At 33.1% G+C, this 72,089-nt stretch overlaps 1 protein-coding gene across 3 annotated transcripts; it reads left to right on the forward strand.

The window, feature by feature from the left end:
- Nucleotides 1-3,712: 3,712 nt before the first annotated feature.
- Nucleotides 3,713-53,272, forward strand: LOC118204690 (uncharacterized). 3 transcript variants are annotated; one of them, XM_085807526.1, is made up of 7 exons: nucleotides 3,753-3,859; nucleotides 9,619-9,680; nucleotides 14,911-15,028; nucleotides 21,632-21,881; nucleotides 26,049-26,300; nucleotides 31,221-31,334; nucleotides 51,886-53,272. In XM_085807526.1, the coding sequence occupies exons 4-7, from the start codon at nucleotides 21,723-21,725 to the stop codon at nucleotides 52,423-52,425; spliced, it is 1,065 nt and encodes a 354-aa protein (XP_085663652.1). In that variant the 5' UTR covers nucleotides 3,753-3,859; nucleotides 9,619-9,680; nucleotides 14,911-15,028; nucleotides 21,632-21,722; the 3' UTR covers nucleotides 52,426-53,272. The 3 variants fall into 3 exon arrangements, with proteins under 3 accessions (XP_035232879.1, XP_035232880.1, XP_085663652.1); XM_035376988.2 differs by lacking the exon at nucleotides 9,619-9,680 and having other exon boundaries at nucleotides 3,713-3,859; XM_035376989.2 differs by lacking the exons at nucleotides 9,619-9,680; nucleotides 14,911-15,028 and having other exon boundaries at nucleotides 3,730-3,859.
- Nucleotides 53,273-72,089: the final 18,817 nt, after the last annotated feature.

Consider the following 72,089-nt stretch of genomic DNA (forward strand, 5'->3'; position numbering starts at 1 on the left):
ACTTTTACTCAAAAATCACATCTTGGTTATTTTTCGATAACTAACAACAGCGATTTTGATTACGAATTAGTTTTATAAAATTATAAGCTGTTGAACTACAAAAAAAAATACCTCACCGTACCTTTAAAATTGTGCACATTTTTCGATACCCTTAATACAGTACTCGCTAGTTATATTTTATGTTCCAAACGCCAAAATGTTTTAAATAAAATATTTTTTTCACATCCACATATTATTGTAACATGTACTCAGTTCATTTCGTGGATGTGAGTATTTCAAGAAGTTTACTAAAAATTTCCGCTCCGCGCGAAATCGCCCTGGACTTAGTTATGCAAATGCTGTTAAACCCCAAGTTACTTCTATTCAGACTGTTCCTCCTAACATTGATGTTGACTAGACTAGAAAGATGTCTGAAACTGATGATAATCAGACTAGAAAGTTCCCTGAAACCAGAAATCCACTAGTCAAAGGGACTTCAAACCGCTGATAGCATAAGGAAAATTGTTAAACATTTTCAGAACAGTTATAGATAAATCAAAGCAGCTCCCAGTAATGCTGAGGAGCTCCTGATTCTACTTAATATTTTAGAGCTTGCAAATAACTAATTAATTCTCCTTCAGCTTTTCTGACCACCGCCTGGATTTTGGCCGATGCTATTCTTACCACCGGTGCGATTAGCTGCTTAAGCTATTCGCACCAACATTAACGACGCATGCGCATTGAGTTGTCAAAGGCGGGTTTCTACCTTGGCGTAGTTTATCATTTTTTAAGCGTTGGCGACTTTCAAAAGTTTAGAAAGGAAAATGGGTTCCTTTTCTTATAAAAAGAAGGAACACATTTTCTTTTATTAAAGTATATATAAAAAAGGGCAGATTTTTTATGTTCGCAATGTTTATCCTTTTCCTGAACGGTTTGAATAGTTTAAATGACTGATTTGAAGGGGAGGGCAAAATCGTGTTGACATTTTTTGTACTTCTTAGAAGACATTTAGCTTTAAAGATGTGTTTTGCTCAATCAAGCTTTTAATTCATTCCTCTTTGAAAAATTTCGTCCGATAAAAGATACTAAAAATTAGACAGCGGATTTCTGTGTAGAAAATTTAGACATGAAATAAATTAAAAGCGATTATATGAACTATTAAATGAATTATTCTGTATGCCTGCTTATTTTTTTATTCAAATACTTGGCATTTTCAGGACACAAAAAGTGCTTCAAAGAAGTTTGAAATATTAGTACAAACACATTAATCAATTAAATTGAAATAAATAATTGGATGTAATTTAAAAGACAGAAATAATTTAATGTAAGAGATCTAGATTTAAAAATTTGCACGCACAAATCAGATTTTGTAAGGTTTTATTTCATAAATAACTTTGATTTTGAAATATGGCATTTGAAACTATAAACCTGTGTGGATACTGAAAAAGTGATGAATATATAAGAATATTATCATTTTCAGTAAGTTTTCTTATTGAATAATAAATTCTGACAGTTCTATGCTATAAGAATAGGGTCTAAGTTTGCATAAAAATTCCTCTGTTAAATAAAAGAATTTAAGTAATTTCTGTAGCCTTTTTGTCAATACACTAAAGATTTTTTAACTAATAACTCGTCCTCGCTTGCAATTAGAACCATCATTAAATCCCTATTTTATCTAATCATTTCCTGAATATTATCATGTATATAGATTGACTTCGTCTTTGTAACTGATAATTATTATTTGCAAATTATTCTCTTGCTGGTGAACTATTAACAACCCTTTCTATTGCTGAGTTAGGGTCAACAACCTTCGCTCTCACTACCGCCTGCCTTACGGAAATCGGCGTAAAATGCTAGTACCTGGACTGATTGTGCGCATGCGCGAACGTAGGTGGTGTGAATAGCCTGTTAGCTAATCGCACCGTCGGTGCGATTAGCCACTGCGCTGGATTTTTATGTAAGTTGTTCACTACGGTCTCAGGACTTTGTCTCTACGGCCTTAGCGCCACAGTTTCCAACAAGGAGGTTAGAATAGAAGGAGGGAAGGTTCAACTCAAACGGTGAAGCTTGGCGGCCATCTTCCTGTTATCACCGTGACTTGTGCAAGGAAGTCTGTCATTGCAACATTTTTTTCTTTTCTTTTTGAAGCATGTCAGCTTGTATTGCATATGGATGCATAAATAGATTCTCGAAAAAAATTCCGGGCATTATTTTTCACACGTAAGTATTAATTTTCTTTTTTTTTATGTAATATGACAACTATGTCAAAAAATATCACAATTTCATGTGGTTTTCTTTCCAGATGTGAAAAAAAGGACTTAAAATAGGTTATTTAATATAACTATAATCAAAATATATTAAATACATTTTAATGTTTCTGTTTATAGCTGGTATCTTCGTTCCTTAAGATACAATGCTATATGGTAGGATTTAAATTGTATAATTTGAACGTTTTAGTTACTTCGTTTTATAACTTTTCATGAAAAGTAAGAAATCAATTGTTACTATTTTTATTAATTGTAAAGGTGTTAAATAAAGCAATGCTTTTCTTTATATATTAATTATTATTCATTTTTTAAAGTTAAGATAAACTGTTCTGTTGTTAAAAATTTTTTGTAATTTTTGAGCAGTATAGTGATAAAATTAAGTAAAATATTTACAAAATTTTTTGAGCAGTATAGTGATAAAATTAAGTAAAATATTTACACAATTGAACATGTGGAAAGATGTATCCAAAAACTTATATAGGTGTATTTCTGTAATTCAACTTAATTAAAGGCAGCTTCTTTGAGATTAATAAATATGAAATGCGCATAAACTGAAATCAATGAATTCTGTTTTATTAAGATTTATTTTCTAAGCGAATCCGTGAAATATGCAGAAACATCATTTTTTAAAGGCTTTAATGTTATGCGCATGCATTTAGATTTCGAACTATTTCCTAACAATTTGCTGTACATAGTAAATTATGGATATCATCTTTATTACTTTAAAACAAAAGTTCAACAATAGCGCGGGATTTCATTATAAATTTAACATAATTTTACTGGAAAATAAATGCACGGAACAGCTTAGAAACACGAACATGTCACTGCCGTAATGCAATGTTTTGAAGTCACAAACATGGACGCCGCTTGTTCGGCGGAGTTTCATTTCCCTATAGTGGAGGAAACTGCGAACCCTCCCTCATTCTATTCTAACCTCCTTGGTTTCCAAGCAGTCAGGGGCAGGGGCAGGACTCGGGTGGGTGACCACCTGGGACCGTTTACGCGAACTGCGTTCGCCTGAGTCATCAGTAGCCTGGTGTGAATAGCCTCTTAGATTAGCCTTTCGGTGAGTAGCAACTGCGCACTATTTTGTGGTTGGAAGAGAACACCGATTTCGCTGTGACGCACTGATCAAGCTCTTTAAAAAAGTTGGTGAATTCGGCAATTACAGATAGAAAATTTTAACTCTTTAATCTACGTCAACTGGCTGAAATTCCTTTTCAAAATTGGCCACTAGGCTTAGGTTAGTATGTTTTTTGGGAATAAAAGGTCTGCTTTTGCAGTCCTTTGGGACTTGCGTCACTTCGTTATACTACAGTTTAAAAAAAAGTAAGGAATGATGTAAATTTACGGCGTTATGGAAATGGAGTTTTAGATAATGCTGCAAAGAGGTAATTTTTTTGTGTTACCATATGGTTAAGCGTTTTTATTCCTTGCGGATGTTTTTCATCTTCTGCATTGATATTTCTCTAAACCTGCATGGCATCGTTTTTGTTTAGAACCATGGCCATTTACTTTCTCGTTATGAGTTTTGACATTTTATCACGATGGCTTGCTACTTGAATTTCGCAATTAATATAAATATGGTTTATACGAGCAAAGTTTTTGATGAGGTATGAATAATTGATTAACTGGAACTCTTAAGGAACAAGTATTATTGCATAATTTTTATCAGGATATGTTGTAAATATTCAGTGTGTTTTGATTTTGTTAATACAACGAAAGTAATAATTAGTCATCTTCGAATATTTTTCCATCCATACCTGTGTATTGTTTTTTTTAATAATATTCATGAAACGGATGGATATCATCCTTAATTTATAATTCAATAAGCAATATAGTTGCGAGATTTTTACTGCTAACTTGACCGTGTTTACTGTAAAATTATATCGTATTTTCCCCCACTTTAATTATATTGGATATAGGCTGTTGTGAATTAGTCTGCATGTTCCTCGTATTAGTAGTTTTAAATTATATTTGTTCACTAGTGCCTCTCTTTGACTCGTACAGTGTAACTTTTTTTTTTTTTTTTTATGATCTATATTACAATTTTTAGAAGCGCATCATTTTCAGTGGTTTCATACATATAAATCAGAATAGGGCTAAAGTGTGAAGCACTTTCTCAGAAAACCAGGTAGATATTAAACACTAGCAAAAATGAAGTATGTGTAAGGCATGCCAAATTAAAAAAAAATATATTTATCTGACAGATTACTTTTTTTGCTAGTATTTGTAGAATGCAGTGAAGCTTTTATATTTGTCATTTTTATAGTGTACTAATCTGAAAACAGAATAAATCGACACATCTTTAGAACATTATAAAATTGACTTAGGACTGGGTTTATAACTCTTTTTTTAAACTGTGATCTAGTAGTTGTATCTTTTCTCTGCATGTCTATTTGGAGTGCTACTGATATCTCTCTGTTTGTGCATTTAACTGTATGCTAACACTTGTAGCTCTGAATTTGCAGTTTTTTTGGTTTGATCCTAGTATCCGGTGCACACGAGATTTGGCTACTTTTAACGACTTTATGATGAGCAGTAAAAACGGGACATATACGATGAGTAGTAAACGGGTCATTCAAAGAATATATATAGTTAAATATAGTATATATTATGTATATACACACATAGTGTATAGTTTGAAGACGTTCTTTGGATCATTTTTGATGTTGGCGATAATTTTCAAAATCGCGCCAAGGCTGCACCGTATACTAGGATTTTGCCTTTTTTTTTTTTTTTTTTTTTGTAAAACGTTGGCTCTGTTGTTACTGTTTACTTCATTAGAATTGTGCATGTAAAAATTCAGTGTAGAACAAAAACTTACCTAGTTATTTTTGAAAGCATTTGTTCACAGCTGTGTACTTTGCTTAATGCATTTTAAGAGAGATAGCAGTACTAAATAATGTATTATTATTATGGTAGGTACAATAGATTGTATGTTTAAAAAAAATATATCAGAGATACATAGATTGCATTGCAAAAAAAAAAAAAAAAAAAAAAATGGGGGGCTACTTATACGTTATTTCATCGAAACAGCTTAATTTAGTGCCAGTTATGTATAAGTGTGACATAGCCCTTTCGTTTGATTTAACCCCTATTTATTCTTGATAACCCACCTTTTGTTTTTATTAACAAGAATGTGAATTAACTGTTATTCCTACATTTTGTCCATATATTTTGAATATAATGATTAAAATTTAGGACCTATCTAATACAGAGCAAAAAGCAGTGGATTATTTATACATTAAAATACATAATATCAATAAACTACATTTTAAATCAAACAATAAAATAACATAAAAAGGAAATTCATCTAAGCACAAACACAAAGCAAATATCCACTTAGCTTATTTAGAAATTTCTGAGTCCTTTAAACTGTGGCACACGAAATTCCGTAACAGCATCCAAAAACTTCCTATAATTATCTGAACTAGAATCCGTATGTCGGTGTTGCCACAGAAATTAGAGTAAAAAATATCCTCCGACGTTCAGCCGTACACATTTCCTTTCTACAAACGGGACGCTTATTATGGCTTCTAAGTAAACCTTCATTTACACACCACTCAATTAATGCACTTTTCCCCTTTCATTCCAAATCATACAGAAATTCAAATTAATCTTATAATATTCGGCCATTCTTTCATCTAAACCACAAAACAAGCAATGTACACTACACAAAGAAAAAAAAAAAAAAAAAAATGGGACAGTTTGGTACTATTCGGTTTCGAGGGCCGTAAAAAATCGCCAAACTATTATTGTTGCCAATGCTACCAAAAGTAATTGCGACAACCCTAACTCAATGAAGGAAGTATAATAGTAAATAACTATCTAAACATTTATGTTTTAATTTAGATGAAAGGTTAATTTCATATAATATTTCGCTACCGAGTTATCGCTAAAGCATAATATCATCTCGTTGGTTGTTGAAACATAATTTTCTATAATGAATGATGCCTTTTCTTTGAAAAAATTCTCGGTAAAGTGCAGAATCGCTCGCTTATTTCTTTGCCGCTTTTTACAAGGGTAAAAACAATTGGAATTTTGTCAATTTTCTTTTACTTTTTAAGTGAAAATAGGTCGATGTGTACATAGATAAAGTCAAGGGTGTGCGCAGTGCCATTTTTGTGCAATTCTAGGATTTTTTTTTTAAGTGAGAATAGGTCGATGTGCACATGGATACCGAGTATGTGCAATTCTTAAAAACACGCCCCCAAAATTCTATTGCCGACTTTTTGTCATGGGCAATTCCCAAATTGTTAAATCCATAGGATATCAAAAAAGGGTTTAAAAATTAAACTAGTATTTCAATGGCGTCTAAAGAAATATAGAACTATATAAACTTACGTAATCTGAAATCAGCGCGTACGCGAGATTTGGCACGCTGTTAAATGGGCGTGTTTGCTAGATTTGGCGCTTTCGCGCATACATTTTTGCTGCAATTTTTTTACGGCCCTCGAAACCGAATTGTACCGACAGTTCTATAGCTCTCGTTCTATTGGGCCAATTGACAATACTCAAATTGCTTTCTTCATGTCTCCAAAGTGCAACTTCGTATATATATTGTATTTATATATAGCATTGTTCTAACATAGGTATTTTGACGCAAAAATCTGATTTTTTCTGATAGAAGACACCAATTTTTTTTCCATATTTCAGTTCAACAACTCATGGTTAATCTTCAGATTATGGTAACTTAACGAAAATTTGGCGACCAACACTGCTACAGCAACCTGCTAGTTTTTTTTTTTTTTTGACGCCATTTTGTTTTCACGAAGTAAAGGCATTTTTTTTTTTTTAACTCAACATTTTTTTCCAACAATCTGCCAGCCGAATTACACTTATGCTATAACTTTTATGGAACAAAAGTGCTTAATCATGACGAAGATTAGATGCGAAAATGGGAGAAAGTGCAGAATCGCCCACTGCTTGCAGCGTTTTTAAGAATTGCACATATACGGTATCCATGTACACGTCAACCTATTTTGACTTAAAAAAAAATCCCAGCATTGTGCACACTATTGACTTTATCCATGTACACTGCTAAAGTCCTAGCTAGTAACCTTTATCGCCTTACCAAAATGTCGTCAAACTACCTGTTACTATATTCCAAAGATTAGCCCTCAAATTTTGTAAAATTTGGTGTGAAATTTACGGAGAAATTCAAAAATTTATCTTGGCACAATTTTATCCATTTGCCTCATGAATAATTCACTTGGCAAACTTCTTAATATATGGCAACCAATTTTCCTTTCCATTCTATTATGCTGGAGCGGAAAAGAAGCCACATCGTTCCTTGTTTCAAATAATTTTAGCAAAGTGTCTAAACCACATTTGATTTTCAACAAATAACAAAACAAATATGCAAATTTCAAATGCGCCAATATGTAAATTCATGTATCTCTCTGAAAATTTTGAATAAAAAACTTATTTTTTGCAGGTGTGCTTAGAAATACGTCTACTTTAAGATGATGGTAAAAATTTTATAGATTCTAATTCAAAATTCTTGTTGAAAAATTTATAAAAATTATTTAGAAACAGAAATTTAAAAAATAAATCATAAAAAAATGGGTGAATTTTACTGGGAATGAACCTGAATTTCGAAATGTGAAAGGAAGAATCAAATAAGTTTAATAAAAAGTAGAGATTAATAAATACAGTACAAAGTCCGAAATCAGGATGTCCATTATCCGGAATGATCTAAAATCCGCACTTCAAAACCACAAACATTTTTTTTTATGCTTTAGGCATGTGCATTTGATTTTTCATTCCATAATAAAACGTGGAGATTTTCCCTTAAAAATTCCGATTTGTAATTTCACTTAGACACTAAATAAAGTACTTTGTTATGGAAAAACAATCATGTAAGCTTGAATTTGTGAGATTAATAATTTGGCTCCCTAGCTGTCTGCTTGGCATACATCTGAAACTGAAACATTACCTTATTTTATATCCCTGACCATGACCTGCCGAGTCATTTTTATTACATTTTGCTTTCATTACCGCATGTTTATCAATACATGGCAGCTTCAGTAATAACTCATGCAGTTATGTCTAAATTTTTTTATTACACTGCTGGCCACCCAAATTGCAACACCAAGAAAGACAAGATATATCCCAAAAAAATTTATTTAGTAGATAACATGTTTGACCAAGTATCAAATGATTAAATTTATAGACTTCTGTGAAGTGTCCTTCCAGAATCAGTAGCCAGAGTAGCCGCCATTGTTGGAGATCACTGCTGCCACATGCTTCGGCAATAATTCAAAGAGACTTTAGATGTGTTCTTGGGGTACAGCAGACTAAGCAGCTTCCGTACATTTTCATAGTTGATCTGGTGGGGCAGCTTGGGATGTAATCTGGGCCAATCGTTCAGCAACCATGGACCACATTATTTCTGTCAGTGAAAGATCCGGAGAGCGAGCCGGCCAGGGAAGCAGTTCAATGTGGTGACTGACGAAGAACCCTTGGACAATGTGTGCCACGTATGGTCGCGCATTATCCTGTTGAAATATGGCAGTGTGGCGGAGCATAACGCAGCTGTTCAGCATCCTCTCTCCACGGTGTCTCCAGACTCGAATCCGACCATCGTGGTGTTGCAGTCAGAAGCATGACTCGTCAGTAAAGACAGTTTCATTCCATTCTGCCGTCCACATCCTTCTTTCATAGCACCATTGGTGGCGGAGATGTCTGTTGTTCTGCGTCAAGGGTAGACGAAGCAGTGAACATCTTGCGCACAGACTACTCTGCTGTAAACGGTGGCGAATGGTACGCGCAGACACTGGATGATGCGTTACAGACTGAATGTGGTGTTCTATGGTTTGTGATGCGACTGAGCGATCCATCACTGCCATGCGTACAATGTTCCTGTCATTACGTGAAGTGGTGCACTGAGGTGGATGCGATCGAACACGTCTGTCCGTCGTACCCTTCTGCATCCAACAGTGACATATCCGCATTACAGTTGTTTGGTTTCGTCCAACACGACTACTGATTTCTCTGAAAGATAATCCACACGCTCGGTAGGCCACTATCCTTTCTCTGTCGAACTCGGATACTTGATCGAATAATGATCGCTGTTTACTACAAGGCATTGCGTGTGCACTGAAAATCTAATGATTTGCATATCTCACCTCCGCTAATGCATGTTGTAAATTTCATGTTATTTGCATGCTTCCTTCAGGGTGTTGCATTTACGGTGGCCAGCAGTGTATATTAGTAATTGACTAATAAAAGTATGGCAACCTTTTATGCTAACATTATGCTTGGCAATGATTATAGATTTTTAAATGCTCTAAACTGTTAACACTTTTACTTGTACTGTAATATGCAATTGCAGTTTTAGGTCATTAACTTTAATTTCTAATTTTAGTACCTGGAACAATGTGAAAATTTTAAATATGTAACAGATGAAATGACAGCTTCACATGCAAAGCAAGTAAAAGGAGCATTTATATTGTAAAAAGAATGTGTCGAAATGTTTCCATTCTTTCTTTGACTGTATTGTCTAATCTATTTTCGGATACATTATGTAAAAATATTTGGTAATTGTAAAATTATTATAACAAGTTAAAGAAATATTAAAACTGCTGAAACTTTTAATGACCCCCACCCCGACTCGCAGTTTAAGGAATGTTGACGAAAAATTCAACAAAAATTTTTACTCCGTCTTTGATATGATTTAATCAAATTCCTCGTCATTATAAATATCACAAGTACACATCAAATAGTTTTCTGGCTGCAATTTTCTAATTTCGACTATGCGTAATGTATGCTTTACGCATGCGCTCATTGAAAGAAATGTTTAATAAAGTAAACAAATAAATATTAAACTTTTTTTGTAAATTTTGATACCCTTTAGATCATAATTGCTCTTTATTTCATAAATTACGGTTTCATATTTTTAATTTTATAATTTCTGCATGCCATCTTACCAGATTTAAACTGATGATCTATAATTCGGAATTGCCAAAGTCCCGACGAGTCCGGATTAAAGACTTTTGACTGTATAACTATATTCGTTAAAATGTCGCTGATTATTCTAATTCAGTTTTTAAGTAATTATTTTTATTTTTATGTTATTCATATCATTTAATGTTAAATTTATTATTAGTAAATATTATTTCCAAATTTCAGGACAATTTCTCTGGCATAATCCTGAAATTAATTCAAGCAGTATGATGACATACCATCACAAAATTTAATGCACATATTTTTTTTTTTTTTGTTATGTATGCTGCAAAATAAGTATAAAATACCTCAATTTATTAAAAGAATATTATTAAATAGATTTCTTTCTTTTGTTTAGCTGCAGAATATTTGCAAAAAAAAAAGCATTATTTTATTCCAGATTGGGCAGATTCTAATCTCAATCTTCAGTTTAGAAAACAACTTCTATTATATTTGTGTTTTCAAATGTTAAGGTGCCTTTTAAGAAGACACCTCACACAAATTAAATTTACCTAAAATCTAACCTAACTATTTAGCATTGCGTTGTGATTTATAAGGACCGGATTAGCCTTGTGTTGAACTAGTGATGATCATGAGTAATAATTAAATAAAACTTACATTTGTTATCCAATGTATATATCTTAAATTTTATTAAGTTTCTTAAGTGGAAAAGTAAACAAAATTATCAAACAAAGTATACCAAGAATAATTAAGAATAAATGTCCCCTGGGATTTAGTGAATAATTAAGTGAATTTGCTATACAACACAAGTAATACCATAATGAATTTACCTCTTAGCACAGCCAACGTGCATTACGCGGATAGACTGGAATTTTCTTGAAACACATCTGGAAAACCTGGAAAAGTGAAGGAATTTCATTCTCCTGTTTGAGTTGGCAACCCTGTAATTGTTATGTTTATACTTGCTTTTCATTTTCATTGCTGCAGGAGGTTAAGTATCATCTTCTGTTCTTTAATTTAAAATCGAGCATATTTTGACATTACCTATTGATGTAATAATAATGACATTTCACAAGGAATTGCTGAAAAAAATCACAATTTTTGTGGTTTATCACTTATTTTACTAGTTGGGTTCACCTTGAAATTCTTAAACGGTGTTAAGAGCTTCCTTATTTTGTTCTAGAATTGAGGTTTAGCTCTGAATTTTTGTATCTTTTTAGGGAATTAATGTTAATTGTCTGATTGCAATCCGTGGCTGACACTTGAAAAAAATTTTTGGTGATTGAAGTAAAGATGTTGCTTAGTCTAAAGGCAGAAATCCTGAAACATTCCATGAATATTGAAAAAGAAACATTATCTGAATAAAATGGAAAACCAAATGTACATAATTTTGAAAATGGCATCAATATTTGATATAGATTTTGTATGTTGTATATATTTTCATTTTTAATAATAAAATTCTAACCATATTAAGTTTGTTAATTTTGTATAATGGGAATATTATACAGAAGAAACAGAAAGGTGAAGAAATGGAATTCTAGTACTATTCTATTATCAGGACCAGATTCAGAAATGTATGTATGTATACAATAGCAGAAGATATGGTAATAAATAGAAAATCTCAAAGTGGTCCTGAACAGAAGCTTCAGCAAGATTGTTCTAGAGTACAAAGTCAGGATTCCTTGGTTAGTTCTCAATACTGGATGTACTGAAACAAATTTTTTCCACATTTTGAGTGCCAGTAGATTTATTAGTTATGTTTGTTGCCTCTATAAATTTATTGATTTATGAGAATGCTGATGGGAGAAGGCACTAGTTATCTACTGTATACTATATTATTTGTAAATAATAAAAGTATACGCAAAACTTTAAATTAGTCTAAACATTTGAATGGGGAAACTAACAAGTGAGCAATATCGTTAAACTATACATGAGGCGAATACAGTGTAACATATCACTAATATTGTGTGCCAATGGCACCCATTGATTTCAAGACTCATTACATATGAATAAATTATAAATTACAAAGATTATCAAATGTACTTGTATAACTTTCTTTCTTGGTTGTACTGAGTATACCATTTCAAAATGCAGATGGGAAATTATATTGCATATATCACTTTTGAGGGGAAAGAATAAAGAATTTCTGTAATTAAGACATGCACATGGGCAGATGTTTTAATATCACTTTTAGTAGTTGTTCCTGACATTTCTTTTTCTTTCTTTTTTTTTTTTTTTTAATTTTTAATTTTCACTTTAACTACCTGTATGTGAATAAAAACAAAATTTCCTAATAAGCTACATAATTTAAATCTGGGTATTCTTATTAGTGGTAAAGAAAAATAACTGTTAATTTTAAAAGGATGGAGAAGATTGTAGACTATATCTTCAATTCCAGTGGCATCCTAATATAGACTATATCTTCAATTCTAGTGGCATCCCAATATAGACTATCTCTTCAATTCCATTAGTAGCTAGATTATTGGGAGAAAGGTAATAAAGCAATAGTGAATATTACAACTACTGTTCAATTTCATGTGAAGGAGAAATGTTCACTCCTGTATATAAAGATATAATTTCAACATTAATGTATCCTGGCCATTGAATCATCTGAATGACTTGTACATCCAATGTCCATTCTATTTTCCTTTTCTTCATAGCAAGGAAAAATGAATGGCATTGGTTTTGAAAGCTTGAATGAATGACCTTGAAATGCATATGTGAAGGTTAACGATAAGAAATTTTGAGCATGTTCATTCTTAAAGGAATTACAGTTTCTTGAATTAGGGATTAAGTTGAAAATTATGTGAATAGATTGTACACTGTGTTAAAGGGAAACTTGAAACTTGTAAATAAGTATGGTTAACATAATAGTTAAGATATAGCCTGACACTTCTGACATAATTAGGGCATTTACAGACCATGACATTATATATTGCCAAATTTAGAAGTTTCAAAATTATAACCTTTGTTAACCTTCCAGCACGCGCGCTTGGCAATTTTATGTGAGCGTGCGCGCGTCGTATTTTTTACAACATCCATTATTTTACTGTTTTGGGCTGGAAAAACGACAGAAATGAGTGAATATTGATAATAAATTTGTTAAGAAATAAAATATTAATCTTATTATTGCAAAATACAAATGGTATAATGTTTAAATATAATTAAATTATTTTTAAGTTCTTATGTTAGTGAGATGGAAATGCAGTGATGTATTTCATCATAGAAAATTTTAAATTTATTATTTAATAATTATATTTTAAAATCGAAGCTAATTTTAATATTCATCAAAGACAAGTATAGACAATAAAAAAGGAAAAGACCTTGGTAGGGAAAAAAGTAAGTTTAGCATTACTTACTTCTGCAAGGAAATTTACTTCTTACTGGTTACAAAAATGCACTTTAAACTAACTAATGTTTTTATTTATTTCTAAAAAATAGAAATAAAAGAAAATAAGGAATTGAAATCGCTATTGTTCTCCCATCCAAAAGTTTCCTTGTCTTCCTTTTCTTCATCAGATAGTTCTTGAAGAATCCGAGCAAAATCAGCTGGTTGCACATATTTTTTTGCCATGAAAACCGATATAAAATTTATAGAGCCGAATGAATTCAAATTAAAATAATACATGGCAATTAATAACAAAAAATTACAAAATATTCGAGAAAGAAGTATATTTTCTGAATTTTAAAACATGACCATGTGCGTGTCATAACTTTATGAAAAAGCTGCCACGTAGCACTAAAGCCCAGTTAAAAAAAAATCAAATGATTCCATGATGTGGGGATGGGTAGGAATAGAAATGACCTTCAGACATCTCAGCTTCGATATGTGAAAAATGTGCATTAAAAACTGAATTTGTCGTAAATTTGGGCGTGTGCTGGAAGGTTAACCAAAGAAATTCTTATGATAGGAAAAGCTTGCTAGTAGTTTGCAGACAGTATATTAGCTGCAATCAAAACACATTATGTTATAAATCAAGGAAAGTCTTGCATATATTGTTCTAATTTAAATCTTATCTCAATCTAGAAATTATGATAAATTTTTTGAAAAAGGGATGCATGTTTTGCAGAAGTGTAACAGAATATTTAGAATTTTCTTATGTGTAATATAAGTAAGCAGTTCTTGTGATGTATGCACGCTTCTTCCCCCCAAAAGATAAAAAGTTTATGAGTAATGAAATTCAGTGCCTGAAAGCTGCTATGGGCAGAGGAATCAAAGCAGTATTTGTATGAAATGATAAACTAAATCTATATTAAAAATTTAAAATTTGCTTCCTTATTCAGATAGTTAATATGAAAAACTTAGGTTTCTTTTTGAATTTTGAAAACTTCAGGAGTGTGAAAATGAATCTCAAAATACTAAGATTGGTATTTGGTTCCTTCCTCCCTACCTATCAGCCATCCAGTGCCAATAAAGCATTCACCACTGGATGGCCAGTTGTATTAGGCTTTTACCACCTTTTCACTTCTAATGTAGCCCAGGATGCACCCCAAGAGATAATAACCTTTTTTTTGGGGGGGGAGACAAAATGATGTGTTTCAGATTGCTACAATGTTTTAAGTTTTCTGGTTTTGTTACCATACTTTCTAGAATTTGCTTTTCCAGAAGAGGAGTGCAGTGTAGATTTTGTGATCATTCATATTAATATCACTCATAGTTAAGTAGTCTAATTGAAATACTTCACTTAAAAGTTAATATATATGGCTATTTATATTGATCTTGAATTATATTCAGTTTTAAAAATTCTTGTAGCTCAACGTATGAAGTAGCACTATTGACAGTTCCAGTGTCAACAACTATGTTACGGAAAATAACCAGCGTGTGAAACTACTTGATGCTGTGCTTGTAAAGTGACCATGTAGGCATAAAAGTGCGTAGGCTATTAAGTTTTCATCATTTAATGTGTTTAAAATCATATATGCATGTATATGTAACTTAATGTAAAGAGTTAAAAATTCATTGGAAACATAAACAAGTTATTGTCTAATTCAGTAGCCATATATGCTACTTCTAAGTTTTTTTGTTTTTTGTTTTTGAGTTACTTAAAATATTTTGATAATTTATATAGTCATTGGGATTATATTATGTATAGGTAAGTTATGCAGAAATGTAAAATTAGAACACCTTAGTTTTGAACAAAATGAGTTTGTGAAATTCTTTTTATTCAAAACTATAGAGACAAAGTTCTTACCTAGCCTTTTATTTTTGCAGCCATTGATCATAGACATGCATTACAAAAATGTTTTAGCATTTTTAAATTGGGGAAAAAAAAAAAAATTGTAAAAATTGCAAAATTTAATCTTTTGTACCTTTTCCAAATATTTGTATTTAGGAAAATTGTATTCTCAATATAAAAAATAAAATGCAAAAAGTTTGACTCCTGTAGGATAATAATAAATTACCAACATATTTAATTTTAATTTTAGGAATTCAGATGTGGTACACAAATTGATGAGAGAAATGCATAACTAAAAGTGAAGCATTTATGCATAACTAAAAATGAAATATCAGTTTAGAAAAAGGGCTTGTGATGTTAAGAGATTAATTGATGATCACTAGTCTGCAGATGTGAAAAGTATTGATCTGTATAATTTTTTTCAAAAAAGGTATCTTCACAGCTGTTGGTTGTGCATTAGCACTGAAGGCGTAATGAGTACGTTTCCTCAAGCACAGAATTAAAGAATCATGAGTCAAAAGATTAACTATGAAATCTTTATTTTATAAAATAGGATAATTTTGCTTAACTTAAGCATAACAAAAAGTAATAATGTTCAAGGACATTAAAATTGAAGTATTCAAAAGAATAACTTACATGGAATCCTCATCAGTACTAAATATCATCAGGCTTACCTATATTAGGCAATAAGAAAAATAAACAGGAACATACTTTGCCATCGTACCTGAAAGAGAAGAAAGTACTACTGGATTAGACCTTTGGCCAGGTACAAGTAGCTAGGGTGAAAATCAAGTATACTGCATTGCACACGAGCTTTACTTTCTCTCGCCAATATATACCTTGGCGCACGTTCGTTTCGTATGCCTTTCGAGTTTCATTATGCAAAATACCTAAATTTATGCTAACATTGCCCCTGTTTTGCTAATGAAACTCATACTAATTGCAATTCATTCCTGCAAAACTGAAATTTAGCTTTAGGAATTGGTTTAGTCATAATATCAGCAACCATTTGCTCTGTTGAAAGATAAGCAAGTTTTACTATTCCTTTGTTATTCAAGTCGCGTATATGATGAACTTTTGTATCAATATGTTTAGTGCGTGAACTGAATTTTTCAGATTCTACAAGTCTTATAGTAGACTGATTATCTTCAAATACCTTTATCGGTAGAGTTTGGGGTAGATTGAAATCTTCTGTTAATTTTAATAGCCATAATAGTTCTTGCGTAGCTTGCGATAGTGCAACATATTCAGCTTCTGCTGAGGATAAAGAAACACAAGTTTGTTTTCTTGAAAACCATGAAATACAGTTCCTTCCTAATAAAATAACACTTCCTGATGTAGATTTTCTATCTTCAATATCTTGTCCCCAATCAGCATCTGAATAAACTGTAATATTAGGTTCTTCACTCGACGAAATTTGTAAGGATAGGTTCTTTGTCGTGTTTAAGTATCTAATGATTCTTTTAATAGCATTCCAGTCCTTTTGACGTTGATTATTACACCTTCTGCTGAGTATGTGAGTCTAAGCTGTGATATCTGGTCTTGTGATATATACAAAAGACTTCCAATAGCTTGGCGGAATTTATCATTTGAAGTTAGGAGATTTTCTTCCTTGTTTAGGTTATAATAGTTTGTTTCCATTGGTGTGCTAGCGTGTTTCGCTTCTTCAAGTTGAAATTGCTTGACAAGTTGATTTATTTTATTTTTCTGTGATAAGAGATAACTTCCATCTTCCTTGCGATTTATTTCCATGCCTAAAAAATATTTAGCTGCACCAAGATGCGTTATTTGGTAACGTTTCTTTAAATCATTAATTGTTTGAAGAATTAGTCCTTCTTCTGTAGAACTTATTAGGATGTCATCAACATACACTATTAAATTAATTCTTTTATCACGAACCTCTTTTGTGAAAAGACACGGATCTGCTTTGCCTTGACTGAACCCCAGATTCTACAGTGTATTTTCAATTTCTGCATTCCAGCACCTAGCTGCTTGTTTGAGACCATAAATCGACTTCTGTAATTTACAAACTTTATGTCTTTCTTCCGGAACCACGAATCCTTCTGGTTGTTCCATATATATTTCTTCATTTAAGTTGCCGTACAAAAAAGCTGTTTTAACATCTAGTTGATGTACCTTGGCGTTATCATACGCTGCCCATGCTGAGAAAACTCTTATCGTAGTGTGTTTCACTACTGTTGAAAAAGTTCATCATAATCACTGCCATATTTTTGAGTAAATCCTTTGGCTACTAAGCGTGCTTTGTATTTTATATTTTTACCAGTTTCATCATATTTTGTCTTAAACACCCATTCGCTGCCTACTGCATGTTTTCCTGGTGGTAATTCTGTAAGTTTATAGGTTTCATTTTCTTTTAGAGAATGTATTTCTTCTTGCATAGCCTTGATCCAAGCTTCTTGTTCACGTTTTGGTAAGTTTAGAATTTCTTTAAAGCTTTCTGGATCTTTAATTTTAAGTAAGATTGATTCTTCGTCTTCTGCTTTATAAGAGAATCTTTCCGGTGGGACCCCTTTGGTTGATCTGCTAGAAACCCTTCTTTCTACATTTTCTTCACATTTAATTAACTAAGACATAATAACACGCCGAATAAATACTAATTCAGAAGTCAAACAACAAAAATCAGCGTAATATTTGCAAAATTTGCAAATGGACCATTTGCGGTTTTGCAGCTGAAGATGGTGGTTCGGTAAAACCATCGAAACTAGTCCTGTGAAAATTTTGCAAATATTACGCTGATTTTTGTTGTTTGACTTCTGAATTAGTATTTAATTAACTCTTCGGAACTTTTTGAATCTTCTGTAAAATCATCGCCAAGAGATGTTTCTTCATTATTTTCTTCATCTTGCGAGTTATTGAAGTGAATTAATTCTAAATCTTCAGCATTATTTTCTGCAAGTTTGTCAGGTAAAGACGAGTTTTCTGAAAATTTAACAGTTCTACTTACTATTATTTTAATTCCACCTACATAAATCCTGTATCCCTTACTTCGTAAATCTTATCCTAAGAATATTCCTTCTTCGGCTCTGTTGACGAATTTACGCCGTTTTTGTTTGTTCACATAATAAAATGCTGTACAGCCAAATACTCGTAAGTGACTTAAGTTTGGTTTTCTACCATTCCACAATTCATATGGTGTTCTATCTGTGGCTTTAGTTGGTAACCTATTTTGAAGATATGCAGCAGTAGCTGTTGCTTCAGCCCAGAATCCTTTCGGTAATTTAGAATTTATTAGTATAGCTTTTGTCATTTCTATTAAAGAGCGATTTTTCCTTTCTGCGACTCCGTTCTGTGCCGGACAATAAGGAACCGAAGTTTGGTGAAAAATGCCGAGTTTCTTTAAATAATTTTCAGTACTTTCGTTACAGTATTCTGTACCGTTGTCGGATCTGAGAACCTTTATTTTCTTTCTAAATTTATTTGTTGTCGATGCAACATACTGTTTAAGTTTGTTTTCTACCATTCCACAATTCATATGGTGTTCTATCTGTGGCTTTAGTTGGTAACCTATTTTGAAGATATGCAGCAGTAGCTGTTGCTTTAGCCCAGAATCCTTTCGGTAATTTAGAATTTATTAGTATAGCTTTTGTCATTTCTATTAAAGAGCGATTTTTCCTTTCTGCGACGCCGTTCTGTGCCGGACAATAAGGAACCGAAGTTTGGTGAAAAATGCCGAGTTTCTTTAAATAATTTTCAGTACTTTCATTACAGTATTCTGTACCGTTGTCGGATCTGAGAACCTTTATTTTCTTTCTAAATTTATTTGTTGTCGATGCAACATACTGTTTAAGTTTGTCGAATACTTCATCTTTTGAAGTAATAAAATAAATTTGAGTATAACGCAAATAGTCATCAATGAAAGTCACGAAATATCTTTTCCCTCCTAAGCTGTTGACTTCAATTGGCCCACACACATCTGTGTGCACTAAATCCAGTGGATTTTTAGATCTAAAACTAGTTTTGAGATAAGGTGATTCAGTTAGTTTCGCTTTTACACAAATAGAACATTCCACACTATGAGTGCATTTGCCAAGTTTAATGCCATCTGCCAAATCATTTTTCTCAAGTGTTTTTATGGCATCTATATTTCTGTGGCCTAATCTTTGATGCCATTTTTACAGTTCGTATTTGAACATGAAACAATTTTAGCTAAGTATGCTTTCTCATCAGTTGGGTTTACGATCAATTTATATAAACCTTGCTGAGCGTTGCCGTCGGCTACGAGTATATTGTTACGCTTTATGTAACACTTATTACTATCAAATGTAACAATGCAACCTTTATTGGTAACAGATTGAACAGAAAGTAAATTACTATCTAAACCTGGTACATACAATACATTTTCCAATTTTATTTGTGTAACCTGACCCTTTAAGTTTCGAACTTTAAAATAACCTTCACCAATACCATAAGAATTTAATTTAGCACCATTGGCTACAGTTACTATTTGTTTATTAGAGTCATTTAACTGAGAGAAAAAAATTTTATCACTCGTCATATGAGTTGAGGCTCCCGAGTCGATAACCCATTCTTGCATTTGCGTGTTTTCATGTTTATTTTCCACTTTTAGAACTTGATTCAACTGAATCTGTGTATTTTCAGTTTCAATACTTTTAAAATACTTATTTTCTTTAACTTTTGTTATGTTTTCTACACTTTGCGTGTTTGCTATTTGGCATGCATTACTTTTATAATTTTGAGAGTAATTTCTTACTTTACTATTATTTACATCTGTTTTCGGGGAAGTTCTAGCGTTGCATTTTAAATGAAAACAGTCATTTATCGTATGGTTATTTCTCTTACAATAAGTACAAAATTGTGTAACATACTTTGGTTTATTTTCGTTTTTACTTTTTAAAGCAACTGAATCGTACTTTTGAACTTTCTTAGTTTCCACATGTCTACAATACTCATCTATTAGTTTGTTTTTAACATATTCTAGCGACAATTCAGCTTCCGATTTACTTTCTATTGCAGTTATTAAGGAGTTGTATGAATTTGGTAAAGAACATAGTAGTATTGCTATTAAGTTATTTTCTTTAATTTCTTCACCTATACTACGCAGTTTTTCAGCCAACTCTAGTACTCCTTTGATATGTTCCTGCATTTTAGAACTTTCATTATATCTAATGGAATATAGCTTTCTAAGAAGAAATAACTTATTTGTTAAATTTATACGTTCATGGACACATTTTAACTTCTGCCAAACTTCTTTTGCAGATTTACTATGTAAAACATGGATAATTTGCGAATCCGAAATGTTTAGACATATTAAAGCTTTAGCTTTACGATCATTCTTTAACCAAATATCAGTAACAGTTTCCAGTTTTTCTTCGAATACAACATCATCTAAACCTTCTTTTATTAGAAGTTGTTTTATTTTAAATTTCCACACTGAATAATTTTCATCTGTTAATTTTTCTATACAAATTGATTCTTTTAGAATAGACATTATTACTTGTTACAATTATTCTTATAAACTTTGTAACTAGTTTTTTTTTTTTTTTTTTTTTTTTTCAACAAAGAGTTTTAACACTTTATGCCCCTGGAATCTAACAACATTACAAAATTTCAATTTCTCAGTCTCATAATCTTTTGTTGGTTGTGCATTAGCACTGAAGGCGTAATGAGTACGTTTCCTCAAGCACAGAATTAAAGAATCATAAGTCAGAAGATTAACTACGAAGTCTTTATTTTATAAAATAGGATAATTTTGCTTAACTTAAGCATAACAAAAAGTAATAATGTTCAAGGACATTAAAATTGAAATATTCAAAAGAATAACTTACATAGAATCCTCATCAGTACTAAATATCATCAGGCTTACCTATATTAGGCAATAAGAAAAATAAACAGGAACATACTTTGCCATCGTACCTGAAAGAGAAGAAAGTACTACTGGATTAGACCTTTGGCCAGGTACAAGTAGCTAGGGTGAAAATCAAATATACTGCATTGCAGACGAGCTTTACTTTCTCTCGCCAATATATACCTTGGCGCACGTTTGTTTCGTATGCCTTTCAAGTTTCATTATGCAAAATACCTAAATTTATGCTAACAACAGCATCTTGCACGATTCCTGTTCTAGAAAATACTGGTAGGCTTTTAGTATTTGCACACAGTGAACATATAACATTATTTGCATAAATTTAAAATATTTCTAATTTGAAGAATTTTTTATATAATTATTAGATCATGATTTTATAATAATGAAACAGCATGAAAATATTAATACTTTTATAATTTGAAAATGATATTTAATGTGTGAATTTTTTTTAGGGTATTAACAAGATATGCAACATTTCTTTCTACTTTTAATATGAAAGTCATGCTATTAAATCTAATTATGTGCTGTCTTTGTGTCATTTGAATGGAACAGATGAAAACAAAACGTTTTGTTCTACTTCTTGCTTGTGTTTTATGTACCACTGTTGTTGTTCTCCTCTATGGAGATCCATCGGTTCAACCTTCTATTCAAAATTTGGTGACAGAAACTCACACTCGTATTGCTCATTGGAAATCCTTTCAGGTAAGTTATTTAGTTTGTTTCTAACAAAATTTGATATTTATTACTAGAACTGCTTTAAGATGGCTGTAAAGCTAATGTTACGATTTTTCATTTGTTATTTTTTATGTGATTAAAATTTTTTGTATGAACGTTACTGGTAAAGGAAATGAAGAAGAGAAAGTTGAAATGCAATGTCTAGTACATTACTTCAGTGGACAGGCTCCCGACCTAAGCGACCAGTGGCTGCCCATGCAAAGATCTGATACCTGACCATCTGTTGGTATCTAAATGATAGTGTGCAATAGAACACACAACCAGAGTCAAACTTAGTAGTACCATTACAGATCCCTGCCGTACTTGAATAGACTTTCAAATAAATAAAGATTCTAGAAGGGAAGGCAGTTAATCCCCCCCCCCCAGATGCACAGATGTTGCAAGAGATCAGCCATATGTGTACATGAGGGATCCAAGACTGTTGTGCATGAGCAGGAAGTCACCATATGTTGCTACCTCTCCATCGGTGCTGAGGTAGACACTTGGAGAAAATATTGAAAAAAAATATCTAAAAGTAGTAATTATTTTAATAATTCTTTTAATTTTCAAGCTGGTAGATGACATTTTGTTGGCTTTATTTATTTTTTTGGCATGCTTTTTTTTACAGCATTTATTTTACTGAGTTGTAAAATTATTTAAAAGAAAGATATGGCTCATTTATGGAGGTGTTGTAGAATATCTTGACCATATTTTATTTATTCTATTAATGAAAGCCCAGCTTATATTTCAGGTCCTTACCTACTGTTAAAAAAAGTTTTGCCACAAAATATCAAATGATGGGATTTAATTTTTAATTGTTTATGAGTCATTCCTAAAAGTTATGTAAAATAATTAAATCAAAATTAGAGCACTGAAGCCTCTGGTTTACTTTTGTGAAAAGTATTAGATACATTAACATGATAAAAGTACTTTCAAACTGAATATACTTATGACATTTTTTCAATTTTGGAGCTTTTTTCCAGTATTTTTCATTCTTAATTGTAGAGACATTAGGTATTTTTTGGCAGGCGAGATGAAAAATTAACAAACGCCTTCGCTGGGAATTGAACTGCGGACATCTGGAATACTGACACAGCATGCAGAACCATAACACCACGAAGACACGCTAGGAAGGCGGGAGAAATACCTTATATGCATACTGCTGTATTTTCAACTGCAAGGTTTTGTTTTATGTAGGCAATTTGAGTGAGAAGTGTACAGTGTGGCTGCATGTAATTACTTAAGTGTTATTGTTTAGTCACTCTTCTGTCATTGTTTTAGGTATATACATATTATCCTATTAACTATGAAAGTTAGCTGCCATTAAATCGTGAAATTTCTTGAAGATCCTGTAGATTTGAAGAAAAAGACACCTGTTTATTTAATAAACAATTAGTAATTGACTTGCCACGTTTTTGCACATCCTAGAAAAGCTGTTGTCAGTTTCTGTTATTTTGCTAACCATTCCTATTTTACCAAATGCTCTGTTTAGAATGCTATGAGTACAAACTTTCCCAGGCTCGGGCCAAGCCTAATCGACGCTGTCATGTAAATGTCTAGTGAGCACCTTTATGTAGTGACAATATTAAAGGACATTGCTTATGGTTAACATTTAAAATGATGCATTATTAACATAATATGAAAAACCAAAAAAATTACATTTTATCTTTTGTCCAAATATGCAAACATTTTGTGCTTTGTTAAAACCCACACTCAAACACATTTAAAATTAAATTTTTATAAATTAAAAAAATATTTTGTAAATTTTTTCTGTAAAATTCATTTGAAAACCTGATTTTTATTTTCATGAAGTTGGCAGGTATTTTATTGGACCAAAGTAACAGAAAAAGGCCAGTGATAAAATGGAAAATGTATTAATAGTATTAATGCAGAATAGATGTGTTTTATAGGAAGATTGTGATGAGTTGGTAATATGTTTGAAGAATTTTTGTAAATGTGGTAAATACAAAATTATCTGAATTTTCTTTGGTAGTTTCTTATAGCAACTTCCATTATTTAAATGATGCATAAAGCCCTCTTGTTAACAAACTATGCTAAAGTGACAACTGTACTGAGAGTTTTTTATGACAAGTGGATTATAAAGGATTTCGGTTATGATTACATGCTGTTTAACAACAGTTTGTGAAGAATTCTGAATAGTCTTGATATTTTGGCATGGAGTTGGGGAAGTAATGATAAGGATGTAACTTTTCCACTTTAGATACAAGATGTCTTTATTTTTGTGATATTTTAAGTATTCTAAAATATGGAAAATTTCAAAAATGATTTTAACCTTGTTGCATGGAGAAGCATCTACAGAAAGAGATTTCTCTGGTGGTAAAGACACTAAAAATTTTTAATTTGAAAGATTCATTTTATATACCTGAATGTGCATATGATTTTATAAAATTGTATGATTTTATAAAGTTGTTTTGGTGTTTTTCTCAATATTGAAATTACTGAAGAAATAGATTGACAACTCCTTCAGCATGTTTCAGATATATGCAGCTTTTAGAGCAACAGATATTTTAAAATAAATTTGTAAATTAAAAAATGAAGGAAAGGCTTATTGAGGAAGATATGATTACATGAAAATAAAAGGATATTTTCCTTCAAAGTAACATTGTTGAAGATGCTAACAAATGAATAGATACCTCAGCAGGTGATCAGAGACTAGTAAGACCATTGATTTGCTTATTAAAGCAATTGAAATTAGCAAAGTAGTTACAAGGAGGGAAACACACAAGCAAGCTAAAATAGGTGGAAAAATTTCAGATTAGAAAGGTTCAAATATGTTATAAATCTCTTTTAGAGTATAATTATTCTAATAGACAATTTAAAACTACTGTATACTTATAATTATTGCAAAATTTTCTCAGATTGTAATTTAAAAATTGCTTTTTTGTTCAATAATTATGATAAAATACTTTTTTAATATTGAACATTTAAATCATCTTTGGAAAGTGTCAAATTATCTTAAATATTAAAAGTTTCCAGATATTATAATTTAATGTTGTAGAGTCATTAGGCTAATTGGAAGCAGAAAAGATGAAAAATATGCAACCGCCTTTGCTGGGAATCGAACCACGGACCTCTGAAATACTGGCTCGGTGTGCAGAACCACTATACCATGAAGACTCGCTAGGATAAGTGGGAGAAATACCTTATATACTCCCCTTTTTAAAGGGCAACTAGGGTTTTAGGGGACCTAGTCACCAAATCCTGGGTGCGGAGAATCATCATCCACAACCCTTTTTAGTCTGGGTGCCACTTGTAGAGTCATTTGGCTAATTGGAAGCAGAAAAGATGAAAAATATGCAACCGCCTTCGTCGGGAATCGAACCACGGACCTCTGAAATACCGGCTCAGTGTGCAGAACCACTACACCACAAAGTCTCGCTAGGGAAGTGGGAGAAATACCTTATAATGTTAGCTATGTAGAAATATATAGGAAGTTGGTTTTGCTATTAAACTTAATTTTAAGGTTAAGTATTCAGTTATGTTTAATAGTAATGCATCCTACATACCTTCTATATTGTTTTTAGAATGGTACAGCTGAAGATATTTACATAGATATTATATTTATTCATAATTTTTATCCCTTGGAAGTCCTTAAAAACTCTTAATTTATATTGAAAGAAATGTATGAGCCTTGATATCATTACAAAGGTTATGTTTAATTTTATGCAGTTATTATGATACTGAGATGATTATGTATCATCAAGTTGCATGAACTGTAGAACCTCATTGGAAATTTTTTTTTGGATACCTAGTAACAGAAAGCATTGGTGGTGTATTGTTTTCTTGGTTTGTATATGTACTATAAATATGAGATATTTAACGTAAAGTTCTCCATATAGATACTCTTTTGAGCCAGATAACAGTTACGTTGCTATAATTAATCAAGAACAATTCTCTGCTAAAATCGTAAATTCTCTATGTATTCAGAAGAGAGAGAGTTTAAATAGAATTGACTTATGTCAGATTATAATTGAAGAAAACTTTAAATATACTATTTTTTTTGTTCATGTACAAGATAATTAAAGGAATTAGAAAATACCCCTATTCTTTAACTTGATAACTGTAATTTATTATTTAATATTACATTTGGTATTAATTTTCTGAATTTATATTTGTGATTTTCTTTTTAACCAGGCTAGTAGCGATGCATTAAAAGTCCCGGATCCAGAAGAAAAGTATTTAAAGAAACTTGGATTCCATGTTGATGAACCTCGATTATATCCTAAGAGCCGATGGTCAAATGTCTCTTTGCCTGTTTTCTTGACAGCAGTTTCATCTAGTGATGCTAATTTCATCATTGGCTTCCTGAAGTCTTTCCAACATTTCTTCCCGAATTCCTTATTGGTTATATATGATTTGGGTATAAATCCATCAGAATACTCATTGGTAAGAATAATTAAAACACTGTTCAGTTAAAAAAAAAAATAAAACTTATCAGTGGTAGCTAGCTAAGTTTTCTAGAGATCAAATGCAAAATGCGATGGCATTTCTGCAGCTTATGCCAAATTTAGCAAAATTTGATAGCAATAAGATAAAAGATCTGACTTGCCTTACCAGTGTTCCAATTTATTTGACATGCCAAAATTCGTGCTAGAAGTTATTCTTATTACTACACTGCATATTTTATTCAAGTTATAGTGTCATTTTTGCTACTAAATGAGTCATCTCTGAAGAGCAACTTGATCTCACCTGGGGCAAATCACGATAGTTCATTGAATCTATCTGTGTTTTTTACTTATTAGTACTCTCTTTATCTTTGCATTGCCACTAACTATTTTTTGTTAATTGATCCATTTGTCTCTTAGGCCAGATGTCCTCCTCATGCTATATTAAAAATTTCTGCTGTAGAGAAGTGATTCTTATTAAATAATTCTTATTCTTATTAATTATTCTTAGGAAAATCTTTAGGTATAATTGTCTGTTTGTAGTGAGGATAGGCAAAGGTGAGTCAGTGCAAAAAATTGCCTGTGATGTGGGCTGTGTAAAAGTCACTGTTGGTAATTGAAAAATGGGGGTGGAAATCGATCTCTCATAATTTTTGATTTTAACAAATTTACAATTGTTGGCATAAGAAAAATTGAACATTGATTTCATTTTACAGTAACTATGTCTTTACTAAGCAAAGTGGTTTTGATAGAATGGAGTAATGTTTTTTGTATAGTAAGTCTATTTCAATAATATTTTTTTGGTCTTTCTATGTTAGCTGATATTCCAAGTTATCTGAATATTAACAGTCCCATTTATGTTGGATAATCTATATTACAGTAAAAGCTTGACTATCCGGAAAGCTGGTGAAATGTTAAATTCCAGATAAACAGGAATTCTGGATGTAATTTGACCATTGCCAACACAACCTTGGTTGACATTCTGCAAAAACACTTGTCTAGAAGGGGTGTTAATTATGTGTTGCGGGATGGGGATTAGATGAGGGTTCTCTTTTTGCTGGAAAGCAGGAATTTACTAATAAAGAAGTGAATGTAATCATGGAATCCTGTCATCTCAGGCTTTTCGCACCTTTGGTTCATATGAACAGAAATTAAAGATTTTCATTGATTTGAAACGTGGAAACCAAGCATGTTGAATTTTATATGAACAGTGCATATTCCATAACGTACTTAAAAAAAATAAGATTACTAAAAATCATGGAACTGTATTTTTTAGCAGCAGTGTGCTTTTCATAGTATAGAAAAAATTGGTCAACAAGTTTTCACCTAATCTGAATGGCATTTGTCCAGATCATAGTTGATTTAATGTGACATTTGCCAGTATTGTAAGGTGGCATTTGTCAGAATTACAAGCATATTTTTCCTTTTTTAAAAAAAAATAAATTTCGTGTTTTTCTTCCCAGGCAATATAAATAATAATGCATATAGATTTTAGCACAAAAAAATCAACTACAGTCAAAAGTCGTTAATCCGGACTCATCGGGACTTCAGCAATTCCGGATTATAGATCATCAGTTTAAATCTGGTAAGATGGCATGCAGAAATTATAAAATTAAAAATATGAAACCATAATTTATGAAATAAAGAACAATTATGATCTAAAGGGTATCAAAATTCACCCCCCCCAAAAGAAAAACCTTAATATTTATTTGTTTACTTTATTAAACATTTCTTTCAATGCAAGTTGTTTAAGTTGCTTCGTTTTATGTGATAATACTTTCTCTTTACTTCTATAAACGGACATAATTTCTTGTTCAGTTGCAAAGTTCCGCTATTCAAGTCCTATAATTGCTGTGTCGATGATACCGACTACTTTGTCAATCGAAATTTTTTCGTTTTCAATAACCTCTGTCACTTTCTTTACTATCGGAAGCGAATTATAATGACGAGAAATTTGATTTAAATCATATCAAAGATGGAGTACATCAAGATGAAATACTGCATTTAGTAAGGCATTATAAGCCAAATAAAATAAAATCATCTGCCCTGAAGATAAGGATAGTGCTGACAGATCAACTTCCAATTCATTGTGTGCCGCGGCATTTCCCCCCTGCCTCGCAGAGCAGCATGAAATTGATAAACTGATTTCGGAATGGTTAGAGAAACAAAGGATATGCCTTTACCCATTTTTTGCAGGAATTCCACTTTTTGTTTGATGGACATCGAAACATACTTTCGCTTTGTAGATCCTTCGGGAGCTCCAGCATCGGAAATTCTATTTCACATAATCGAAAAATCAAGCTTACTTTTATAAAATTGCTCTAACAGTCTGCAAAAAATAATAAGCCGGATCCAATTCGAAGATTAAGGAACAATGCAATCTGCAACATTAACTGAAATAGATAATTAGATAATTTTAGCTTATACCATCCGTTATACATTACACGAGCATGCATAAACGTATTATGCGCATGCGAACACACATATAACTGTAAAAATCTTATGCGCGTGCTCAAACGCCTATGCGCATGCGTAGAAAGTTTGTAGCTTTGAGGTCCAGATTATAGATCATTCCGGATTATGGGTGTCCGAATTAATGACTTTTGACTGTATAATAATCATTTGATATTATATAATTATTAAATTTTTTTCAGTATGTGATAATGTATGTACATTTAAGGTCAAAGATAACAAATGTATGTAATAATTATTTACTATTTTTTAATTATTGTAATCAATTATAATAGTATTATAATTTATTGTACTAATATAATGAAAATTGTCAAATAAAATGAAATAATTAAATAATTATAGTAAAAATTGTTATACAATAACAATTATTTATTACAAATTATCATTAAATTATATATAACAAAACACGTTTTGAAGGTGCCTGTATTTTTACCAATAAATTAGTAAATAAATAAATAAAAGGCATGCCATTAAACACAATGTAATGGAACAGTTCATTACAAATGATGATTATATTTCAGCTTAGATTACTTAAATGTAATTTTTGCTTTAATTCTGTGCTCTTTGAATGCTAAAAAAATAAACAGGGGGGAAACCCCTACTTCATGATTCATGTTCATCTTTCATGAATAAATTCGTCTCTGAATGGCACATGTGTGCTTGCATTCATGGTCGTGAAACTATAACTGAGCATGTAAAAATGCAATTCACAGTATAAAAGCGAACGAAATGAATGGAAGAAAAAATTTCATGTATAAATTATATATAGAGTCATTTTGCTTGTTATTAGCTTGATTATCAAACACCTACATGTAAATTATGTGAGATTTTGAAAGAAAAAAGACCATTCTGGATGTTAATATGGAAATAAAACATTCAGTTACGATATTCCATCAACTGTGAAAATCTTATGAAACTTGTGCCACTCATTCTGGCAGAAGTTTGAAGAAACAGATTGTTCTTTATTTAGTTAATCAAGTTGATAATATACAAGTTATGGACATAACAAATAAAATGTTTAAATCGCTTGTCTTAATTTTTCACATTGCGTAGCCAGTTCACATAAGTCGCACTTTTCTTGATGTAAGGATCCGTATGCTGTTCCATTGAGGAGTAATTCCAAATTATAATCAGTATTTCAAAATGCAATTGAAAAACAGATAAATAACATTAACTTTATAATTTTTAAAAATTAAATCGACTATTAATCAGGTTTATATAAAGCCAAATTTTATGTCACAACTATCCATTATTGCCACTAACTTGCACTGATTTTTTATAGTTTTTCTGTGATTCAGATCATAGTTCTATTGGTGCTTTATAACAGAGTTATAAATATCTTCTTGCTTAACATTTAAAAAAATTCTTAAAATTAGAAAATAGTCCAGTTTTGAGTTTTCTGTTTAGTCAAATGCCAGATAGTTGGGCTGTTATTGTATTATTATTGAATGCAAACTTATGCATAATTGTAATGTTTTCGATGATGATAGGTCAAAATAATCAGGACTTGCAGAAAATTCGAATGCTAGTCGTTGAAAGTTGTCATGGCATTTTTTTTGCTTCACATGAAGAGAGCTAATGTTACCATTAGCTCTCTTCATGTGAAGCAAAAGTCTTAAAAGAGTGCTAATGCTTCTTTGAGTCTTAAAAGAGAGCTAATGTTACCATTAGCTCTCTTTTAAGACTCAAACTGAAGGCCATAAAATACTTTACAGGAAATCATATATTTGAATATCATGTTTTTTATTTAAACTCTGTTTTATCTTTACATGGATATTAATACAACTTGTTTCTTGTAATAATCCATGTCTGTTGTTCATAAAACGATGCTTGAATATTGGCTAAATAAAACATACTGTATGCCAACAAATACCTTAAATTGGTTGTTATTCAATCAAAAGCTGGGCATTACTGTATTGTGATGCTTTGGCGTTAAATTTAATCTCTGTTGGCATGTATGCAGGTATTCATAATTGACGTGAATTCTAAAGTATAACATAAATTTAATGTATAAGCAAGTCAGTCAGAACTTTGCCTTTATTGGTTAATTTTATTCCTATTTATGTGATATTAGTTTTACATTAAGTTGCTCAAAAATTTTAAAGTATGATATTTTTAGTTCTGTAATTTTTAAAAGTAACAATTTATACCACTATGTTTTAACAAATTTCTGTAATAAAAATTGCATTTAATTTTTTTATTTTGTAAATTTTACATTTCTTACAAGAATTTGGGAAGTATGGGAACTTACTTTATTAATAAAAAAAGTTATATATTTATCTCAAGTATTTGTTAATCATTTACATAAGGAATCCATAATAGAATGTGTGAAAGTACTAGAGTATTTTAGCAAACTATTACTGAGAAATATTTAAGTTAATTATCATATTGAAGGTACACGTATTTTTATTTTTTGTTTGTATATTTAAAATGTTTTCTTTGCTTTCAGATCAACGGGATTTGCAATTCATCGAACTGTATCCTTAGAACTTTTGATTTTAATTCATATCCTTCTCATATTAGAAATCTGCAAATGTTTGCTTATCGACCGATTATAATCCAGGTATGTTTTCCTTCCTTTATTTTAGTTTATAATATTTCTAATTGTATTTACTGAACAAAAATTATATATATGGGATCTGATCATCTGTTTTTCACTCATTGTTTAGTAAAATTACATTTAAATAAATTACTGTTTAATAATGATTGTGATTTCTTTTAGGGGTATTTTTTCTTAATATGAAGTGATTCTAGAAATTAAGGGGAAATGTTTAATTTGTAATGTATTGTCTATGATGACACATTTCCCCATTTTGAGATTACTAATGAAACTTTTAATTGAAAAAATATTGTTTAATGTACCTGTATTGGCCACCCAATTGACGTAAAAAAAATTTTTCTTCAGAGAGTTTGTCAATATATGTACAGTAGCAATGCATAAACAGCTCTTTTCCGAAGGAAATGAAAATACCTGAGTATGAAAAACATTCTTTAATGCCTTCTGGTCTCAGCTGTTTGTTCTGAGTCTTTGAGTCAATATTGTATAGCTGTTACCAGTTACTGAGTCTCCGTAGACAGATAAGAATGCTTTTGACAGAGCAAGTAGAACAGTGCTGTTGGCAGAGCTGAAAGAACATGAGATAGAAACTCTTTCTCTGGAACTACGCTCCTCACTTTATTGATTTTCTGGACAAGTCTGGAAGACAATCTGGATTCTCATTCGCCCGAAATTTTCAGAGCATCTCTCGATTGGTGAGTGCTCTTTGATTCTTTGCAGGTACGCTAAAAAGTTCGAAATCCGGATGTCCAATATTCAGAATAATCTAAAATCTGGACCTCAAACGTCACTACCAACTGTTTCTTTATTTTATTTATTTTTTTTTGTGTGCTTTACGCATGCGCATTTGATTCCGCCCTCCCCCTGCGCATGATAAAACATGTGAAGAGTTCCAATTCTTAATTTCACTTCGGCACTAATACCCTGTTATTGAAAAAAAAATTTTAGTGTAAATTTGTATGATCATTGATTTGGCTCCGTAGCTGTGTATCTGCCTGTCGCACATCTCAAACCAAAACATTCTATAGATACATCATTGATTTTACACATATTAATATATTATATCCCTGACTCCCAACTTCATGAATCATTATTTATTATATTTTGCATTCATCACTGCATGTTTATCAACACATGACAACTTGAGTAATGACTCATGGAGCTATGCCTAAAAAAAATTTTTTTTAATATTAGTAATTGAGAAACAGTATGGTACCTTTTATGTTGACATTACGCTTGATGATGATTACAGATTTAAGTTAAATTCACTAAGAAATGTTGACAGGAAAATTTTAAAATTTCTTTCCATTTTGCTGCGTGCGTACAGATTCGTAATAATTTGAATGCACAAGTCCGATGAAAAGTGAATAAAATTTATTATTATCACAACAAATGAAACAAACTACTTAAATTTCCTCAGGTATTCGTACAATATCTCACAGTAGTTAATTTACTAAAAACGTTTAACAGAACTTAATTAAAAACACAGAAACTTAGAGAAAGCTAATCCAATCTCGCCGCAAATTCGGTACGGTAAACAACAGCAGTTTTCTAAACAAACTCTCAAAAAAAAAAAAAAAAAAAACTATTGAGAGGTTTTCCTCATTTTATAAGCTTTTTAAATCATGCATGAGTACATTCTGGTATTTTCTCAGAAAGCAAAAGTGTACAATTATGAGATATCTATTTATTAAATGCCCGTGCTCCTGTATTTTTAATTTTTCCGGCATAGCTTTCTCTTTAAATAAGTTGCGTGCAGCATTGCACAGGGAAATAAAACAATTTAATTATTAATTAGTATTTTTAATAGAATTATAAAGTTAATAATTCTTTTAAAAATACCAAAACAAATAAATAGATACAAAACCCGTAATGCTATGTTAAAAGTAGGTTTTGTTAATGATACTCATAGGCCAAAAGATTACATTTAATGCTATCTGAATTTAGAATAACTAATTTGTTATTTGCATAAACCCAAAACCAGCGCCAGAGTTCATATGGCCGCACCAGGCGGCAGAATTTAGCGAAGACAAAGTGAGGTGCTTGGTAGGAAAATTTAGGAGCCACAGAGATGGCATCAGGCGGCAAGATATTTAGCATCTGCCTTTAATAAGCCTTAAGTATATGTGGGAATTTATTTATTCGGGACTCAGATAAGCATTAAGCATGTGCAAGAAATAAGCATTAAGTATGATAAATAACTAAACTAATACAATTCAGGTCTAATTGTCTCAGTGCACGATAGAAGCAAGATAAAATTTAGCGGAACAACTTTTCTTTAATCGCCAATCTCATAATACATAGGCAAATGTGTATAGTGAATGATAGTTCATTTTTTTTTATGATAGCCGTGAATCTAAAGGTTTTCCGATATCGCAAACCAAAGGTGAAATTTTTCAGTTGACAGATTTTTTAAAGAAATGTGGAGAAGCAATAATAAATGAAGAGGATGTAAAAGATGTTTTTCACTATGATGACAATGCTCCTTAATCATCAATAAATTACCAGATGGTGAAATCTGTAGTATGATTCTAGATCCTGAAAATACTGCTACAGATAGAGTGACGAAAAAATTTCGATTCACAAGTTAGTCGGAATTCTGGATGCAGCAATTACAAGACTTCAACGGTGGAACTTTGTAACTGAATAAGAAGTTATGTCTGTCTATAAAATTAAAGAGAAAGTATTAGCACAAAAAACGGAGCAGCTTGAAAGAATTGTATAATAAAAAAAAAAGATTTTTTTTTGTTTTTTTTGTTTTGTGTGTGTAAATTGTGATACTCTTTAGATAATAAATGCTTCAGTATTTCATAAATCATGATTTTACGTTTTTAATTGTATTATTTCTACAAACCATCTTACTAGATTTAAACTGATTCTAATATCCGGAAAAATCTCAAATCTGGAATGGATGTTTGACAACACACCTACAAATACTACTGTTTCACTAAAGGTTTTTTTTTTTTTTTTTTTTTTTAAAGATTTTTTTTAAACTCTTCGAAAGCACATATCTCCTCTTTCATCCTCACCTATCTGGAACTATACTCTGAAAATATCAAATCATGGTGGAATGGTTTGTGACTCCCATCCGTCACTGGTAATCAGCTAGTATGCTTGGATGCCTATTCTGCAATCACTGGATCTTAACTACTATAGCGCATACAATATTGATTAAACAAAAAACTGGTAGCTTCTACCGCTTCCAACTTTTACTGAGAAAACCATTCTGTGGTCCTTGGTTGCTATGTGTATGGGTCTATTTGACTTCATTGAGAGGGGACAAGCCTTCAGACAGATTTAGACCAATCATAGTACAGACAACTGACGTAGTTTGTAGCGCATGCCCTAATTTCTCGGAATATTTATCTGAGCATGTTTCCACATGATTTCGCTGTTGACATGTCAGTGGTGCAAGTGGTCCATGAATTTACAACCCTTCGTGATATACAAATAAATAATTTAAAAAATGACATATAGGGAAATTTGCCTCTAACATCTGTAAACAAAAGTGCCACAATTTTGCTATATCGCATCTTTTTGCGATTCAAAATTTCAAAAGTAACGATTTTACCTTGCACACTATCCAAAATACGTGACAAAAATTTTGCCACCACGTCTTTCATTGCAACATAAGCCATTTCAAAATGACAACCAAACCAACCAACCAGCAAATAAAACCACTCCAGCAAAATTAAGTTTCAATGTCAAAAGTGTGGACCACCAGCGGCCGAGCGGTAAAAGCCACTGAATACTGGTAGTTCGTTCCGGGGTTCGAGTCCCGGCAAATGGGTTGGCTGCATGGGTGTTTTCGTGGTTTTCCCCATGTATAACGTGGATACGAGCCAGTTTCCCTTAAAAAGACCTCCACGGGGCATTCCTCCCTTTCCATGTAGTGCCCAAGGGTGGAGCATATAATAAGTAAAAAAAAAAGGTCAAAAAGGTTGCCATACAAACAACATCATGCCCAAAACCAGCACAGAACACGTATTACCACATTTTGTGATGGCATACATCCTACGATGTATAAGAGTAGTATCGGAAATTGTAGTTCGAATTCACCCATGCATACTCCCGCCGTGTAAATGGTTAGTATATTGAACTAACAACTGGAAGATCTGTTTTTCAGGTTCCAACAAGAATCGAATTCTCCTATTTCCCAGCTGAATTATTTATTGTCAGATAAATATATTATTAAAACAATATTTTTATGATTGTTTATTAGCCGCTTTTGTTTTTGACTAATCTTTATGAAATTATCAGTTCGAGGAAAAACTAAGCCACTTTATTTTCAAAGCAAAAGTATTAGCTAACCAATAAATACAGTGCAAAGTCCGAAATCTGGACTGGTCGGGATTTCGGCGATTCTGGATTTTTCCGGATAATAGATCATCAATTTAAATTTGGTAAGATGGCATGCTGAAATTATATGATTAGAAGTATGAAATCATAATTTATGAAATGAAGAACAATTATGATCTAAAGGGTACCAAAATTTACAAAAAGAAAAAGCTTAATACAGTACAAAGTACGTAATCTGGATGTCCATTATCTGGAATAATCTATAATCCGGACCTCGAAGCAACATACTTTTTTTTGTATGCTTTACACATGCACGTTTAATGTATAATGGACAGTATAAGCTAGGCTAAAATTATCTTTACTGATTCTAAGGCATTTCAGTTAATGTTGCAGATTGCGCTGTTCCTTAATCTTCTAATTGGATCCACTTATTATTTTTTGCAGACTGTTGGAGCAGTTTAATAAAAATTAAGCTTGAACTTTCGATTATGTCAAAAAGAGTTTCCAATTCTAGAGTGGAATTGCTGCAAAAAATGGATAAAGGCATATCCATCTCAAAATTATGCGAGGAGTATGACATTGGAAAGTCAACTGTATATGACATAAGCAAAAAGAAAAAGGAACTTTTTGAATTTTTTGTGAATTCCAACATCCCACTTGCAATGAATAACTGAAAAAGGGTTCGTTATGCTAAAAGTGACGATCACGACAAAGTGATGATTGAATGGGTCAGACAGCGTTGCAGCAATGGCATGCTATTGACGGGTCCAATGTTAATGGTTCAAGCCAAAATATTTCATGAAGAAATGAACTTAAACACTGGCCACTTCCACACCAACAATGTTGCTAGCATTAATTTGATGCAATTTACCACCTTCCAGGCATTTGGTAACATCAGAGTAAAACATTCGAAGATGACTAGCCGACGCTGGTATATGCTGCCAACGTCTATTAAGACCTCTACCACTAACCCCACGTCATAGGTAGTGTCAATTGGATATTTGTTGAACTCTGGCAAGCTGGAGTGTGATCTTCAGCTATGAATCATGATTCAGGACACCTATTCTATGCTCCGAGAGTCTGCTGTAGTTTGTGGGCTGCCAGATATCACTGCTAGTGAAAAACAGGTCTGCCCAACATCTCATATTCTGTGAGTATGGAAGTTGTGGAAAGCTCAAGGGAAAAGATAGCCACGTGATCAATCAGGCTTGTGCAGTTGACGTTCCAAGTAAATGATGACTTTGTTTTCATCCCTAATTTTTTCATATTTAAATGAAGAACACGGTCGTAGGTCAGCGGCGAATTTATACAAAACATGACGATATTTTTGCTCTTTCAAAAGATGTTTTCATAACATATTTTAGACTCCGAAAATTTATAGTTATTTTAATTTGCGATGAACTGAGAGAGAATTTAGAGCCACATTCAGAAAACAAGAACATAATTTCTACTGATAGAAAAATTATTTATACTTTTCCTGAGTTATATATATACAGTCAAAAGTCCTTAATTCGGACACCCATAATCCGGAATGATCTATAATCCGGACCTCAAATCTACAAACTTTCTGCGCATGCGTCGCTTTGACGCATGCGCGTAAGACCTTTACGGCTGCGAATATGCGTGTGCGCATGCGCATAATACGTTTACGCAAGCGCGTTTAATGTATAACGGACGGTATAAGCTAAGCTGAAATTATCTAATTCAGGTAATGTTGCAGATTGCGTTGTTCCTTAATCTTCGAATTGGATCCGGCTTATTATTTTTTGCAGACTGTTACAGCAATTTTATAAAAGTAATCTTGAACTTTCGATTATGTCAAATAGAATTTCCGATATATATTTACTAATATGTAAAGGATCTACAAAGCGAAAGTATGTTTCGAAGTCCATTAAACCAAAAGTGGAATTGCTGCAAAAAATGGATAAAGGCATATCCTTTGATTATCTAATCATTCCGAAATATGTTTATCAATTTCACGCTGCTCTGCGGGGGAAGGGAAACGACACGGCGCGCAATGAACTTGATCTGTCAGCACTATCCTTATCTTCAGGGCAGATGTTTTTATTTTATTTGTCTTATAATTCCTTACTAAATGCAGTATTTTATCTCGATGTACTCCGTCTTTGATATGATTTAAATCAAATTCCTCCTCATTATAATTCGCTTCCGATAGTGAAGAAAGTGACACAGAGGTTATTGAAAACGGAAAAATTTCGATTGACAAATTAGTCGGTATTCTCGACACAGCAATTATAGGACTTCACCAGCGGAACTTTGTAACTGAAGAAGAAATTATGTCTGTTTATAGAATTAAAGAGAAAGTATTATCACATAAAACAAAGCAACCTAAACAACTTACATTGAAAGAAATGTTAAATAAAAAAAACAAATAAATAATAAGCTTTTTTTTTTTTTTTTTGTCAATTTTGATATCCTTTAGATCATAATTGTTCTTTATTTCATAAATTACGGTTTCATGTTTTTAATTTTATAACTTCTGCATGCCATCTTACCAGATTTAAACTGATGATCTATAATCTGGAAAAATCGATAATTCGGAATCGCCGAAGTCCCGACGAGTCCGGATTAAAGACTTTTGACTGTATATTGTAATTATATAGTTTAAAAGTGTAGAAGATAATAAGTATTTATCTAGTACATGATCCTTTTTCAGTTAATAATAATATAGACATCCGAGAAGAGTGTACTCGAATTATATATAGCAGGAGTTAAATTTATTTTGAAATATGACAGTGGAATACCTTACGAACAGTATTATGAACGCAGTAAGGAATGTCATTCATTATTACGGCAACATTCACATTACTGTAAAATAAAAAATAAAAATAAAAATATTGTAAAACTATAAAATACAGTGGTGGCCAAAATTGTGGACTTGTAAATTTTTATGTTTTTGAACTTTGTATGCTTATAGAAAACGTTACGTTTCACAAAATGCAAACTTGTATATATCATTTTAAAGAGAATTTATTACTGAATTCAATACAAAACACAAAATTCCATTATTTGCAATACAAAAAAGTTAAACGATAATAGTTATCGATGATGATTGCAGTGAGTTATCAGTACTTAGTAGGGTACCCTTTATTTTTTATTACAGCTTCACATCGACGTTTCATTGAGCTGACAAGAATTTTAAGCTCTTCTTTCATTATTACATGATGCCAGGAAACAATTATAGCCTCAATTAGTTCCGTTTTATTTGATGGGCGCCTCATTCGGACAAAAGTTTTCAAACGGTGCCACAAATTTTTGATAGGATTGAGGGCAGGACTGTTTCCTGGCCATGACAACAATTTAATGCTCTTTGTATGAAACCACTCTTTCGATTCTTTCGTGTGGCAAGGAGCAGAATCCTGCTGAAAAATAAACGAAGCATTGTTGGGAAAGAGATCTGATGGAAGGTAGAAGTTTTGGTTCTAGAATAGTGTCAATGTATTTTCTGGCATTCAGTGTCCCATCGATGACATGAAGGTGACCAATACCATCTGCTGACATGCATGACCAAATCATAACACTAACTGGGTTCTTCACAGTTGCTTGAATGCCGTCAGGATGTAGCTCTTCTCCTATCCTACGTCTTGCATATTTTCAGCCATCACTACCGAATAACGATATTTTAGTTTCATCACTCCGTATAACTTGTGACCACTGATCATCTGTCCAATTAAATGTGTTCCTTTGTCTACTGTAGTCTTTTTTTTCATTGCTGAAAATTAAGATAAGGCTTTTTTCGTGGAATTCTACCTCTCAGTCCAAGATCTGTTAATCTTCTCCTGATTGTTCTTGAACTGACAGAAACACCAGCATCATTCAGATCACTTATGATGGCCGCTGATGACATTTTTCTATCTTGGAGACGTAGTCTTTTTATTCTTCTGTCATCAATAGATGTGGTGCACCTTTTTCGGCCTTTCCTTCTTTGTTTTTTATTGAATTTGTCTCCTGATGTCGTAAACAAAACTTTCGGACTAGAGATTTAGTCACTGAACCATCCACCTGTCTTGCAATTTCAGCATAGGAAAGACCTCTTTCTCGTAACACAATAATATTACATCTCTTTCTAGGTGTCCAATCTACCCTTTTATTTGATGTCATTGCTTATTGACTAAATATTCAAAATTTTTACAAAAATTCCTACTTGTAATTGTAGTGTATAAGAAACAGGTCCTCCTTCTACAGAACAAAGCAAAATAATGAATTGTTTCAAGTGTAAACATGATGTCAGCTTCTATTGGCAGTTACTAACATTTGATTGGTTCTCAGAACAAGAACAGTGATTGGCCAGGAAAGCTAGACATTACAAACCACTTTATAACTGTGTTTTTTATTTATATTAAAGTACATATAACTTTTTTTTGTATTGCAAATGATTGAATTTTGTGTTTTGTATTGAATTCAGTAATAAATTCTCTTTTAAATGATATATACAAGTTTGCATTTTGCGAAACGTAACATTTTCTATAAGCATACAAAGTTCAAAAACATTAAAATTTCAAAAAGTGTCCACAATTTTGGCCACCACTGTAGTTCTAGAATATTTTTAAGTGTCATTAGTAGTGTGACACTTTTGTAAACTATTTTTAGCCCAAAGGGCATTAGCCCAGGAGGGCTATTAATGTCATTTTGGGGTGTTTCATTATAAATGGTGTTTTACTTTTTAAATTGTTGCCACCAAATATTATTGCCCTGTATTATATTTAAAGAAATTAAATAATGAAGAATCTCCATAAATAAATGTATGTTTACTGCATTGTGGTAAAACAATGGTACCTAGAGCCATCAAATTCTGAATAACATAATCCTCCACCCAAATATAGGCATCTGGAAGCCCAAATTTGGAACTGGGAATTGGTTTTATTATCTATTTCATATTTTGTAAAGCAAACTATTTTAAATTATTTTGCGGTTTTACTTTTTAATTGAATTTTATGGTTTAACTGTGAAAAACATTTAAAAAATAAAAGTAACACAAAGAAGGTTAAAAAAGCCCCTTTGGGCATAATATAAAATCTGAAGGCCATCAGAATTTTTTTTGTATGTCATTTTGTTATGATTTAAAACTAGTTTCTAAGGGAGTACTTTTTAAGGGAAACTGGCTTGTATACCTGTTACACATGGGCAAAACCACAGGAGTGCTCATGCAGCCAGCCCGTTCGCGGGATTCGAACCTCGGGCCGAACTACCAGCGTTCAGCAACTTTACCACACGGCCGCTGGTGGGCTTATCAGTAGAATGATGCTGCATGATTATTGTATTATGTTATAAAGTAACAATGCTATAAGACAGGTTTTTTTCATTAAATAACACTTTCGTAATCGATTAGTATTAAAAAATATTTGTTTCTTTACAAACTTTAAAAAAAAATAAGAGAATTAATTGTTTATAGCAGTTCTGATTTTTATATTGTAAAAGAGATAGTAATTATTATTACAGTTTTTTATTTAATATGTCAAAGTGTTAAAATGCTGGTTTGACAAGGAACTGCTTCAGCTGCAGGGGGTTTACATTGACTATGTTTACTTACATTGTGAAAATAATACATTCAAAAGTTGTTAATTCGGACACCCATAATCCGGAATGATCTATAATCCGGACCTCAAAGCTACAAACTTTCTATGCATGCGTCGTGTTAACGCATGCGCATAGGCGTTTATGTGTGCGCGTAAGACATTTACGGCTGCAAGTACGCATGTACACGTGCGCATAAAACGTTTACGCATGTGCGTTTAACGTATAATGGATGGTATAAGCTAAGCTAAAATTATCTAAATCAGTTAATGTTGTAGATTGTGTTGTTCCTTAATCTTCGAATTGGATCCGGCTTATTATTTTTTGCAGACTGTTAGAGCAATTTTATAAAAGTAAGCTTGAACTTTCGATTATATCAAATAGAATTTCCGATATATATTTGTTATATGTAAAGGATCTAAAGCGAAAGTATGTTTCGAAATCCGAAATCTGTTTATCAATTTGACGCTGCTCCGCGGGGGGAACATCGCCCTCGGCGCGCAATGAATTGGAAGTTGATCTGTCAGCACTATCCTTATCTTCAGGGCAGATGTTTTTATTTTATTTGGCTTATAATTCCTTACTTAATGTAGTATTTCATCTCGATGTACTCCGTCTTTGATATGATTTAAAACAAGTTCCTCGTCATTATAATTCGCTTCCGATAGTGAAGAAAGTGACAGAGGTTATTGAAAACAAAAAAATTTCGATTGACAAATTAGTCGGTATTCTCGACACAGCAATTATAGGACTTTAACAGCGGAACTTTGTAACTAGACAAGAAATTATGTCTGTTTAATAGAATTAAAGAGAAAGTATTATCACATAAAACGAAGCAACTTAAACAACTTACATTGAAAGAAATGTTTAATAAAGTAAACAAATAAATATTAAGCTTTTTCTTTTTGTAAATTTTGATACCTTTTAGATCATAATTGTTCTTTATTTCATAAATTATGGTTTCATATTTTTAATTTTGTAATTTCTGCATGCCATCTTACCAGATTTAAACTGATGATCTATAATCCGGAATCGCCGAAGTCCCGATGAGTCCGGATTAACGACTTTTGACTGTATTACTATCTTTTAATTACTTTCACAGAATAAAATCTTTTGAGAAGGAAGAATATTTAAAATAAGCAGTTCTTATATATATATGACTTATATGTTCTTATTTATATATATATATATATATATATATATATATATATATATATAAATTAACAGTAAATTAATATTGAAAAAAAGTATTACTAATATATGCATGAAAAATATTGCAATACGAATTAATCACACATAGAGAATAGATGATTATAGTTTTCGTTATATATTTTATATTGAAAAATTCTTTTCCATCATGTTAATTATAGGATAAATTATTTAAAATAAAATATTTTGATACATGTGTGATAGCTGAATGCAGCAGCAATTGGTCATACTGTAATGAACGAAGGAATTTTATTTCTTTTCCTTAAATAAATAATTTTTATAGAAAGAGAAAATAAAAGGCAGAAATATTAAAGAAATATTTTCTCTCTAATTTCTTACTTAAAGAAATATTTTCTAATATTAACTGTAAAGTAAAATATTTTAATTTGTAATGTTTCTAATATTAACTGTGAAAACACAATTTTAATGCGAGCATGAAAAAAACTTACTTTGCAAGTAGATTGCAATGCAAATTAAACATATTATAAATTTAAACATTTAAAATTGTTGATTTCTAAAGAGATTTTAAGTAAGCTTAATTCATTTACTATAATCTATTTTAATTCATTTACTCTTATCTATTTCTCCATGCGTTTAATGTGTAGGCAATGCTTTCCCGCATCTCTCTTTTTTCCGTAGCCCTAAATTCCTGCATTAACTTCCCTAAAAAGACGGGACTTTCCTGCACATAACAGAGCAGCATATTCCATTCTCCTGCGTTTTGGTCATAATACTGTTCTGGCCATTTTTTCGAACTGCAAATGGGGCGTGTGAGTTAGTGAAATGATGGGAGAGTATTCCAAGAACTTTATCCTGTGCATGCTATAAATTTCATCACTCGTCTGTACTGTGATTGGTTTAAAGCTACTTGAAGCCTGGTCCCCTCTCAATAAAGTCAAATGGACCCACCCACCCATCAACTTCGGACTGCATAAGGCGGCTGATGATATCGGTTTTTTTGAGTCAGTATTGTTCACTCAAATAGTAGATGTGTCCAGTGATCGTAGAATAGGCATCCATGTTCAGTGCAGACGACCAACGCGCATGCATGTGGAGGCAGTCAGGCCAGCGGTCCGATCCGGTATTTGTTGTCAAGCAACATATGGTGATTAAAGAAGGTGTGACAGAGAGGGGAACGGTTTGTTGGAACACACAATCACCTCTAGTCATGCTTTAAGGCACTATAATGGCTTCAGTTACGTGGGTGACATTTTAATGCTGATTGTACTGCCTATGCTATCAAGTTGCTTAGGTGCCATTTAGCAAGACAATGCTCGTCCACATACTACGTGACTCTTCCAACAGTGTGTTCAAGGATATGGCATACTCCCGTGGCCTACCAGCTTACCACACCTCTTGTCAATAGGATACATTTTTACATGTTTGGAAGGCAACTGTAGCCATCCCAAAATATTGGTGAATTTACTGCCCAGTTTCAAAGAATATGGCATGATCTTCCACAAGGGGTCATAGGTGACCTAATTGGTTCGATGCCATGCCATGTTTCGACTTGTATAGTTGCCAGAGGTGGCTATACTACTTACTAATTTGTAACATTTTTCATGCCATAACACTTAATAAAACAATCTTTTGTTTTGAATTTGTAATCATTTGTTCATCTCCTCATACACTGCATACATGTTTTGTGATAGTAGTTCATATTTTCTGGGTGCATGTACTTTTTGTGACAGATTATATATTAACTATCAGAAATTAGTTTTAAATCATAATGAGGATAAAAATAATTTATAAAAGTATCACAATAATTTTTTATATTTTGTTGTTTTATAATTCTCTTAAAATCTATATATTTATATATTACTTATTATTATGCTTAATATTGAAAGATATTACTTATTGGATTCAGTATTGTTTGTAAGGCATTTAACTGTTATATTTTAAAATTAACTTAATGTTCGTTGTTCATAAATTAGTGAAATTCATCTTGAATATCTGTATATTATTAATTGCTGAAATATATGTGTTAGAAAAGTACTTTACTGAAAATTGGAAAAATGTACTCTCTTATAATATACGAGGTAGGATTCAAAAGTTTCCGGACTGAGTTCTATAACATAAAAAATATTATGAATTAAATTGCAGAAACACATCTTCCTTCGAAATAAGGCCCTTGTACAACAACACAATTCGCCAGTGCCTGTAAAATTCATCGAAGCATGTCTTGAATCCATTTTTGGCCATGTACTTTAAATCAGCCTGCGATGCACATTTAACTTCATCTGAAGATTAAAATCGACGACCCCGCAAGCGTCTTATCAGTTCTGAAAACGAGAAGAATTTGGAGGTTGCAAGATCAGGTGAGTAAGACGGATGAGGTAAAACAGTTGTTTTTGTTTTTGCAAAGAAGTCATTGACGAGTAGGGATTGGTGAGCTGGAGTGTTGTCGTGCAACAGTACTCATAATTGCTTAGCCCACATTTTTGGTCTCTTCTTCCGAATCGACTCGCGCAAACAATGCAGGATGTAGATGTTCCCAATGTTAATGCAGGATATTTAGGATATAATGCAGGATGATGATGATAGAAACAATGCAGATATAGAGTTCTTGTTTACAGAGCGGCGCCCTGGATATCAAAGACTATCTCTAGCATGACCTTTGATTTAAAGCGATCTTGGAGGAATTTATGCTTCCGTGGAGATTGTGGTGATTTCCACATTGCCAATGCTCTCATGGTTTGCGGGTCATACAAAAAACATCATTTCTTGTCTCCAGTAACAATTCTGCTAGGTAGGGAAGGATCTTTGTCAATAGTCGAGGTTAAGTTGTAAGGATCCTAAGTTTTACTAATGTTTATTTTATTTTAAAACTGTACTATCACTTCTTATTTTCTACTTCCTGCCAGAATTAAATGTTTTAACTTGTTTATGCAAATTGCCTTGCTAACACCCAAGTACTTAAGTTGTGGCTTTTTACCAACGAGAGAGAAGAAGGAGTTTTGGGAAGCAAACCGCTTGCCACTGTAGTTTTACGAGTTTTCACTCGGTTGCTGGTTGTCTTTAATGCCAGAGGTTTAGCCCTCTTGATATTTGCAAACATATTATAGTTTAAGCAGCTCGGTGTACTACATACGTAACTTTTTTAATTAAAGGCCAGTCTTAGTGCTAGGCATTTGTATACTAATTCAAAGTTAGCTTATAGTTAGTTTTAGTTAGTAGTTTTTATATTCTTACATTCAGACCACAAGTGTTGGTCTCTGTATTCCGAAGTTCAGAAGTGCCTGTAAAAGATTGAAAATAAAGGATTTCGTATACCCTCCTTGCTTGTGTTGTCTACTTCACACCTTCTTGAACATAGCTTGAGTAAGCTTCCTGTTCCTATTCAGGATCATCCACGTTTCCAAAGCAAATCAAGAGAAACACAAGTCCTGACAAATTCTCCCGCCATTGCCATTCAAATTCCCATTTGGTCTACGTTTAACCTTTTCGCGACGGCGCACCTTTGTTTAAAACGCTCGTGCGGGACGGAAGAGAATCGAAGGCAGTCACCGTACAGGACGGAGGTTTTGCATCGTTAAGCCTAATTTTATAACAAAAATCAGAAAAACAAAAGTTTCGCTTCTAGCATCGTAATTTTTGGTATCATTTTAGATTATTACTTGAGCTCTTATATATGTTAAAATTAGCCCTTAAAACATTTATTTCTTTATTTTACATGGAAATATACTTAAAAAATTGCTTATCTTCCATAATACTTTTCGGAAGAGCTATTCAAATTATTCTAAAGTTTTAATTGATAAAATCCATCAATAAAGTTTAAAATTATTAAAAAGAACACAATAAAGACTATTTACAGTAAGAAGTAACAAAATTTAAAATGAAAACGAGCGTGGTAAATTTCGAAGCACAGAGAAGTATCACCTTGTAACTCTTAGAAAAAGTATCACTTTTTAACTCCTTAGAAAATGAATCAGTACTCTCATTTGCGTTAGTAAATGGTTCACTAACCATACTAGGGTATTCTTCCTCTGATAAATAGCGCCTCCTTCCCGTCATAATAGACTGGAGGTGAGGCTTTCCTAAATAAAAAAAGAAGGAACGGAAATATATCTGAAGGCAATGCAAAACGTAAAAAAACTCCGCACAGTAACCCTAAAAGACCGTACAAAGTAGAGGAAAAAAATAGAATAAAAAAGGAATTGGATATAAATCAGATACGAGAATGTTTTCATTAGCACGCAGCGATTTAAAGAGCCGAGCTGCGTTTGTTTACATTACGATTTCCCCCCTCCCCAGCCACAGCTGACAAGCAAAATACCAAAAACAGCCAGAATATAAACAATCTGAAGGTCAGAATACTAAAACTACGTTCAGTTTAAATGTAATGGACACAGAGTGCCATCTAGTGGCTATTAAAAATTGTTTCAGCTTAAAATGCATATCTGCACTGCCCGTTCACTTGGCCAGTTCTCCAGGAGTGCATGGGTGAACCGCCCGGGCCTCGCATGCGTCCGTACGAAATGCATATATGATTCGCCCGTCGCGAAGAGGTTAACATGCGGGGAACGATGTGTTGACACACCCTATGCATGTTAAGGTCCTTAGTCAGTATCCGCTGACATGGAGCCTCTGATATCCCAACTGATTCTGCTATTTGGCAATTGTTTGCTTTTTTCGGTGTTCAAAGTCAGTCTAAATCAGTCAGAAGAGACAGCCACAGTGTTCGTCGTCTTCGGCACTTTCCCTGCCTTCTCTGAAATGACGATGCCACTCTAAAGCTTGTGTTCTTGATAACGTTTCACTTCCGTACACGTGCTTCAACATTTCAAAAGTCTCCTAGCGAAAATTTGATATTGATTCTCTGCTGAACTGATGCCATTTCTTTCTATTGCCGGTTACTGAATGCACCTGCCTGCAAAAAAACGCTGTCGCTGTGAACTTTCGACCACGTGATTTGAAACAAACCACTTTTAGAAAAGGGGGAGAGCATAGTAACACAAAAATGTTCTCGTAGTCGTACTACTGCAAAAGTCTGGGAACTTTTGAATCCTACAACGTATATATGTGTGTGTGTGTCATAATTTCGAAGCACAGTCGCGATGGCCGAGGTAGGGCTGCGAGGAAGAAGTTAACACCAAACTAAGTTCATACATTTATAATTTTTATTTCCATGAATTTTAAATCGTCAGTAGATATTTAGCCGATCACAATGAAATCCAGTATATTTCTATGATTTAATGAAAATGAAATATGATAAATTTCTATGTACATTGGGTTTTAACAAGAATGACTCGGGCAATTTAAAGAAGTGAAGCGGGGAGATATTGGCAATGTAGAAGCTAGCAGAAGAATGACATAATTAGCTTCCCGAAGGTATTTATACCGAAGTAGGTGTGATTCTAGAGACAAGCTATGATTGGTTAATATTAGTATTAGTTGCCCTTTTCATGTACTGTTACATAGAAAGATATCTAATCTGGGAGAGCAGATGAATTTAGGTGGAAATTGTTAAATCGTTAATTTTGAGGTCACCAATTATTTTTAAAGCAGCTATCACTTTTTCATATCTTATATATATATTCACTACATTCCTATTTTCTGATTGTGACTCCAAATACTCTCAGCTCAGCGCATATTATTATGACAGTAAATTTGTCAGTCTAAAGTATGCAGACATTTTCAGGAAGTTCAAATACATTGTCATGCTTTCGATAAATTCAGTAACGATTTAGAGATTTGCGACTATATTCCTTATTTAAATATGAAAAATTAGTGCCGAAAACACAATATAATACAGAGCCATGAAGAACTTCTACAACCAACTGCACAAACCTGATTGATGACGTAGCAACCATTCTCCCTGCATTTTCAACCAATTCCATACTCGTAGCACATGCAATGTTGACTAAAGCTGGTTTACATTACTAGCAACATCTGGCAGCCAACAAACTGAAGATGACTCTTGTGGCTTAGGATAGGTATCCTGGTTGGTCTTTAAACGTTGAGTGTGACAGGAGCTCTCAGACTGCGCTCTTATGTATTGCGAGTGAAAACATTAAGTTCCTCTTTTTCAAGGAGGGCATGAAAATCTTTTCCACGTGCACCAAATCCCAAGATCATCAGGCTTCTGCCAAACAAATTTTGGATTGTTTGGACCTCTCTAGGGAGGATATTTATATCAATCTACCCCTTCTGCTTGAGTTTCTTAGAGTCAAGGATTCTCTTTTGGACCTTGTCTGACTTCGTCAGAATCCAGAGGAAAAGCAACAACAAGAAAGCATATTGTATTGTTAAGCATTACACCAAAAAATGTAATGCAATTAAAGGTTTAACTTCATGACTAACAATTCAGTTAATGAATTGAGCTGAACAAAAATGTAGTGAGCTTGTGAGTTTACCGGAAAAAACACATGCTTGTGTCCCATTTCATTTTAACCTTTCATGCTGTTTCAGTTATAATAGAATTATCTATGGCAGTTTTCAAGAGATATCCTGAAGTTATATAATAAGTGTATAAAGCAATAATTCAGTGAAACTTTTCCTATATGTATAGTATCTTCAATTTCATAAAATTGGAAAAAAAATATATATATATATATTTGTAAATGGTTTCTGCTTTAGAATGTACATCTGCCCCTCTTAAAATGATAGCTCAGGTTCTTAGTGGTGCGTCTGCTGTGCGGAAAATGCTGTTAAAAGTAATTTAACTAATTAAAGACTGTTGGAAAATAATTTTTTCTGAAATTCTTTTGATAACATTGTGCAATTTTTCATAACTGTTATTTTCATTTGGTATCACTCTAATTATTTTATTTTGAATGTTCTTGCTAAGGTATGTAGCCAGTCTTCCAGGTTTCACTACTCATTGAACATGTTCATTCACCAAACATTATATTCAACCATTTATTCAACTTAGTCTTAGAAGTTTACTTTGACTGGATTTTGTAGCTTTTCTTTGATTGTCCTTTAAAGATTTCTTTTTAGTGGAGTCATAATGACAGAGAACAATCCCGTTTCCTCAGCCTGAATTTGATCTTGTGTTACTTGATCAATTATTAACAAGTTTTGAACTTTGACAGACAAATCTTTCCTCTATTAGGTATGATTTGTGGGATTTTGAGACAGTTCACGATTAGAAAAATTTTTAATTGCCTTTTCAGTCTCTGTACTTGTATCTCACAATAGAAGCAGACTTGACCTGGTTGTAACAATAGTGAGCATCACAGCATCCTTTTTTTCGTGAGCATGCAAGCAAATAATGCTTCACCCACATGCCATTTGGAAGATGACGAAAGCAATAAAAAAATAAAAAATCTTGTTTCTTTGTCTGTGGGAAAATATCATCAATTATCTATGAGACATTCCATAATTGAAGTAATTCTTAAATTATTTAGTGCAGTGTCTGCCTAGTTCCTAAATGTTATGTCAATTACACATTGATAAGAATTTAATTTTCCTTATTTCCTTCTTGCTTCCTGGAAGAAGCTAGCTCAAGTACTATTTTTTTGTCACGTAAACTGCTCGACGTTGAAAATGAAACACTAAGAAGGAGTGGTCAGAAAGTGATGAAATTTGGAAAAATGACAGAAACAGCAAGCAACAATAAGTGATCTTTATTTCAAAATGATAGTCAGAATACAGAGCGAGAACGGCGTCGGCTCAGTAAGATGTAGGATCACCGCAGACAGCGATGCACGAAGAAATGCGTCTAGGCTTAGAGTCAATAAGAGTGCAGATGGTGTCCTGAGGGATGGCTTTCTATTCCCGTTCAACCATTTCCCACAGTTCGTCTTCTGAAGAGGCAGGCGCAGAGTCTGCAAATGGCATCCAATCACATCGCACACATGTTCGATTGGTGACAGGTCAGGAGAGTACGGTGGCCAGAGAAGCATCTGTATACCTTGCAGAGCATGTTGGCAGACACGAGCACTGTGGTCGGGCGTTACCCTGCTGAAAAATTGCATTAGACAGCCCCTGAAGGTAGGGGATTGCCACTGGCCACACTACATTATCCAAGTATCTTTGGGCCGTCATAGTGCCCTGAATACGAACTAGAGGTGACCTGGAATCGTAGGCAATAGCACCCCAAACCATTATGCCACATTGTCGCGTGTTTGGGCATTCGACAGTTACTGCCGTATTAGATGTCTGTCTCCACTACGACGCCACACACGTATGCGGCGACTGTCACTGTATAAACAGATGTGTTACTCATCTGAGAACACGATGTTTCGCCATTCTGTCATCCACATCTCTCCAGTCCGGCACCATTCTAAACGTTGGCGTCTGTGCTGTGGGGTCAATAGCAGTCTTCTTAACGGACGTCGTAAGTGCAGGCCACGTTCAACCAATTGGCGGGAAATGGTTCTGGTCAACACTGGAACATCCAGAGTATCTTGCACATGCTGCAGAATTGCGGGACCGCCACAGCTTGTTGGAAAAAAATCTGTTTGTGGGAAAGACTTTTGATTCTATATTTATCAGTCTTAAATGAGAACACCTGATATACCAGAGAGCATATCATTTGCTAAAGGATATAATTATTTCTGTTTTAGCAAGTTATATTTTAGAAATTACACAATGGAGTATGAATATTATCAAGAAAAAAACAACTGAATGGAAAAAGCTTAAAGACACAATTTTTCTTCTAAATTTCTGTCTTAAAATTTGAACCTGTGCCTATCGGTACAACAGTCAGCATCACTAACTGGCTGGACGACAACATTATTTACAGTAGCTGCATTTACTGAATTGAATAAGGTATTAGATAATTGTAAAATGCTGCAATTACGTGCATACTAAATGCAGATCAATTGTGGCAGCAGTTTGCTTTATATAAATGTATGAAAAATTGAGAAGCATGGTTTTGATGAATTGTAGAATTATTTACATCAATTAGGATATTTGCCAGTATGTGAGTAATACGCACACACAAAGGGCAGACTGGTCTGCTTGCTAAGGAACATGCTAAAAAAAGTAGTTGCAAAATTGATGTAAATGGATATTTATAAATTCCTTAAAAATAACTATTTGGTGATACAGTGATGTTTTTACCTTTCTGAAATTTGAAAATATTTCTAATTTTATATTTGGTGATACAGTGCTGTTATGTACCTTTCAGAAATTTGAAAATGTTGCTTAATTTTATCCGAAGGTTTGCGTTGGTGATCAAGAGCTTCATATGTAATAATTTCTTCTGTATTATCTACTGGGGGAGGGGGTGTTAGCAGCTAATTATAGCTGATTTTTGAATGTATACTAAAATCAACTGTCTTTTTTTCTAAATCAGTCAGAAGTTCAGCATTCATAAATCATTAGTAGTAACAAGGTATTTTTCCCCAATCTTTAATGTCAACCCTTCCAAAAAATATACTTTAGCAAAATATTTGTTTTACAAGATGCTTTTTCTGTATTTCATTAATCAGAGTGTGATGTAGCTTAAAAAAAATTAAAATTACTTTGTAATTTATGCCAAATTTAGGATCTTAATTGTGTTTTTATAAAGAAAAGTAATTTTTCTGAAGTTGTATTAATTTGAAATTTTTATTAATTTTAGGAGGTTTTAAATGAAGCTGGAGCTGTAATTATGATGGATGTGCAATATGTATTTACATCAGGAGAAATACATAATATTTTGAGTCAAGCTGAGAAAGATGGACTTGTTTCATGGACCATCAACCAGCCTACATCAGCTTTAACTCATCCACGTATGTTTGATTATTTCAACACCAAACAAGAGAAATACTTTTTTCACAGAATGGTGCAGCCAAATCACATTGTGTTATATAACTTAAATTCCATTCATTTTGGTTTGATGTTTCCTTGGGTTAAGTGCGCTCTTGTTCCAAATTGTATTGCACCGATTGGTGCCCAAAATTCTGGTTGCAGGTTTGATAAAAAACCTCTCTATCGTTATTCTGGCTGCCATCGTTATGATATGTCTGCTTTAAATGTTGTTCTTGGCCTTATGTTTGACTTTTCATCTAGTCATTATGCTGCCAGAGAAGAATTTAAATTTTTTCGCCATGTGGATATTGAAAAAGAATTGACACTGGACTCTGAAAAAAATTCTACAGTTTTTCCTGATTCCGCTTGAAAACACTTTTTATTAGATCTTTTGAAAATTTCTGTACATTCCTTGTCTTGTAATGTGTGTATACTTATTAAAACAAGTTTGATTAATTAGTGTTTTTCTTACAACCACCAAATATGAAAATTACAAACTCTTTTGTTTGTCAGTGATAAGAATGAACAAATTATTTTGTCTTTATGTATTTTATGATGGACTTTTGAAGTGAAATTTTTGTAAAATATCCTTGCTTGTTGTATTTTACATGAACTAATATGTACATAAAAATTGTGCTTTCCTGTATGTTATAGTTGTCTTATCTCAGTATCATTTCAAAAGATTGGGGGAAAAAACTAAGGGCACATACAAATTCTGCAGTAAAACTCTGTTTTAACAAATTAATGATTGTGAAGTCGTTATCTGGCATAAAATGGGAAAATGTACAATGAAAATTAAGAACATTGTTTTGTAACTATGAGTTTATTACAAGAAAATGCAGTTAAAGTATGTAAAATCCAATGAGTATTAAGTTTCCTATTGTAATAATCGTCTTCAGGAATAATGTGAGTGGTAATTTGCTGAAAATAGTCTCCATGGACTGACTGCAAAAAAATTCATTAGGAATGTACTGAAAGTTTTTAATATATCAAATTGTTTGATGCTTCTATTTTCAGGGAGTGTATTCACTTTCATAGATGCAAATTTTTGTCGAGGTGATTTATAAATAACTGGAGATATTTGAATGTTATTTTTGACAATGATTTCACAATTCATTATGTTTGCATTCAGTAGCAATATGATTCATTTAATTACATCATAAAGCTTGTATTTGCTTTTGAATAATGAAATTTAATAAAAATGGGAGATAATTGTTTTCAGGCCTAGTGATTCAGTGTTAATTTTCTTTGCCAGCTTAATAAATGGAATTGACTGTATATGGATTAAAGGTAGCATTAGAAATTTGAATAAAAAGGGAATTACAGCTGATATTGAAATTTCTACTTAACTTTTTTTGTGCCTCTTGTTTGAAAAAGTGTTCTGTCAGTAATGAGATTCAAGTAATTTAACAATGGGTTTGCAGCAGTAATGACTGCTTTCAGTAGAAAAGAAAAAATTGCTTATGTATTTATGTGATAGGTGTTGCAGTATTTTTCATACATTTGAACCTTTCACATTAAAATATAACAATAGTAGGAAATATGCAGTATAATAATAATCATAGCAAAAATAAAGCAATATTTTAAAAGTCTCAGCTATAGCTGCATTGCATAGACTGTGTTTCATTCCACTTTTATCCACAAAGTCGTATAAAATTTATCAATTTTAAACAACAGCAACTTGCAATAAATTGTCCGAATTAATATTACAATTCAAATTTGAACAGTTGCTTTGGTGAACTTTAAATATTTTAAGAAACTACTCTGCTGAATCGGTGTGAATCGCCTGAATCCTCTCACCGATACAAGTGTTTGCTTATAGCTTTCAGTTTGCTTCGTGAATATTGAGAAATAAGGCACAAGGACTGAATTTGAATTCAAATTTTAGGTTGAAGCAAAATACTGAATATTTAGGCTTGACATCTGTTTTTGTCTCAATAGAAAGGATGTTGAGATGGGAACAGATGTTTAGTGTAATCTTTTGATGCACTTGTTCGTTATATCATTAGTTCAATGTAGTGTGTTAGTCTAATAATACTTTTCCAGAGTTTGGAGTTTTATGACAGTAAAAGTCCAGAATTATTAGTTGTGCAGAAAAACTGAAGATGGAAAATAAATAGTACAAGGGACTGAGAAAAATTCAGTTGTTTTCATTTGAATGTTTATGACTGAAATATATTTAAGTCCTCCTAAAAGAACTCAATTCATTACATGAAAAATTGCAAAATTCAGTATGAATTATTAAGGGAATCTGTTTTCAGAGCCGTTCAGGTCAGGGAATTGTATATGTTAAATGTTTTCTGTGGTCTATGTTATTGCTCAGTGTGTTTCTTTGTTAAAAAGATGAAATTTGCTTATTGCCATACTTACTAGCTCAGGAGTTCTTAAATTGTCTTAACCTTCCAGATTTTCTGTCGATCTTTTAATAGAATTTTGTGCATCAAAACTAATGAAAATTTGTTATAAATCTGCAGTATAAATAAATAGCAAGTGGTTACTCATTTATAGCGATTTAAATATAGATTAAAATTTGCTTAATGAAAATTAGATGATGAATTGTAAAATAAAAAGGGATTCCAATCGATGTTTTATCCATGCCCTGGTATGTAAATTAACTAATATATGATTTAAGTTTAAACTATAAATTGTTTACAAATATTTCTTTCATGTCAAACTATGAATTTTTTTTTCTTTGAATGGATCCTTATTTTTTTTTTTTTTTAATCTGGAAGACACAAGAAACATTTAGACTTTAAAAATAAGGGCTAGATGCGTAAATGCAATTTATAACAATGTTTATTGAATATTAAGAACAACATTGAAGTATTAGAATTATTTCTATGAGTTTCGTGTGTAATTTGCCAATCTTCAAAAAACATAATTATTAGATATAAGGGGGGAACTTCAGTTAATGAATTTGAAAAAAAAAAAATTAAAGGAATGAAGTATTGTTATATCTTAGTGATTTGAAATTTCATAATTTTTAATTGCTAATGCAGCTTACGCATTCAGTGTATAGCATTTACTGCACACACGGTTCCAAATACTCAAAAGTTAACCATTTTATATTATTAAATCAGTTTCTTCTTTCTTGAACTTATCTTAATTAGTAATGAGCAGTTCAATGGAAAATATTTTGAGTTAATTTTATTAGTTTGTATAATCTCATGAAGTGATTGTCTTTGAAAAGTGTTCTATCATGTTGCATCTTCACCACTAATGCTTAAGCCCAGGATTCAGTTATCAAAAGGACATTGATAATAATTATATTTATATGTAATTAGTGGAACTTGCTGAGAGTAGTTCTTATTCAAGCATACTGGTGGAAAAAATTAGAGTCAGCTAAATAAACTCCTGCAAGTTGGATGATTTTGCAGCTAAGAACATTTAACTTGGGATCTTTTATTTTGTTGTGCCTAATGAATCTTCAGTATGCCAAATTATCTTTTTCTGCAAAAAATCTGAATAAGAACGTAGGAACTATAAAAGGTAGGATAGATGAAAGGTGCTGTTATAATTTTTTATAGGTACTTAGAAAAACAAGTGAGGGATGAGTCACCCTTAACCAGTATGCAAGCTTCATAGTTTTTCCCTTGCTGTGTATTAAATTTTCCAGGAGCTCCTGTGGTAACAGAGTTTTTACAATGATTAGCTCTCTCTAGCACCTGGGTACTATTATGTGAGGGGTGTGATGATGTTTCATTGGGTTTTATGCCCTCAACATAAATTATCACTAGTGCAGTGCGATGAGGATGAGCATTATTGTTTGTTAGAAGGAAGTTATTACACATTGCACATCTAAACAACTTGACATTAGGATCAAGAACCTGATCTTGGAAAATGTTAGTGTGTGCTTTTAGAATTTATGTCCACGACGTATACTGTGATTTCATTCCATATGTACTGATGCATTTCACACTTATTTTCAGGCTGATAGCAACTATTTTTCTTTCTCCAGATTGTAACACATTTGAAAGCACCAAGCAAAAATGAGATCATAGTGAAAAGAACACAGCTCTGGTTCATCAGAATTCTATTACAATGATAACTGCACCACTGCAACTGGGTGCATTTTGCAGCGTGAATTTGTGGGCCACACATCATGGTTTTCTTCACATACAACCTTCTTTTTGCAGCCTGTTGTTCATGGTATATATGAATAGCAAAATTCCTGTAAACTCCCTGTAAAATTCCAGTGAACTCCCTTTTAATCTGGGCTAGTATCACTTGCCTGTTTCTATAGCATTTGTTCCCAAATAACGGTTCTGAGAGTCTTTTATGACATATTTTCAACTTGTCTTTCTTGTTTTCATTCTCCCAGTCTCATACCATTTCTCACAATTTTTCAAGTGCCCTCTCAGAGATACGTTCCACCATCCACATGGAAAAATATGATCCAACTACATGTACAATCCTTATAATTAGAAACCTGGTTGTCTATATACATCTCCTGTGTTTTTAGGCATTTCTGATTGTTGATATGATGCTTTTTACTACTTCTTTGCATCACTCATAGAGTCCTTGAAACTGGAAATCTGATTATCTGTATATGTTACTAGTGTCTTTAAATTGTTTCAAAGTTCTTGATATGATGCTTTTTTGGGGGGGGGTCCTGCCTGATTTCCTGCTTCCACTCACATATTTCTCACATTTTATCAAATGCCTTCCAAACGACAGGTTCCACTTTCCGCATGGAAAAGTTTTAGCCAGTGACTCGTATAGTTCTTGAAATTCGAATTTGAAGCACCCCATCACACAAAATTTCGTACGTTCCAAAAGACTGGGTTCAAAATGTTGCATATTTCTATGTTGTGAAGATGTATCCCATTGTACGGTGTGGTAACAGCAAACAACTCTCTTTCATTGGACTTTACTTAATAGAACTGTCATGAACCATTTTTTATTAATTTTCAATTTATTCTTCTCACTAGTATATTAATGATGTGTACAGATGAAAGGTAATGTAAATAGGCTAACACATATTTCATTTAAAGTGGAAAATGAATATTACAGGGTTTGTATGGTCCTTAAGAGTCCTTATATTTTTTTGTAATCGATTTTTCATCCTTAAAAGGTCCTTAATTTTGGCCAAACTCAGCAGAAGGTCCTTAATTTTAATCATCTGAAATTTGTGTCTGTTTTTACAACTGTCATTTTGAGTGTGAATTAACATTTTGGAGGAATATTTTTGGCAATTCACTGACATATATGGTTATCTTTTGAATGGGTTCATGGGTTATAATTTGTTTCTATTTCTAATATAAATGATGGGATACTCGAGTTTCTAAGCAAGAAATGAAACATAAGCATTTCAGAATTAATTTTTTCTAATAAAAAGTTGTAAATAAGTTTTCGCTTTCGCCGATGTGAATTCTTTTATTAAACGGTTCTAAATATGGCAAAATTTTGACGATTTTAGGATCAGTTTGTATAGAAAATTTTTAATTCCGAGATTTGAGAATTTTTTGACGATTTTTTTTAAAACATCGTAGCATTGATAAATTTCATTAAAATAATGATAATACATTGAAATTATATTTAAAACATAAAGTTAAAATAAAACATTTTATTTTTTGCTGTCATAAAGTTTCATTTTGGCAACTTATTATACAATATTTTGAATCTGAAAAATAAACAAGGTACAGTACGAAGTCTTTAATCCAGACTCTTCGGCGATTCCGGATTATAGCTCATCAATTTAAAGCTGGTAAGATGGCATGCAAAAATTATAAAATTAAAAATATGAAACCGTAATTTCTGAAATAAAGAGCAATTATGATCTAAAAGGTATCAAAATTTACAAAAAAAAAAAAAAAGCTTAATATTATCGAAATTAGAAAATTGCAACCAGAAAACTATTTGATGTGTATTCATGATATTTATAATGATGAGGAATTTGATTTAAATCTTATCAAAGACGGAGTACATCGAGATGAAATACTACATTTAGTAAGGAATTATAAGCCGAATAAAATAAAAACATCTGCCCTGAAGATGAGGATAGTGCTAACAGATCAACTTCCAGTTCATTGTGCGCAGATTGATAAACAGATTTCAGAATGGTTAGAGAAACAAAGGATATGCGTTTATCCATTTTTTGCAGTAATTCCACTTTTTGTTTGATGGACATCGAAAAATACTTTCGCTTTGTAGATCCTTTGGCAGCTCCAGAATCAGAAATTCTTTTTGACATAATCGAAAGTTCAAGCTTACTTTTTATAAAATTGCTCTAACAGTCTGCAAAAAATAATAAGCCGGATCCAATTAGAAGATAAAGGAACAACGCAATCTGTAACATTAACTGAAATAGATAATTAGATAATTTTAGCCTAGCTTATACCATCTGTTATACATTAAATGTGCATGTTTAAACATATACATAATGCGTTTATGCATGCGCGGAACGTTGTAGCTTCGAAGTCCGGATTAAAGACTTTGTACTGTATAATGCTATGAAGCACAATTTATGAAACAGCTCTTAGCAAAAGCAAAATTAGCCATGTAATTAATTAAAAATGTCATCTTTTTAATTTTTTCATAGTAAGAGTTTTTTCCGTGTAATTGTTTCAGAATAATCAAAATTCTCAGAATATGCATCAGTTTCCTCTGTAAAATTAATTTTACACTTTTTCTGTCCCCTTTTTTCCCCAAAATATTTCTGGCTCTTTTCTGTTACATAATTGGTAGCGATAATTTTTCTTTAGGATTTTAGACATTGCAGCTTGGAAGGATTTTAAGGCAAGATTTATAGACCCACAATTCTAGAAGATTTGAGAAATATGTGACAAAATAAAAAATGTCTCCATGGTATCAACATGTAAATGGATGTATTTTACAAAAAGTTTGCAATGAATTTCTTATTTTTGGAGAACGTCTGGAAGAACAATGAAAACATAATATTTGAATGTTTTAACTTCTGATACTAGAATCTTAACACGTTTATCTTCCCTTTATTTTCTCTACTTTTCAGTAAACTCAAGCATGGAAAATATCAAAAATGCTTCTAATCTTATCACGTGGACAGGCATTATAGAAAGGAATTTTTTTATTAATAAAGAAATTCAAAACTTAAAATTTAAAAGATTCATCGAATATGCTTTAATGCATCATATATATATAGCTGGCACTAGGCATTTTCCCACCTGATGCAATCTCTGTGGATCCTAAATTCTGCTTCCCATGCCTGCTCTAAATTCTAACAGTTTTGCCATTTCTAGATTTTGTTCGGTGTGTCACTAAATTCTAAAAATTCTGCCACATCAGCTCTGTAACTGGCCTTTACTATATATATTTCATATTTCTTCTAAATGTTTATATTACTAAAATAAAATTAGCCGCTTTTTCTATACATTCTAAATGCATTTAGAATTTTTTAGAATAACACAAATCCTTAATTAAATCTAAAAATTCTAAAATGAAAAGGAAACGTAGTGAAGAAAGAAGCTGAATAGATAAAGAAAGTTATTCTTCAAAGATATGTGCAGTTATTATTATGTAAATTACCCAATTGTTTACGATTTCAGCCTTTACTATAATTTCCCATTTCTATTTCCTCATATGATAGAATTACTGAGCCAGTAAATAAGAGGCCTTATTTAAAACTTTGATATTGTAGTTACTTTCACACATAGCAATAATATGCTTCACGTCTGTCGGGGGTTTTGGATTATTTAACTTTTACCAGATCATGTAAGCCCTCGTAGGTATATTGGGGAGAGGTTGACAAGTTAGGAGATAAAGCATGTAGAAACTAGTGAGAGCGTTGGTTTGCATATTGAGACAAATCTCTAATTGTTAGAAAAGATGCTTAAAGAGAAGAAAATCTATATAAACTAGCCAAAATGTTTGGGAAGGCTTCAAATTAAAATGACGGATAAATATTTTGCCGAGTGTTGTTATTACAAAACATAAATGTTGTAGCTTTTAATGTGTAATTATCCTAATATCGTTTAAGAATCAGTGTCGTAAATTGCATGTATTTTAAACTGTGAAATTTTATTAGATTTTGATTTTAATAGGGCTTTTTTAACAAATATTGTTAAAAAATAAAATTTAATAGTGGCCATGTAAATCCATAATGATTAAGGTTATCAAACTACCTAATTTAGTTATTTAGAACTAACTGCTTACCCTTAAAAATAATCTCTGCGTATTAAAGCGAGTTGTTGCCTTTCATTAATACTCACTGTGGTCACAAGATAAAGTACAAAAATGCAAAAAATTCAAGTAAAACCTATTCTTTGCATCTAATGAGACTTAAAATAATACAAAATAACTTATCACCTCTGGTGCTTTAATGGCTTATTGGAACCTTAAAGTATATCAGCTGTGTTTAAACCCATGGAACTCTACACGAAGCTACGACACTAACTGCATCACACAGAGCCTAACTAACTTTCAGAACTTGCGAACCGTGCCTAGATCAGGTCTTTCAGGTTTGTTGTAATCAGCAGATCTCTCTCTAGACAAGCAGCAATGGTGTCAACATTCAGTCTTTTGTTATGAATCATGCTGATTATGATTTTACTTCTCATTTTAACCTATGCTGTTTGACATAAAATCTACCTGCTATTTACTAAACCTCTAGATTGACCAAGTGTGTCACAAAATGAGACGTAAAAAAAAAAATCAACATAAAGCTAACTGTTAGGAAAATGTAAATATCACTTATCTTCTTTCAAACTATGTCCAACTAGTATAAGTGTAAAATATTTAATGCTACTTGATAAATTGCTGAAAGTTTATTTTATTCTCAAACTTGTTAATAATTATGTTAACACATGTTTAGTAATAATGCATACTATTTAGGGATCTATTTTATTTTTAGGATGGTATTACAAAGTGAAATTCAGGCATAGATAATATTTTTAATTGAATTTATTCAGTTCCCATTTGCTCATAGGTCCTTAATTTTTTTCATTAAAGGTCCTTAAAAGTACTTAATTTGTGTGTGCAGAAATGTGTATGAATGCTGTAAATACGTTTTTGCTTTCAAGCTAAATTTTATTATGTATGTGTTCTTGCGAAATGCCAAGCTCTGCCTTTATGCCAGGTTATTTGCATTTACATCTTTTATACTGTTTAATAGCAATGTTTAGTGCAATTTTATACTTTTAGCAGGGATTATCTTATTCAGAAACCATGAATAAATGCTCTCTTGATGAGTAAAATGTAGACGAGGGAGAAAACTCATTCCCAACAACCATGTCTCTTCTGAATGAATTTGTCAGTCATCCAATATTCCCTATATTCGTGCACCTTCACTTTTCACATCTTCGGTTCTGCCAATGTGTACTTTGAAGCAACAATTGTTGCCAGCATTTTTGCACAGCCATGTGCATATGGTACAGGTGGCAGCCTATTGCTCAGTATGACCTGCTCGTTTCACATATCCCTACTATGCGACCATGTTCGAAGCCGTCGAACTGTCTATAAAGTTTCCAACAACATCTTAATGGCATTATTTGTTCTGTCTTCAGGGAACTGAAAAACCACCAACAAGGAAAGATAAACCATTTGCAACTGTTACTTGTTTTATACGATGCTAGTTTCAGAGTAGAATGTGCTGTGACCAAATTTAACACTCATTGGCCTTGAAAGTATAATTATTTGCATACTTCGTGTGAAGGAATTTGTGCACAAAATTTCAAGATGATTGGATCATTTTTAAGGGTGCTTCATTTTGTTTTTGCAAAAGAGTGTACATGGAACAAAAATTATTGAATAACATTAATACTTCAAAAATAATTGTTGAATTTTCTAGTAGAAGATGAGGAAGAAAGTTATTAAGCATTTTACTTAATATTCACCTAATTTCTTAATAAATTATTTTAATTTTAAAATATTCCATGAAACATTTTAACAGTTTGTTTTACTTTTCTTTCCCATATTTAATTGTTTTGGTATAATTTTATGTATTTTAGCCTTGAAATGCAGAGGAAATAATATAAGAAAATTTAGAAACAAGAGTGTTAAGTCACAGTTTTCTGAAAAAAATAACTTTAAATAGTAAATGACAAAATTAAATTTTTATCATTTAAATAATATCATTTAAGTAGTTAATGATAAATAGTAATATGTATTAATTACATATTACACTTCAGTAGTTGTAATTCAAGCATAATAATACATCAATCAATAAATACAAAATAATAAAAAGTATGTAAGAACTTTGTTAGGGGCCCATCATAAATTTTGCCGCCAGAGGTACCCACCTGACTTAACTCGCTCCTGTACACAATGAAACATTAAAAAAGGATCAGAAAACTCATGGAAGAATCGCTAAGGAGTCACAATATTCTCTGGGAAATGACTCGAAATCGACTAGCTATTTGTGTTTTTATAGGACTAAGGTTTGAGCAGAATTCAGGAATTCTCGAATGTGCATCTGAGGGGAATGGCCAAGTATTGTTTGCAAAAAGGGATGGGAAATCTTGTGATTACTTCTTTTTTTTTTAACCGCGTACTTAAAACTCTATGTGATGATAAATGGATGTGTATTTAAGGAAACATTGGCCTGTATTCATTTTTTTTTTTTTTAATGCTTGTATATGCATGCAGGTATAGGCGATGTTTTTATCTATGAACATGTAAAATATGAAGAATTTTGATAACATAAAAGTTGCTAAAATGCTATTTTCTAAAACACTTTTCTGAAATGAAGTTTAATTTTTATAACTGCACATCTCTTCTATGCAACATGACTTTTGCCTTTGTAGCATATGGCGACATCATTCCCGTTAATGAAGCGCCATCTGTGAAACTCCTCGCGTGCAATTTTTTCGCCAGAGTGGCAACAGTAAGCTTTCAAGAAGATAAGCAACAATGACTGATTTTCTGTCTGTGTAATTCTATATTAAAAAATGTAAATAAATATTAATCTTATTGGAGTTAGAACAGTGTTTAACATTTCCTATGTTCCAGACTTCCACACTGATTTACCTGGATGCGATCCAATTCAACTTATGAAGTGTAAGATAGAAAAGAACGTACGATGTTTCTGTAATAAAATGACATGTCATTTACATTATACGCACTTTATAAATAGTTCACCTGTTATCGAATATATGTTACGGAGAGCATCGTAAGCAGCTACTTACCCATTTTAAAGTTCCGTAGTTCTCTCCCCCCCCCCGAGTTCGACAGTGGATTGAGTGATAGTTTCGATTTCGAAGTGCTTCTGGTGTGCATGGATTACATCAAGAATCGATTGTTTTTATGCGTTTGTGAAATATAAATTCCGAGCGTACATGGGACTGAAATACTTCTGAAATGGTACGTCAACTTTAAAAATTTACATTTTGTTCTATATCGCAATATGTTTTCAGCGGTAATGTATGCAATTAGAATTTTCAGAATGAATCAAATGTGTTAAGAATAAATGAACTAGTTTTTACTAAGCAAAATTTAGCCGGAAAAGCTTAAGCTATAAAAATTAAAAAATTGGATAAAGATACCTGTACATCCGTTAAGCCTAATTCTACTATGGCTGAAGGAGATGAAAGTAAACAAACCGAAACTAATGCGACATCTGCATCTGTCGCCAGGGTCAGCATCAAAATTCCTCCTTTTTGGAAACCTGACCCCAAAAAAAGGTTTTTTTTTTTTTTTTTTTTTTTTTTTTTTTTTCAGATTGAAGTCCAATTCCGCAATGCTAGAATTACGACTGATCAAACAAAATACGATTATGTAGTCAGTTCTCCTGAAACAGGAACATTGTCACAAATCTCTGATATTCTCACCAAACCGCCAGACAACGGCAAATATCCGGCCATTAAAAAGAGACTTATTGAATTTTTTGCCGACTCTGAAACACAGAAAACCCAGAAACTTCTGACCGAATTAGAATTGGGCGATAAGAAACCATCCCAACTTCTCTGCGAAATGTGTAACTTGGCGGCTGAGAAAGTGCCAGATGAATTTTTGAAAACATTGTAGATGCAACGACTGCCACTTAATATGCGGAGCATTTTATCTGTAAGTAGTGATGATTTGTCCAAATTGTCTATGATGGCTGACAAAATATGGGAATTAAATCCTAATTCACCCCAGGTAGCTCTCATTGTTTTTTTTCCATCGGATAACATTATAGTCAAGGATTTACAGAAGCATATATCAACTTGACGCTGCAGATAGCAGAAATGAATAGGCGTAGAAATTCCAGTCCACAAAGACGACGATACAGGTTGAATTCTAGAAATCGTTCCAAAAATAACAATGACCCAATTAATTGTTATTTTCATCAATGCTTTGGGGAGAGAGCGTACAAATGCACCCCACCATGCAAATTCCATATCTCAAAACAGGAAAACTCAATCCCCGGCCTTCGATGACGACAGAAAGTCAATGGGTACAGCTGAGTCGTCTACATATTCGTGACAACGCGTCCGTAACCCATTTTTTAATTGACACTGGAGCAGAAATATTGGTTATTCTACCATTACCATCGGAAAAAAGAACTGTGGCTAAGCTTGAGCTATTCGCAACTAACGGTACAACAATCAAAACATATTAAAAACAAATCAAAACATTCAAAACATGGTAAAAAATTATTAGAACTAAATTTAGGGCTACGCAGATCTGTCAACTGACCATTGCGGATGCTAATAAACCTATCGTGGGAATAGACTTTCACAATTTAATTTGTTAATTGATAGTAAAAACAGAAAATAAATCGACAGCACCACTTTACAGCTAAAGGTACTTTATGTAACAATAGCATCACTCCTACATTCATTGCTAATACTTTTCAAAACCCATATAGAGCCATGTAAACAAATTTCCTAAATTAAACCCAACATAAAAAACAATAAAATTGAAGAACATGATGTGCAACATTACATCGAAATCAAAGGTAACGTAACCCTGTATCCTCTTAAGTCAGAAGATTTTCTCAAGAAAAATTGATTGCCGCGAAAAAGGAATTCGATTATATGCTGCAAGAAGGTCTCTGCAGACCATCCAAAAGCAGCTGGTCAAGTTCATTACACCTCACTTAAAAAAAATCCGGTGACTGGAGACCATATGGCGATTACCGTTGCCCTTAATGCAAATACTATACCAGATCTTTACCCACTACCATTTCTAACGGACTGTACTCATATTCTGTATGGAAAAACGATTTTTTTCAACCATAGATTTGATAAGAGCCTACCAACAGATTCCTGTTCATGAAGCTGATATTCCGAAGACCGCTATCATAACACCTTTCGGACTTTTTGAATTTCCTTATATGACATTTGGCTTACGCAATGCTGCACAAACCTTCCAAAGGTTTATAAACACAGTGCTTAGCGGCCTAGGCTTTGTATTTTGCTATCTAGACGACATTCTCATCGCCTCTCCAGACACTGAAACACACAAAAAACATCTTGAATTAATCTTCCAAATACTCAATAACTATGGACTGTGCATAAATATTGTAAAATGTAAATTTAGTCTGAGCAAAGTTGAATTTTTAGGATATGAAATATCGACGGAAGGAATCAAACCTCTTCCATCGAGAGTCGATGCAATTAAAGAATATCCTAAACCAGAACCCTTCTCAAGCTTACTCAGATTTTTGGGCATGGTGAACTTTTACCATCGTTTCATTCCAAACTGCGCCAAACTACAACAACACCTGACAATCTTGCTTAAAGGAGTGAAGAAAAACAGCAAACAACCTTTAATTTGGACCGAAGATGCGCAGAAGGCTTTCACTGATATCAAAAGCGCACTGTGCAACTCTGTAATGTTAGTTCCCCCCAATCAAACGGCGCAGATCACCCTAACTACAGATGCATCTGATTCTGCCGTGGGTGCCGTGAACTATCCAATAATGAAAAAAAAAAAACCACTAAGCTTTTTCTCCCGATCACTATCACCAACACAGAGAAATTACAGTGCATACGATCGAGAATTACTTGCAATCTACCTAGCGGTGAAGCATTTTAAACACATTCTGGAAAGGACGATCATTTACTACCTTCACTGATCATAAACCTATCACTTTCACCTTCAACCAAAATTTAGATAAAGCCTCTCCAAGACAAGTACAGCAGTTTAACAACATTGGCGAATTCACTACAGACATACGCTACATTTCTGGAGAAGAAAACAACGTAGCTGACACGCTATCGAGAATCGACACCATCGCTATCCCAGCTCCAATTGATTATACAGTTATAGCAGATTGCCAGGAGGATGAAGACCTCAGGATTCTTAAATCAAATTCCAATTTCAAAATAGTACAAATTCCTATTCCGGATAGCAATAATAAAATTTATTGTCATACCTCCACTAATTTCGACAGGCCATATATTCCTAAAGAATTTCGCGAACAAGTATTTTTCTCTATACATAACTTATCCCATCCGGGAATCCGTGGAACAACGAAGCTGGTGACAAAAAGATTTATTTGGCCTGGCAATAAACAAAGACTGTCAGCTGTGGTCTAGAGCATGCTAGCAATGCCAACGAGCCAAAATTCACAATCATACCCATGCTCCAGCTGCTGAATTCAAAGTTCTCAATCAACGTTTCAAGCACCTTAATATCCATATTGTTGGCCCTTTACCATCTTGCAAAGGTTTTAGGTACTTGCTTACCATTATTGGTAGATTCACTCGGAGGATCGAAGCTGTACCTCTGGAAGACCAAACCGCAGAGTCCGTCGCACATGCCTTCATCGCGACTCGGATTTCGAGATTTGGAATCCTCGAGAAGATAACATCTGACCAAGGTTGACAATTTGACAGCCAACTCTTCAGATACTTGAGCAAATACCTAGCTTCAAGGCTTAACAGCACCACGGCTTATCATCCGCAATCTAATGGTTTAATCGAACGGCAACATCGAACCTTGAAAAACAGCCTAAAATCCCACTTGCAAACGTCAAATTCTTGGACTGACGTTCTACCTTTGATTCTTCTTGGCATTCGATCCGCCATTAAAGAGGATTTGCATTGTCCTTCTGCTGAACTTGTGTACGGTTCACCAATCTGTTTGCCTTCAGAATTTTTCTGTTATGTCCCCACTGTTACGCATTCAGATTTTATACAAAAATTGCAGTCACATCCAAAACCTAAAACCAACACCAACAACCAACCATAAAGAGACAAAAAAAAAAAAAAAAAAAAAAAAAATTCGTGCACAAGGACTTAGCAAATTGTTCACATGTATTCATTTATAATAAAATAATTTCATTTTCTCTTCAGCCACCCTATCTCGGATCATATTTAGTTAAAAAACGTTTTAAGAAATTCTTCGACATGGAAGTTTCAGGTAAAATTAAAAGGATATCGATAGATAGACAGTCTCAAAGATGAAATAACGACAAATTTCCAAACACATGAAGCTGATAACTCCAAAATCTCAACCCCACCTCCTGGAGACAACGATTCTTCCAAAGATATTCAGCCTAGAAACACAAAAGCTGGACGAAGGGTGAGATTTCCTTCATACTTGAAAGATTACGCGGTGTAACTCTATCACTGGGAAGGGGGTGTGTGGCGACATCATTCGCGTTAATGAAGCGTCATCTGTGAAACTCCTAGCATGCAATTTTCTTTTCGCCAGAGTGGCATCAGTAAGATTTCAAGAAGAAAAGAAACAATGACTGGTTTTCTATCTGTGTAATTCTATATCCAAAAAAAGTAAATAAAAATCAATCTTATTGAAGTCAGAACAGTGTTTAACATTTCCTATGTTCCAGATTTCCACATAGCATATAGAGCAATGACCACCAAACTGTCGATCAGGAGCTACTGGTAGCTCATGGGGATATTTTCAATGGATCGCATTAATGCTGCGGTTGGCTAACCTTGATTCCTGCGCTTAGCTAACACTGACGACAAGGGGCGCTCCCGAAAACAACTGCTAGTTTCTTCGGCGCTACTGCCATGTCAGCCTCATAGTTGATTGTATATGCATGAGGTTGTGCGCTTTATGTTTTTCGTGTGTATATGAGACATTTGATAATTTGGATAGTTTGATTACCGCATTGGTACTAAGCCAGGTGTGTTCTAATAATGGTGTGTTCAAGCAAAAACTTATCTTTTTCATTCGGATTGGTAAACCGATTTCTTCTTTGCCCAGGTAAAGGATAAATGTGAGTGTTTACTGTGCTATGCAAGTGTTTTAGTTGCGAAGAATGGAACGTCGAACATCACTTCAAAATCGTTCACGCAGGGATTGAAAGGATTTCCCACGGAATTGTGCTCTAAAAAAAGGAAAGGTACGGCAGCTAAAATCTAAATTTAATTCTCAACAATAAAAAAATTTTAAATCATTAAACCAAAATAAAGAGATACTAAGGTGTAATTTCAAGTTTCAAATATTTTTGCACAGAATAAGAAACCATAGGAAGACAGTGAAATAATCTGAACTGCATTTTTAGAAGCTAATGATACATTATTTGATAGTTTCAAAAATAAAACTGATAATATCTACTATTAAATCTGTACAGCTTTCTGAAATATATAATGAGAAGGTTATGAGTTCTGATGTTACTCACAACTTAAAACTGACCTTGAGCGCTGCAGCTATTTCTTCTGCAAATTGACAAATCGACTGGTATAGTTAATATAGCTCATTTGGCCGTTTTTGCAAGAATGGTTTTCGATAATTTCGAAATAAGAGAGAAGCTGGTAAAGATTATACCGTTAATAGGACACACTACAGGACAGGGCATATTTTTAGCTGTTGAAGATCTTATCAACTCTGAAAATATTCCTATAAATAAGTTGCTGGGCTTAGCAACTGATGGAGCTCCTGCGATGGCAGAGAGAAGGAACCTTGCGTCATAAAGACAACAGCTTCCCGAAATTTCAGTCTTACCATTGAGTAATACATCAGGAGTCACTGTGTGGAAAGTTTTTAAGAATGATGTAATGAAAACAGTCATAAAAATATTAAACAAGGTTAGAGTACATGCAATTCAGAGATGTTTGTTCAGAGTACTGTCTGATAAACTATATTACCAATATGGTGATCTAGTGCTTCATACAGAAGTTCGTTGATTGGGTGGAGGCAGAGTTTTACAGCGATTTCAAGAGTTGCTCCCTGCCTTAGTAGAATTTTTGAAAGAACGAGGTGAATCATTTTGTGAACTAGAAGATCCGGCTTGGCTAAAGAATTTTGCTTTTCTCGCAGACATCACTGCAAAGTTAATACTTACACTGGTGTGCAAAAATTAAGGACGAGACGGTTTTTTCAATATAACTTTGTACAAAAGCTTTCCAAATCAACACATTTAATACCGTAAGATCCCTAATACGTAAGGACATGAGTAATGTAAGCAACACTTACTAAAAGAGAAATCAGAGGGATAAAAAGAAGCTTTATTGAAAAAGTAGCATGGAGCGCAATGCGACTGAAGGCCGAAACATCCCTGTGATGGGTGTCCAGCAAGAAACATCCGGTCTTAATAGGGGATATGATCTCCCCTGACTGCTAGGCAGGTTTCACAGCGTCTGCCCATGCTGAGAATGAGGGTGTCAATGAGTTGATGAGGCATTGCTGCCCATTCGTCTTGCAGCGCCAATCGAAGCTCCGGAATCGTTACTGGTGGTAAGGTACGAGCTGCCAAGCGTCTGCCTAGAAAATCCCATACATGCTCGATGGGATTGAGATCCGGAGATCGTGCCGGCCAATCCATACGTTCAATATCCTCACTCTCTAAGAGCTGTTCGGCAGCTACTGTGTGATGACATGGTGCATTGTCGTCCATGAAAAGGAACTGGAGACCCATAGCACCTCTAAAAAGACGCACATATGGAAGAAGAATCTCGTTACAATAACGGGTCCCGTTGACTGAACCTGCGTCGAAGATGTGAAGGTCTGTACGACTACCAAGCATGATGCCTCCCCAAACGAGAACACCGCCACCTCCCTACCTGTCTCTTTCAATGATGTTCGAGGGATGATTGCGGCTTCCCCGCTCTCTCCAGATGAGTATGCGATGAGAATCGCTACTCAGACTGAATCTGCTCTCATCTGTAAAGAGTACTCGTCCCCATTCATTGTCTCTCCAATTCCGGTGTTCCCGGCACCACAGAGAACGCTTTCTCCGATGGGCAGGCTTCACCGTACAGGGCGTCGTGCAAACAGACCACCACCGTGCAATCTTCTGGCCACGGTAAAACGCGATATCGGTCGTCCAGTCGCCTGTGTCGTGTGTCTAGCGATTTCTCCCGCTGTCTGCCGCCTGTTTCTTCTGGCCTGTAAGGCAATATACCGGTCATCTGCGGGTGTGGTTCCTCGTGGACGACCACTACTAAACCCCCGGATAGCTGTTCCTGTAGTTTGAAATTGTCTCCAAAGTCGTGAAACGATGCTGTGAGCAATTCCGAACTCTGCAGCCACACTTGTCACACTGAGGCCTTCCTCCAACTTCCCAATGATTCGACCTCGGGTAAAAGCATCCAGATGTCGTCTAACAGATTGATTATTCGCCATTTCTCGCTGAGGCAGCAACTCGGTGTGATTTTAACTGCTATACGGCATGCAATCTTTTTGCCAGAAATACTGATCTTACACCGAAAACATGCTTTATACTACTCAGACACTCCATTACCTCTACCTGCATATCTGCGCATGTGCTACCGTACATCACCTTACTTAATCTCCTGATTGGTCTTTCTGTCCGCTCTGCCTCTTCGTTCAGCTGATATGCTAATTTTTTGACTTCGTCCTTAATTTTTGCACACCAGTGTAACTTGCAGTTTCAAGGTAGGGATAAAGATATTGGCAGAAAAATTTCATTTACTGCTTCATTCTCCAAAAAGCTAGAACTGTGTGATAAAAATATCAACCAAGTTGAGTGCAAACACATTTGCCTGTTTGAAGCAAACTCTTGAAAAGAAACGGTCTTCTATTGGCTCCTTAAACTAGCAAACAAGATAGTTAAATGAATTCAGATTTGAGCAGTTTACAAATGCTTTCAAGATTTCAAAAGATTTTCACTTGTACAGTTTGTCAAATTGGCTTTTATAGAGATTGATGCTAAAGAGTTCTCGACTTGTGTCATGGAGCATTTTGATTTTCAAGAAGATAATGGTGCAGTGGAGTTGGCACTGTCTGGTTTTCATAATGATTTTTTTCAAAATGATTTACAGATTTTGAAAAATTTGTAAAATCGTTTTCTTCAAGCTCTGAAAATATTTGGCCTGTTGTTCTTAAAGAAAAATATCCAATTTTGGTCCAGGTTTGTCTCAAAATGAAGGCAATGTTCAGCTTTACATATCTCTGTGAAATTTCTTTTTTCAGTATGAAATTTAGTAAAAATAATACAGAAACGTACTTCCTGATGAACACTTGAACAACTGTATTCGAATGGCAGCCACTACCTACTCTTCCAACATTAAAAAACTTGTTGATGTCTAAAAGAGTTCCATCCTTCTCATTAAAGTGAATAATTCTGATAAAAATATCTTATTACATTTGCTGCTTATTACTAACTGCACTTCAGTTTCTTTGTTATGTACAACTCAATTTCAGTTTCTTTTTTTATATACAATTTAATAAAAATTAATTTCATATTTACTAGAAATGTAAGTTTATAGGCAGTAGACAAACTTAATTTTTTAAGTTGGTAGTTCATTTGGTTGGTAGCTCACAAGAGGATTTAAAAACGCTACGGTAGCTCAGAAGCTTCGTAAGTTTGGCAACACTGATATAGAGTCTCAACCTCTTTATCGTCGTGTCTTGGACATTGCAACAGAGACGTGGAAAGGGTGTAAAGGACCCTTTTATTTGACTTAAATGAAGTTTAGCAAAAGGCACATCTTCTGCTTACAGAACCAGCCAACATTTATGGCGTAAATAAAAAAGGTAAGGAACTGAAATTATTAAGTAAATCGTAAGTTAGCCAAAAGGCTACACAGACAGAAAACGCGCAAATTGGCTCAGATCTAATAGTGTATCAAGCTTAATGGCGAGACTAAGGCAATGCCGCGGATAAACTGCTGTCAGGAGAATAAGACAACAACGTGGCATTCCGCAGGCGGAACATGCTCTGTTTCTACCATCTAAAACCTTCCTTTCAATACTATC

Source organism: Stegodyphus dumicola, chromosome X1 (genome assembly GCF_044657685.1).
Source record: "Stegodyphus dumicola isolate Sdum_Otavi_A_Nest chromosome X1, ASM4465768v1".
Taxonomy (NCBI): domain Eukaryota; kingdom Metazoa; phylum Arthropoda; class Arachnida; order Araneae; family Eresidae; genus Stegodyphus; species Stegodyphus dumicola.

What these genes read in the sequence shown, in the direction of transcription:
- LOC118204690 (XM_035376988.2), top strand. Translation starts at nt 21,723, where the DNA reads ATGGAACAGATGAAAACAAAACGTTTTGTTCTACTTCTTGCTTGTGTT. An exon ending in CTCATTGGAAATCCTTTCAG is followed by an intron (nt 21,882 to 26,048) that starts GTAAGTTATTTA and finishes CTTTTTAACCAG; the next exon opens with GCTAGTAGCGATGCATTAAA. An exon ending in ATCGACCGATTATAATCCAG is followed by an intron (nt 31,335 to 51,885) that starts GTATGTTTTCCT and finishes TATTAATTTTAG; the next exon opens with GAGGTTTTAAATGAAGCTGG.